The sequence below is a fragment of the Lonchura striata genome, chromosome 5 (genome assembly GCF_050655825.1).
Source record: "Lonchura striata isolate lonStrDom1 chromosome 5, ASM5065582v1, whole genome shotgun sequence".
Classification (NCBI taxonomy): Eukaryota; Metazoa; Chordata; class Aves; order Passeriformes; family Estrildidae; genus Lonchura; species Lonchura striata.
The window spans coordinates 59,201,522-59,273,610 of NC_140707.1; the positions used below are offsets into that span (position 1 = coordinate 59,201,522).

The following is a 72,089-nucleotide window of genomic DNA, read 5'->3' on the forward strand; positions in this document are numbered from 1 at the left end:
TTGATAGAGTTGACACAAGACAAAATGCTTAGGAAAACTAAAACCAGCTCATGAGAAAAATTGTTCTATCACTCTCCATCACAGCCATTCCATAACCTGACTAATCTGCCTGCCCATAACAGTGAATTAATCATAATTCTACTTTTTGCCAATATGTGTTGCATATAGGTGTACATCTGAGCAAAAAAAGAAACTTCACCCCCAACCTAACCTCCCTGCTTGTGCTATTCAAAGAGCCAAAGTAGTTCTCTATTTCTCTTGTTGAATATTCTTATTATGATAAATATGTGAACATTTATGTATACTGTAGCAATACAGTGCCTCATCTTCTTATTTCTCACCACTTGACCCTCAGAAATACCCTTGTCTGCAGGCTGAGGATGTGGTACTCTGCTGAGATTTAATTCCACCCAAAAAAGGGCCAAGGTAGAGGCTCATGGGATGGTCCTTACAAGCCCCCCATGACTTAGTGAGAACTCAAAGCATATTTTCCTCCTTTCAGTGCTGTGAGAATGAATGACAGGATTCTTCAAACAACACAAGGCAAAGGTGAAGAAAAGTTAAAGAATACTTGTTTTACCCAGTGTGCTGGCATGGCTGGGGTAGAGTTAATTTTCTTCACAGTGGCTACTATGGGGCTGTGTTTTGGCACTGTGTTGAGAAAAGTGTTGGTTATATTAGGAAATTCCAGCATTCCCAAAGCATTTTACTAACTAAATGCCCCAACAACCTTGCTCCCTTCAGCAGTGTTCTTTTAATGTGTCCTGAGCCTTGAGTACAGCACCCCGCAGTGGATGGCTGCAAAGGAGTCAGGTGGCAAGATGAAGCTGCAATCTCTTGTCCACTTGCTGCATCTACACCATGCCCCCCAAGGAGATGGCAACATTTTCTGGTTATATTTTATTTCTGCTTAAACACGACAGCCGTGCACCCTGTGGCTGCTGCTCCTGGAGGAAGTTGAGGTAGCTTTATTCTGCTCTGGTCCTGCTGAGGGCCTGGAGGTCAGAGTGAAACAAGAACTTGCAGGCACTGTGCACCTTCTGCCTGAAAAACAGCTCCACAAGTGGATCATGCAGCTTGCCCAATACTAACAAGTGTCGACTCACCACCTTGTAACACTGAACATACGTATATAAATAACTCATTAAAAGGGCTAGCTAAACAATGATGTCATATTAACCATATCCTGCTTCCACTGATTTGATGGAGATTATAAATTAATCATCACTGCACAGTATTATTACATTTAGCATGTAACCCAAATGTCCAGTTATTACTGAATATGTGTTTATTTTGTTTAACTGGGCATGTTTCTCCTATTGAGATATTCAACTGGTGAGTAATTAAAATTAACAACCAATTATCAGAATTATTTTTGGGGACACCACAAATAGACCTTTGTAAAGGTTTTAATGAAAGCAACAGCTGCTTTTATAGGTCTTTCTGGCTCCACGTCACACAGAGATTACTGCAACACAGCTAGAACCAAGTGTGATGCCATATCCCAGTCAAGTCCCAAAAATGTAAAATGTTACTACTGACTAAAAAGAGTGACTCTAAATAATCACCTAGTAAATAACTGTGAAGTCCCAGTGCAAGCTTTACTGCAATATTCCAGATCTGGCACATTGGACTTCAAATAGTAATAATTTTAGGAAAACAAAAGCACTTTATTACTTCTTGTAGATGTGGGGATTTTTCCTCCTCCCTATGGCTTTAAGTCAACTTAAGTCCCTTAAACAAAAATAATTCCTTGCATTATGCATTCTATTAAAATAAATAACAGCTAATTAAGTGACAGGTAAGACATAGCACTAAATTCCTAGTGTGAATGAATATCCCATATGGCATCAGGCTTTTTTTGTCACACTCGAGTAAAGCTAGCTGTGAGAGAAAGCTTTTGCATACCACAACCGTGGGCACCCTGCAAGAACAGCTCATGCAGATCAAGAATGTCAAGTGGCAGCCCAGTGGCAAAAGGTGGCCCACAACACCACTGTATCCAACCTCAACCAGCCAGCCACATGGCTTCCTGGTGCTGCTTGGAGAGGGGTAAGAAAGGGAAACAGTGTGCAGATGGAGTCTGGAAAGTTTCTAAAACTCAAGTGCATAAACGTGGCTGTATCTGGTCTGCCCAAAATACCTCCTTGGGAATACAGTGGCTCCTATACAAAAGCTGGCTATCCCTGCTGTACATAGGCAGTGATGGGTCAGCCAAAAGGCTGTGGGATTTGTGGCAGCATACCAAAAGTTTTCCAGACTCTACAGGACCAGTTGTAATGTGCTGTATTACTGCTTTGCAGCCAAAGCAAAGGGGTTTGGGTGTAGAAAATTCCAGCCTAAATTTGGGGATGTGGGAATTCACCCACCATTACTTAGCTGTCTGCACAAATGCTCTGCAAAAAATAACAATCTTCAAACTTTGTTAAAAATGTGTTAGGGCTTACTACAGGAAAAACTCTATGCACCATTAGCAGGCCCAACCCAACGTGCATTTCTGCACTTCATGAAAGCTAGTTAAGTAGATGACTATCAGGCTCAGGCAGCAGTCTGCTGGCAGAGGGGAGCAGATTACCCCTTTATACAGTATTTGCCAAGCCAAACCAAATCCTCCAGGGAATAGGGATTGGGACTAGGGTCGATGGGTTAGGTAAAGTGCTTATTTTAACCAAATATAACCTAGTGTGCTAACACAAACCACCTAAATTTCCCTATGAGGGTGGGAAAAGCACATATGTTACTTATTTTAAAGTTCCACACTCTAATAATCATCTATCTTCTCAATCTATGTGCATGTATAAATTTGTATTCAGATTTAACATACCTAATATTTGAGGATGAAGACTGGAAGGCAGGAAGGCTAAGAAAGAAATACATTATGGCTTTGATATGAAAGACAAGGTCAGAAGAGCATACAGGAGCCGAAATGGCCAGAAGCCAGAAGTTAGGATACAGCAGAGTAGTGACAACCAGAATTTAAACAAGAAGGTAAACTAACCAAAGAAAATCACACACTAAGAAGCAGAGCTGGGCAGACAAAAGGAGAGAAAGCCCTTTTGATGACTTACATAGCAAAAGCCTGAAGCATTACCAAGAAACACACTTAAAAATGCAAAATACCTGACAGAGTTCCTTTGCATACTCAAAGAAAGAGATATTACTTGTGCCAGTTTCCAGCTGCAGCTCTGATGGCCCTGAGGAATATTGCAAGGGGCTGCAAGGATCCAGCGTTCAGCTGCACCTGAAGATATTGTGATTGTTCTAAGGCTTCCATTATGACTGGGCTCTCCAGAATCCAAATTGTTAATGAATAATGGGAAGATCCACAATATTGATTAGTAAAATAGGCAGGGTCCACGATGTATTCTTTCACATGATGTCAGATTGTAACAGGCAGCAGATTCATAATTGAGTGGTTTCTTTTTTCTTCTGTTTTTGTCCTAGCAGATATATTATGAAGCAAACCAAAGCAATGTTTAATTTAAGTATTCTCACCTGACAAAAGAGCCAAATTAATTTGACAACTGAAAGAGCTAAATTTGACATTGCAAATGTCAAAGCAACATACCAACAGCCCTAACTATGACAACCAAGACTGATACTTTTAAATTTATTTTGGAACAACTGCGTGTACTGAAGCTCTGGACCCTAACCTGGCTATTAGTTTCTGTCATGTGGTCTTGCAGTTTCTTCTGGAATTTCATCAAATATGCCCTTTTTTATGAATCTTTATGACATTTATTTTTGCTTCCACTTGATAGTGCACAGGACCTCTGCTGTTTATAACTTCCACTCTCTGTCCCAAGAGGCTGAAAGTGTCACCAGTGCAATGCTGTGTCAGCTTACAGGACTTTTTGATTGCATGCACACACATAGAGCAGAAATATCAAGAAGGAATACACACTCAAGGTACATTCAAAACCCACCACGAAACAGAAGTAAACCACACATAAATTAGTGTCTATTACTTTTCTGTTTAGAGAGAATACTTCACATTTATGTAAAATCATGAAAGACACATATCTGCATTGCAAAGGAAAAGCCATAATCTGCCCACTGGGCCAATCCTGTCTGAGTCTCTTTTCAGCAAAGGCTGGAGGCAGAAATCCTTCATCTCGCTTGATCAGTCCTGCTGAAATCAGTTACACAATCAGCATGGGCAAGACCTGGCCAGAGTTGGCCCCAGTGTGACTTGTCCAAGATGGTCAAACATATGGCATGCTAGCTTGCTCACTAATGTGTTTCACAAGATAAAGATTATTAGAACTCACATCTGAGGTTTTTCAGTATTCTTTGTGGGTTCAGTCCTTATTTACACCAGTGAAAACCAGATTAATGCCAGTTTATAAACATGAAAATATTTAATTCCTAAATGTTAAAGGACTACAGTATGTTTAAAAAGGTCAAAGTGATAATCCTCTGTAGAAAAGAAGAATGCAAACAAATATCAACTAATCAAGGAACACATGCTGTTTTTCAGAATGCTAATATAAAGATTAATAGCTTTTCTTTGACATCCAAGTGCTTTTGGAAACTCCTCATGTTAAAACACTTTGTAAATCACTTTTAGAGAAAGAACATTCAGGGAGCTCCATTTAATCAAATTAACTACTAGGGAGCCTTGATAACATTCAATAAAACTGCATGTACTTAGAATTCTCATGTCTTTTCCTAGGATATGTAGTTGTTTGTGTTGCTTTACACCACTTTGCATTGCTGTGGAGCCTTGAGAGGGAATTAAAAATTTTTGAAAAGACTGTTCATTCCCCTTGTGTATGCTCATCTTGGACCCAGTCCTGGTCACAGTGAAGTCAAACAATTCCCAATGAATCCCTGGCAAAAATCCCAGAGACTGCTCTAGGAGTAAGAAAAGACATGTAAGGCCTTATCCAAACTCCCCTGAAGCTGATGTAAGACTTTCATTTATTTCTAGTAGGCTTGGACTCCCCCACAAAACTTGCTTAGAACTGTTGTTTTAAACAAGGTGCAGGGAGGCACAGGACAGATTTTGGTCCTGTCTTGGGGAACCATGAGTGATATTTGTGTCTAAGACCAAACACAGACAGCGACCACAAGGCAGTGAGTGCACTATGGAAGAGCTGGACCCAGACAAGGCACAGAGTAAAGTCCACAGCCTACAAGGGCAGGGAAGCTTCTTTTCCTCTCCATTCTGCTGCTCTGGGCATGCTTTGGCCTCAAGAGCAATGCAAACAGACATAGGAGCCAGTCCAAACTCTATCGTGATCCCTAACATCTCTAGCATCCTTTGGTGGAAGAGGCAACATCCTCAAGGTGTGTGCAAGAGCTAACCAGAGAAAGCCCAGCAAGGACCTGCTGGCTCACCGCAGCCCCTGCTGCTGGCAGGCAGAATATTCATCTCATAGCCCACACACTATCTCCCACACACTTCCCCTACTTTTTTTCTTGGCACTTCAGGATTCATTCTATAAATGGCACCCAAATTCAAACTGACACCAAATTTGAGAATGTAGGTAACAGAAAATGGATGCAAATTGCTGAACACAGTTGTTTTTAAGAATCACAGAGCTGTGGAGACCTAGGCTTCCATAAATTTTGCCACTGATTTGTTGTGAATTGTGGTTAGGCCTTTACCCTCTCCATGGCTCTATTTTTCCAACTGTAAAATAGACATGTTCTTATTGAGCATAATGGGAAATTTTCAAGATATCTTGCATGTTGTTTCAAGTATAAAAAGCTCTATTCACAAACCCTAGGTTTCATTCTTCTCAGCTAGATCTGGACTGGGATTCTGAAGTCCTGAGACATGTTCTTCTCTAGAGGTCTGCTTTGGCCAGGACCAAAACTCCAGACACAGAACTGAAGTTCTGGGTTGTTGGCTTCCTGCAAGGATACGTAGAAAAAGACAAGCAAAAAACTCAGTAAGGGGGAAGGTGACAACAATATTTTACCCCATCTGCATTTCCCGCAACTGACATTAAAATATGCAGTGATGTATTTCTTTATGAGTAGACACATAATCATTTTGGGGTCTGATGTTCCTCCCACTGAAATACAAGAGAGAAATTATATATCATACACAGTGAAGATTTTGACATTTGATTCCTCCCACATATTTGAACAAGAGGAAGGCATTAAATGCCAAAACCAAAAATGAGCATGCAGAACCTATCCTTCAAAACTGTAATTCATTCCAAGGCACAGCACTCACTTTACTTTTACACAGACCTGCATCCCAGACAACACAAACCCAGTGGTTGTTTTCCAATTAACAAGAAAATTTTTGCTATTTCTAGTGGAGCATCGAAAACTTATGTTCTAGCATATCTTCTACAAGTATATGTAGGTTAAAATGAGAAGTCATTATTTCAATTTCCTTCCAACTCTAATAGTTTGTTGAACTTTTTCTGTAAGTTTAATTTCTCTTTGCAGATTCCCCTCACAGACCAACTGAAGTGGTGAAGATGTACAGATTGAAATGTACATTACAAATGAGCAACTAATAACATGAGTCTCTAACAAATCTCCAAATACATAGGCTCAAAATTGTGCATATGAGAGATTGTATGTAACTTATGCCCTGTGTCTGTATTATGTAGGCAGAAATGATCTTGCTTGCACTTTATCCCATCACCACCCTTTAAAACATGCACCCTTCTTCATTGCAAAACATTCTCAGGGAGTTCACCCTGTCTAAAGCATGCACAAAGTTTAGCATTAGACTACACGGGCATTACCCTCGCCACCAAAAGGCTGATTTTTTTGGCTAACATCTCAATTTGAAACTGCACTGTCCAGTTTTAAGATGCTATTTTTGTTTTTTAGGGAGAAAAAAAAAAATGACAAAACATACCAGAAGACTCCATGCCAAAATTTCATCTTCTCCTTTCAGTCTGTTGTAGAAGCCTGACATTGTCTGCTGTGATCTGCAGCTACTGAATGCTGCTGTGACACAAACACAAAACTACCTCAGAGACCAGGTCTTTGTTTCTCAAAATCATTAGATTAGAGTCTTCCCATCTTAAGCTAAAAATTGCCATGGCCCTTTTCCCATTTACAGAAAAGTGAAAAGTGAAACACACTGACACTGCGACCTAACTATCAACTAAGATAATAAACTCAAGGTAACTAAACTTTAAAATATAGATAAAACTTCTAAAAATAACCTATGGTAGCTCAACTGAAATATTATTTCTGTCCTGAAGGATTTTTCATATTGTTGAATTGCTTGTCTCACCTAAAATTTTAGGTTAAGGCAAATAGTGCAATTTCCTGAAAAGTACCAAAAAAAATTTTTACTTGGATTTTTTTTTTTTGTCTTGCAGGTTACAGTTCTGTTAAAGATCCTTCCCCATGTTCTCCAAGGAGCTTTCAAAATCCAACAAGATTCTCAAGTACAGGTGGTTACAAAGGGATCACCACACCAGTGTATGTATTTATACAAAGGCGTTTTGGAATTTGGCTTTCTCTGTCTGTTCCACATCAGAAGTTGGTGAATTTCTCCACCACAGGGATAGAATCTCTCTCATGAGTAAACTGAACCTCACTGAAGTGGTTTGGGACAGAAGAAATTAAATGAGTAAGCACTGTGCCAAACATGGTCTTTTAGGCCAGATCATGCCCATTTCTGGAGCTCCACTATCTGAGGAGAGAGAGATGTGGATTTGGACCACTGCAAAATTTGGAAGAATATCTCAGAACATGAGTTGAGCTCTGTAACCACAACCAACATCCTTCAAGCTCGTTTTTAGGAGCAACTACTGTTGATGTAACCAAAATGTCCCACTTAGAGAAGATTTGTTCTTGTCTGAAATCAGCATGAGATTTCCAGAACATGCAACATTTATGTAAATGCAACACTACAATGCAGCTATAAAAGTCATGCCTATCAATTAGTGTAAGAGAAACCATTCTGAACATGCTCATATACAGACCAATTTTCAGAGGAAGTGAAATTTGCCATTATTAATTCTGTCCTTTAACTTTCAACTGTCTGGACGTAAGAAAAGCTCAAACAGTAGCTAATCTGACCAGAGGTATGCATACTAAATCACAAATTACCTTTTAAATGTCAAGCTCCCCTCTTCTCTTGCCAGATATACACAAAACAACTTTATAAGCTGATTCAGAGCAAACAGGTATAGCTGGCGAAACAAAGAGGGACAAATTAAATAATAATAAAAAAAATTAAAGGACAGTAAAGCTCTACAGCAGCAAAAAGACATGCAGAAAATCCATTATATTGCTGGAAATGTACACAGGCTAAAGGGCTACAAACCAGAAACAAACTGAAATATGACACAATGCTAATTTCCAACTGCTCTTGTATGGTGCTGGTAATGAAAGGACAAAGCACTCCAGGTATTCCTGTTTTTCCTCTCTCTTGGTGAAAGCTGATGCAGGCAGTCTGCCTTCTACCAGGAGATACTGGTCATGGAGACATGAACACTTTTTTTTCAAGAGCGTCTCCTTCCCCATCACTTTTCCATATCTCAGGTAAATAACTGCTGATAGCAGAAGTAAAACATTCAATGCACAGATGTGTTGAAGTTAAATTCTCCTAAAAACTGTATTCTATAAATAGTAGAGTACAAGAGTATTCTTTGTCAGATTAGAACTGTCCGTCTGGCCACCAGAAGACACACAAATGCAAAGAATAGATTAAAATTTCCATAGATACTAATCATGTGTACAAGACATTATGAGAGGAGATGTACTAAAGAGATGCTGCAAGCCCACACCTGAGGCACCTCAGATACCCTGTGAGGGGAACACACGCAGTTCTCTCACACACTGAGTCCCTAACGAGAAGCAGCATTTCAAGAATTAATTACTTTATTGTGTTTGCTGCCTAAGATATTTAGGTCACTCCATAAAGTTAAATAGCAATAATGAGTACTGATTATTTTTACCAGCTGACCTAATCTAGGTATGTATTTATGTTTTGCTGCATAAATAACTTGTGTTCACAAATCTCATCTATAATGTTTACAATGTTTATAACATCTCAAGATGTAGGAATAAAATGTTAACCACATAAATCTCCTTACTGTTAGGAAAAAATCAGCAGTATTCCACCTAGTTTTTAATCATGAGTTACAAAGTTAGATCAGAGGTTAAAATGCAAATTACTATGAAGCTTGTTGTAGTTTAATTGCTTCCTTAGGGATTTCTCCAGCATGAGGAAGTCCCCAAATGGAATGGGGCTGATCTCCTGCTATTACTGCAAAGAACACAGGAATGGCATGAGCAGGGTCAGCAAGCTGCAATGTTTGGCCAAATCCCAGCTGCTGTGTCTCCTGCCCTGGATCAAGAACCTAGCTGTTCCAGGGCATGGGTAACTGGAAGGTCACTTACAGCCAGCCTTGCTGGCCATCCATTTCACAGAGTTGCCTGTAGTCAGTCCAAAGAGTTTATTCTCTTTATAACCCTGCTTCTCTTAGCTGTTGTCCTTTCTGGGAGGAGAGAGGGGATGGGGGAAAACATTGGTCAACAATATTGATCAGCATTGGACAACCACTCCTGCAGTAAAGGTCATCTTACTTCCATAAAACACACTGCTGGTTCTGGTGCAAAACCTCCACACTATTACAAGCCCTAATAGATTAAACACCATCACTCCAAAGAGTAGCTTTGAGGTTGCCATCATTTTCAGCTCAGCTCAACACCTGCCATGAAGTAGCTATACACTTACCACACTGGAGCATTACAGCTTTGTAATTTATTTTGGTAAGGAGCAAGTGACAAGCCAAAACAGATTTTATCAAATTAATGAAATTACAATGTGTAATAGTAGCATTTATCTTGCTGTTAGTGATTATAAGCACATTTGTAACTATGTACTAGAAGACCTCTCAGTGGGATGTTGACAACACTGAAAGAAAAACTGTTGTCCTTGTAAATGCAAATATAGGCATGCACACTAGAGAGCCAGTAAAAATGTCACACCCAGATACAGATCATGAAGTTGTCAAACTCATAATTTTCTGCACTGCCAGGCTAGGGCAGGTGATAAATCCTTTCAGATCCATCCCTCTCTTAAAATACTTACTGGAAGCAGTTCAGAAAAGAAACAGTTGCAAGCTCTCACTTTGAAAAAAACATGGATTTATATGCTTCTATTCCCCCTTTCTCTTCCAATGTCTTCTTCTACAGCCTGTACACTGTCCCTCCCCTGGAAGTGCAAAATACATGACAGAGGGCCAACCCTTTTTTCCTTGGCATCTCACCCTTGCTCAGATGCCTTCTTGATAAGATCTAAATTGGTTTAGCCTTTCTTCAGAATGGATTTTAAATAATATGTCAGAGGGGAAAGTGACCTCTAATTTGCAAACTTATCAGTCTACTGCTGGTGAGGCAATAGAGGTTACATCAGGTTGTGTAGCATTTCATTCTCAAGAACCTCTTTGATCAGGTATTACAAATCTATCTAAATATTTTTATTTTCCAACTTAAAACATGTCTCTGTCTGGAGTAAGTAGAGGAAAACGCTTGCTCAGAAGAAACTGTGATGGAGAAACAGTACATAGCACTTGGTATCTATGGATATCATATTGAATGGTTTCCATTTTACAGATGGAAACATATCTGGCCCAGCTGGGACAGTAGGCATTCAAGTTTCTAACAGCAGAACTACTACAGATAAATTCTCTTCTCTTGCTCCCGTACTAGTGTCCTGTCCACTAAACTGTACTACTCAGTCCCAATTTCTGCTGAAAATACTACCAATATTTTTCATTCAGTCTCTAGCTGACCTATCTCAGTGAGGCTTCAGCCTGGAACCTATCCTCTGGGCCTCATGAGTATTTTAAACTCTCCTTTGTTGTTAATAGAGTCTACTTTGTATCTGCAGATATGGTTTCAAACCTGCTGAAATATGTTAAGAAGGACCTCAGTCCTTGCAAGTACAATCTGCAAGTCATGCATCATCAGCCATTGCATAACTTTCCATAGATTTTTTTTCTGCACAAAAGACATTTCCATACCAAAGATGATTCACTTAAATGGAACTCCAGCATTTGATTGTCTCACATCCACAGCCATGAGCTATAAGAAAGAAGTAGGGTTTCTAAAATGGATCAGAAGGCTTTCATTATGTACAAGTTTAAACTGCCTCCACAATTTATGCTGCAACAAGAACAGAAGGACTACCAGTAAGAGTCTGTAAAAATAAATGAACCCAAACAAAAACATATGATGGTCTACAAACAACAGTGATTTTCAAGTTGTTGTTTTTTTTCCAAAAAATAACCTCAAATGTATCTCATCTTATTTTTTTTTAAATCTTAACCTTTCAGTTGTACAAACATAATTTCAATCAAACCTTAAATGGTTTTAATCCCCAACTAGAACACTCAAAAGCTGTTATTAGCTATATTTGTAGGCCAATTCTTCTCAGCAAGTCATGGCCCCTGATAGATGTACTCAGTTGACTTGGAAAAGTAGGGAAGTGTGGCTCTTGCCTGCTTGTCTCTCTTTTTCATACAGGGCCAAGAGTCATTTGGCAATGCAGACTGGAGGAGTGCTGTTTCCAGTTCCTGTGATCTACTTTCAGAAGTGAAGATTAGATTATACTCCCTAGATTTGCTTTCTCCAAAAATGTTCTCAGATACTTTTCTATGACAGCTGTGTTTCTACTTTGTGCTGATCCAAAAGTTATTTTAAAAAAGCAAATCAATTTATTGATGTCAATAGACTGGCTCCAAAATAGTACCCAAACATTATTAAAATATCCAGTTGTTTTTAAGACAACCTAAACAGGAAACTGAGAGAAGAACAGAAAAAATATGCAAAGTTCAAAATCAATTCAAAAGACACAAATTAATAGACTTCTTTAGACTATTTTTGACATCAAATCTATTATTTTTTCATTTTTTGTTTTAATTTCGTAGCCATCTGAGATCCATATAGCCAATACCAAAATTTTCAGCATGCAATCAAAAAGGCTGTGAAGCTGAAATGGAAACTGCTTCTGTTCCTAAGACAGCTACTTCAAAGAGACTGATATTAGAAAGAATGACTCTAGAGCACCTAATGTCCTAGCTCTTAGTGCTCAACATGAATTCTACTTACCTCTTAACTGCAATGTGTCTGGTGACTGAACAGTTTTCCCAGTGATCAGTCAGCCAAAGCATTAAACTGTCATAAGCAATGTGGCCATAATCAGTCCCTGTGTCAGTGGTCTTTTCTGATGTCAGAATAATTTAGATGCCCAGATATCTGAAGCAGCTGTGCCAATGAGTATGTGAGCAGAGCAAAACACAGCTGCTTTGCAATTCAGGAACACTGTTCTGGGTTTTCTTAAACATCTGGTAAATCAGATGTACCTTTAAGGCCAAGAGTGATAGGTATCAAACTTTTATCTTGCCCTTATGCTGGTGGAGAGAATCTAAACACAGTTTCTGAGAGCCTAATGTCCCTAGTCAAGCCTCATTTCATGGAAAACACCTACTTCTATGTCAAAGAAATACTTGTCAACAGTATTACTGCTCATTTAAAGACTGTTGTGCTTGTGTAATTATTTCAGTGGAAATGTATCTCACTGAAACTTTTAACATTAATCCAGATACAAGGGTAGGCTTATTCCATCAGCAACAGCACTGACTGCAGTGACTTTAATGGCAGAAACACATTCCTACCTTTAGAACTGCACCTGCACAAAGGTGGGAAGGGCCACTTTAGCTGAACAAATCTGAGAGGGCAGAGAATTTTAAGGAGAGAAAGCTCCCCTGGGATTTCTAATGATCCTTTCCTGCATGATTCTGTCCCTTTTAGACCAGGGATTAATGCCCTCTCTTCACTGATCACCTTGCAAAGTAACCACATCCATTGATGTCAGTGGGAAATATTATCAGCTTTAGAAAAAAGTTTGGCATTCATTCACAAAGGTTTTGGGTCAGGCTTCCACATCATCCCTTCAACCAGGCTAAAGGAGTCTCAGGTAAGTTTGTTTCACTGTGAAGAGCTGTCTCTCTACCTTTAGGGTCAACTAAAAGAAAAAAACAGTATGTTCTAAAATTGTGCATGATAAACACTTTATAAAACTGATGAAAAAGTAATATTAAATAAATAAGACCTAGTAACTGATGCAAATAAGGCCTGAGACTTTCTGTATAATGCCAGGAAGCTCCAAATAAAGGGTGTTGGGTTCATGCCCTTCTAAATCATTACAGTTTCCACAGAAAATATCAACCTCCTTGAGATTCTTAAGTTAGGGAGATTTATAGTGATAACAACAGCAGTAGTTTATTTGAGACAGTTAATCAAAATTCTAGCACTTACAAGACCTCTGTGAACACTACAGATTTAAGAAATTGAACACTAAATATTCAAAAGTAAGCTTGCAATTTACACAAGTACAGTAAATTTCAGTTATGTGTTTCATTACACTGGTGCCTTATTGCTTTTAAGGGGTTTACAACTTGGCTGTAATTATTCACCATGGGGTAAAATTTGGCATAAAAATAACTATTTTCCATTTCTATTTCCAAAGAAAGTTACTTGCTCTCTGCTGGCATTCCCTGCTCATGCAACACTCAGCAAGAGTTTTTGGGTGTGCAAGCAAAGTAGGTTAGGTCTCTGATTTTGTGGCTTTTAAAAATATGTCTTTCATACACCCAAACCATATTGTACCTTTATTCACTCATCTTCCATTAATTTAGCCTTCAATCTGGGTTCATGGACATAGCAAAAATACATGTAATTTGTTTATGAACCAAGTGAAACTATATATATAATTACATCAACCACGAAGGCCTTATTTTCACCAGAATAGTCAAATTTCCAGCAGGATAACAGGAAAACATGGTGACGGCATTAAACTCCACCAGTGAGAAAATGTCATCACTTCTGCTTCCCCACACTGTGCCAAAGACTTCTTGTGTGTCCCCTGGAGAAAGAGGTACCTCAGCACCTCCAACAGCAAAATGGAGCAACAGTAGTTTCCCACCTCGGGATCAGTCTGAACATTCACAGCTAAGCTCTTTGACAGTTTGCCAAAATCCCCAAATAAGGAAATAAATACAGTTTTGGTCAGGTTCTACACTTGTAACACCTTTGAGTCAAGAGGGATGCAGCCTCAGATGTTCTCATCCTTGTGCTCAGCAGCTCGTTCCAGCACTGGGGTTTGCAGCTCAGCCTGTGATGCTTCCCTACAAACCAAATCACTGAACTGACACCATCAGAATCTGGATCTCCATTCCTTGGGCTTTTTTCTTCCAGGAAAAGTGCATAAAAGTGCATACTAAGTCTACCACGTCTACAGATGCACCCACCCTGGACAGCAAGGGGAGAAGAAGCTCTGCAGGCAGCCTGTTGAAGGAGAAGGTTGAATCCTAAGTAAGGGGGTACAGTTCACCAAAATTGTCCCTTTATTCATGGTATAGTGAAGGTGAAAAACCCAACACATGTCGTTAAGAAAGCAATCTGCAGTCCCTGTATAACGAACATTACCTCAGAAAGGCAATGATAATAATAATAAAAATAATAATAATAATAACAATAACAATAATAATAATAATAATAATAATAATAATAATGATAATAATAATAATAATAATAATGTGCTTATATAAACAAGTAAATTAAACTCTGGGGGGATTTCAGTGCTTAGAGTTTTGAGGGAAGACTCTTTCTGGATATAATGCAAAGGAAAGATTATAAATTCTAGGCTTGCACATGTCTTTGATGTCTTTGGAGGTATAAACTCCACATCTCCAAGATAAGCCTGCAAGGACTAGAAAAGAAATGAAAACACATTCAGACATCATTTAGAAGACAAAGGAGAAGTAATTTTCAACATTCAACTCTAGATAATTCTATGCTTTAACAAGTTTCCTGGCCTTTCTCTTGCTCCATTATTGTTCTATTCAGTTGTGCCTTAAGTTTTGCCTTAAGTTTTGCCTTATGTCTTGAGGGATATAAAAGATATATATATGTGCCTGTATACACATACACATGTATCTGCCTTTAGACATCTACTCTATCCTGAATACAAAAGTATAAGTAAGATTCTTTTTTAATTTATTTATTTTAAATTTGAATTCTCCAGATACAGGTTTCTGTCTTTAAAGTTGTCAGATCCTTTACAGAGATATGTCACTTTAAAGTTGCATTAATTTCTTACATTCCAACACCTTTCAGCTATAATTATTATCTTTGTGTAATAGACTCCAATCAAATCAGGGTAAGTGGCAACTCCAGAAAAACAGGGTAATTTTACAAAATTTTTCTGTCTAGGTTTAGTCCAGGCTCACCAGGTCACTGAAGTAGGAAAGTATAAAGTATAAATGGAATAAAACCCTAGGGGGTCAAAATATAAAACAAAAACTCTTTAGACTTTTGTTCCTTTATGCTCCGTGGTGTTTAATCCCAGAGAACCAATAAATGCAGATGGAGCACAAAAAATATGAACTCACCTTAATGTTGCATTTTTTTTATAACTTCCACTAATCCAAATGTTTGCTTCACAAGTCATGTGTAAGAAAGAGTTTGCATGGTTTATATTCCCAGGATCCCATTATAGTAAAGCTCAAAAACAGTTCACTCAAGTATTAGTAAAACTGAAAGGTAAAAAAAGTCCAGATTCTCAGCTGATAATAAATCACTTTATGTCAAGCAAAAAAAATTCTGACCTCTGCTTTCTAGCACCACTCATTAAAACAAGAACTATGGAAATAAATGTGGAAAATAGAGTATTAACAGAAATATAAATTTTTGCTATCTAAAGGCAGATGGCACAATGAAGATAGCTCATCAGATTACTAAATCTGCCTCTATAGAGAAGAAAACTTCTGCATTGAATCCTTACTATACATTGCTCTCCCTACAATTCCCTTGAAATAGAATTTTGTAACCTAAGCCAGCTTGGTGTCAGAGAGATTTATTTGGTGTATGCTCCTTTTGTATAATTATTTAGTTATTACTCCTATAATGCACAGCATTATCTGGAATAAGCCTGCACTGCAGTGGTGAACCTCCAAAGTAGCTTATGTTTCTTCTTATAATCCCTCACTCAACCTAATTCCCTTGTGAGGTCTGAGAAGAGTATTATTCATTCTACAGACAGAAATTTAGGAAGAAAGAAGTCCAGCATTTCATAGAGAATCAGTAAGACATCAAGAAGCTGAACCCAAGTTCAGTGCCTCAGTACCATGAACAATACAGAACATTTCAGTCCCATCCAATCTTCTGAGAATGTTTGCCCAAGATACAAGGTTGTAAGTTGCACTGGGAGATACAGACAAAACCGACCAAATAATTTTTTAAATTCTTTTTTGGTCTCCTTTTAGACAAATGTTAACAAACAGAACCACAAACAGCTCTTTCAAAGCCCCTTTGTTAGAACTGAACCTGCTGGAACATAGCACCTATTCAGGTCTCTTGGTTTGATTTGTTCCTACTTCATGAGCAGAAAGAGAAAATAATGAAAGCTGCTACGTGGTATTTGCATTTTGGCATGTAGGAATCCTCCTAAATTAAAAATCCAGACAGACATCTAGAAGTGGAATATGCCAACAAAACAGCATAAACGAATGAGAGATCTTCTTGTTACAATCCCTCTCATGTTTTCAATAATTTAGTTTTCAACTTTCTTGATCCTTTTCATGCAAACTTCTCACTACTTTTTCACTATCATACTTCCATACTGCACAGAATCTCATTTTGTAGGCTAAAAAAAAAGATAGAATAAAACCTTTAGGTTTTCAGCAAACACCACTGAGAAAAAGAATAAGACAGCTACTATGAATGGCACAAACACAATTTTTAGTAAGTAAGATTAAGCTTTTAGGTCAAGATTAAAATTGCCTTTCAACTGTATTTTAAAGTCATATTATTAGCTTCAGTAGATCTACACCTACTTGTAGTAATAACAGTAGATTCCTGTGACTGCAAGATCAAGTTTATGGTAATAAAGAATTTATAGAAAACTCAAAAATTAATACAGACAAAAGTACAATGTTATTTTAAAGAAATCAGAGGTGATTCAATTCCATGACTAGAACTGTGTTTTGGAATACAAAGTTTTGATTCTTACATCACATCTTATGTTTCCACATAACAAACAGCTCTCAATAAATCCATTATTGTTTGGGGACCTGGAGCTTCTGTGGGTCACAAATGGAGCCATTGCTCCCATTGGAAATATCTACGTTTCTTTAAAGATGTGTACTGCAACTTTAAGTAACTCCTATTAGTAATCAAAAATCTTTTTAAATCCCACTTCTTACAAATCCAGATCTAGTTTAACTCCTACATTCAACTATGCAAGCTAAAATCTTTAATAGAGACTTCCAAAATTGTCATACCACACAAAAAATAAAAAAAGCAAAACAAAACAAAACCTTACCAAGCTCCTATTGTGACAATATGGATATTTACACATGGAAGTAACACAAATATATAAGCATTTGTAAAGTCTTGGGCAATATTATCCTTAGACCTGGCTTTTATTTGCAAATTAAGTATGCATTTTAAAACCTAACAGTGACTAAATACAGAGGTGATGACATTAAAACTTCACTCACAGAGACTTCCTGCATATAACATAACAAAACACTTCAAATCTAATTTTCAGCAATTTAAGAACTAATTTTTAGTGCTGTTGTGTTGTAATTCAGTATAGTTTACAGAGGTCAAATATGCATCCATAGCAATAGGGTAGAATCTCCAAAATGTAATAGCTCCATAAAACCAAACCATCACATGTGTACAAGAAGAATCCATTTGTTTTTATCCTTCCTCTTCTGCTGTACTGAGGAACAAGAGGCTAATTTTTTTTTCCCTTCAAGACAGCAGTAGCTGTGAAACTCTTAGCCTCCTAAAGGCTGGCTCACACAAAACCACACTGAATTGCTTCCACAGCAGCTGCTCCTACATCTTGATGTGGTGAGAGGTCACTCAGAAAGAGATACGGCATCTCTGTGGAAACATTGGCATCTAAGAGCTATCTGAGCAGACAGGTACTAAGACTGGTTCTCTCACACTAACACCTGCAGTATGCACCATGTTACAACACCCATAAAAACCTGGATCTATCATGAAAAATAGGAAAAAGGCAAGCAACACAGCAGTTGACCCTTTCTCGCATCACTGGAAGTAATGGTGAGCATTTTTGAACAAACAATTTGTCTAAAGTAGGTGAGATTAATAGATATAGGTGAGTTTAGGCATTGGCCATAATTAAGAAAAATCAGCTTACTACGACTTAACTTTGAATGAAAGGCACAGCATGAAGTTTTCGGGCCAGAGATCGTCTGAATTGGATTTACACTTTCAGGTTATTTGTTTTAACTTTATGAACAGTCTTTTAGGCAAGGACAGAGAAGTGTCTTCCTAAACACAACACCATGGGGAACCACTGTGGCTCCTCTCTGAAATGATAAGCTCTGAGCTGGAGAGCCACAGGGGAAAAAAGCGGAAGGAAAACGAGCGTGGATTTTAAAGGGGGAATAGACGTCTCTGCTACGAGGCCCTCGTAGAGGGAAGAGTAAAACGAGGCCAGGCTGTCACTGCTTTCGGAATTGCAAAGGTGCTGCCTCAAAGGGGAGAAAACTTCCATTAGCAACTTCCTCTGAAACACCTGAAAAAAAGCAGCACACAAGGGCTCGTACTCCCTTATACGCGTAATTAATCTGGTAATGTCTACAATTTATTAACAACAGCTTTAAACACCGCTGAAGAGAGCTGGCTTTTCAAAACGAGGGTCAAAGACAAACGCTTTGGAAACTCAACCAAGCTCAAGCGCAGGGAGACAGGGGAAAGAGCAGGAGTTAACAAGTGTGGGGCCGGGTTTGCTTCCCCTGCCGGTGTCTCCCAAGGGCACGGTGGCCGGCGGGCCGGGACCCGCGGCGCTCCCGGACGGGAGAAGCGCTCGGGCCGCGGCCGGGCCAGCGAGGCCGGACTGCCGAGGGCCGCCCCGGGAGGAGCGGCGGGGTTCGCTCCCGGCCCCTCGGGCTCGTACCGGGCTGCCAGGCTGGGCCCCGGCCGCTTCCCTCCGGGTGCGAGTCCCACCATCGCTGCCCGGCGTGCGGCGAGCGGGACCCGCCTGCCAGCGCTGCCCTCCGCCGGCGTTCCCCCCGTGATGCCGCACCGCGGAACACCGAGGAACCCCGGGGAGCTGGGCACCATCGCTCCCTGCTCCCTTGTCCCTCTCCGCTCCCTCTCCCCGCGGCGCAGAGTGAACAAACGCGCCGCCGTCTACCTGTGCAACACCTCCGCAACACATTTTATTTACACGGAATTAGCTCGGGGCATTGTACATTATATACAGATATTTCCCCCCTCCAACAAGGCAGATCTTGTGCAAGATTAGTAGCATCCTCTGGAGTGTATCCGACAGTCCACGGGAAATGTCCCCCCCACTTAGAAGTATCAGCTGTCAGAGTCCAAGTCACTTTTCCCGTCCTCTGGTCTCTTCTCCGGTGACGTTTTAGACGCTTTATTCCATTTTTGTGCGTTTTCTGATTCCTCCGAAGACGATCTCTTTTGCCTCCTCCACTTCGCCCGGCGGTTTTTGAACCAAACCTGTTACGTTAAGAAATTAAATTATTAGGGCGAAAAACAAAAATAAAACTATGCAAACCCGCAGCTGACCTCAGCCCCGCAGGAGCCCTGCTGGGGCCGGTGTGCGGCGGCCAAACTCGGACGGACGGACGGACGGACGGACGGACGGACGGAGGGAGGGAGGCGGGGAAGCCGCTCGGGTGGGACCGGCCGGGCGCATTCAGGAGGCACAGCCGCCTGCCGACAATCCCTCGCAGCCCTGTGACAGGCTCGGCCGGCCGTCCCAAGGAAGGGCACTTGGAAATAATAAAAAACTTTCCCTCTGCCCCCGCAAAGCGGTCGCTCTCCCTCCGCTGGCAGAGCCGGGCTGGAGCCGCACCGCGATACATCCGGTTCGGGCGCGTTTGAGTGCGAATGGGGAGAGGGTTGAAGAAAGAAAAAGAAAGCAAAGTACCTCCACTTTTTCCTCTCTTAAGTGCACCCTTCTGGCCAGCTGCTCCCTCGTGCCCACGTCTGGGTATTTCGTTTCCTGGAAGAGGTTTTCCAGCGCTTCCAGCTGCTCGTCAGTGAAGATAGTCCGGTGCCGTCTTTTTCGCCTGCAGTGCAGCTGGTTCAGTAACTGCAGCTCCGTCCGGGACAAAGTGCCCACGTTCATGTAGGGCAACATCTGATGGGGAACAGGGGACATCAGGACTGACCCAGTGCCCTCGTAACCTACGGACAGACAGACGAGTCGACGATAGGCTTTGCATGAGATCGCTGCTTCCCCCCACTCCTGTCCCGTCCCGTCCCGTCCCGAAAATGTCCCCTCCCGCCGCCCACCCGCTCTCCTGCGGGCCTCCAGCTCCCGCCACCCGCTCCGGCCCCGCGGCTGCGGGAACAAAGGGGCCCGTCCGCCCCGTCCCACGCGGGGCCGCCTTACCTGCGGGGGGGACGCAGGAGCACTGCTGGGCGCCCAGGGGCGGCACGGCCCCGCAGCACGAAGGGCCCACGGGGGACGCCGGCACATGCAGCTGCCCGTAGTAGTAGTTGTTGTAGCCGAGCCGAGATCCAGTGACGGCCGGCGGCAGCGCGGAGGCGGGAGCCACCGCCCGGGAGTAAAATCCGCTGTAGTCGGAGGCGCTGCCGTAGAGCGAGTCCCCGTGGAGGCTGGGGAAGACGACGGGCGCGGCGCTCGGGGGCAGCAGCACCGAGTCCTTGCAGCGAGGTCTGGCCGCCAGGATATTGTCGATGCTGAACATGCTCACAGGCATGCCCCAAACCGTGCGGGGCAGGGCGGCGGGGACCGGCCGGGGGAGGGAGGGAGGAGGGCGGGAGGGAGGGTAGGTGGTGGCTGGGGAGGGGGGGGGAAGAGGCTGGAAGGACACGAAATCGAAACTTTTCGGATAAATTTTAGAAAGGGATCGGAGCGAAAAGAAAAGAGCCTTTTCCGAGGGCAGCTTGCGGGCAGAGTGTGCGTGTGTGTCTGTGCGCGCGTGTGCGGTGTGTGTGTGTGTGCGCAGGATCCACCCCTGGAACTTTCCCCCCTCAACTCTCGCCTGTTTACTGATCTCAACCCAGAGGGCTGCTCGGAGTATAATCCATCTGAACCTCTTCCCTTTTTTATACCCAGGCGACGTCATCCTGGATTTAGTTCCTGGTAATATGCAGATGACAAACAAAACCAGATTTGATTTTTTTTTTCTCCCCTTTTTTGGTGAGGAAGAGGTGGGGGTTACACAAAGGAGTGAAAGCAGCCAGAGTCTGTGTATTGAGAATTAATGAAATTAACGTAATCCTTTCCATTAGTGGGCTTTTTAGAAAGGCCCCAGATTTAGGCTTGATCTCTGCTGCACCGGCTAATTGCCCAGGTTAATCTTATTAATGCCATTGTGTAGAAGTGGTTAGCAGCTCCTAGTCTTGTCTATTATGCACCTACTTTGGTCGTGTTAGTTCACATTAGTGGGTGCGATTTCCTCTGTCTAAGGCTGAGATTCATTATTTATGCTTCGAACTGCTTAAGAAGCACTTAAAAAAAAAAAGAAATAAACTGCCACATAAACATGCAACGCCCCCCCCACTCCAAGTGTTTCTGTAGCAGGGTTTGTATCTTGCTCGGAGGACTGAACGGGCATTGAAGAGTATGTGTTTCTCTGATTTAAGGTTTATGCAGTGAAGCAACAACGTCTCCACTGAGTAACTGAATTATTTTTTATTATTTTCCTAGGTCACCTGGCAGAACAAGGACACATGAATATTGTAAACTTGTCTCTCTCCCCGTTTTCAGGTTTTTTTTTCTTCCTTTTTTAACAGATTCAGACAGGTATCACTTTTTGTTTTTAAAACAAGCCAAGAGAAGCAAACGTTAAAGACCAATGCCATCTCAAATCCCCGCGTGTGGTAGGTATTCCGATTTGCTTCCGATCTATCTTGGTGCCTATTTCTTTTCTTTTTAATCTTTAATTATCTAGCTTAGAAAACAAAGCCCATAAAGTTGCAATGATGCAGAAAACTTTATATTTTGCATGTTCCGTGAATTTTTAAATGGAGAAATTTTAAATCCCTAAAACTCTTCATATTAAGAGGTTTGGCTCTCCTGGTAGCTGGCTCTTGTGATTTGCAGAATACTTCGTCTGTCACGACTGTCCCTGGGAATCCACAGGAGGTGAACTGAATAAGATTAGACTATTTACCCCATCAACTCTCCATCAAAGAAGGTAGGAAATTGTACGCATGAAATGAAAACAAGCCATTAGAGTCCGTTTACGAGGAACACATTATTTTTCCTCAACAAAGAATATCCTCGTTAGCGCTTACTCGCACTTTATCTTTAGCCTTCCTTTCCTCGATATACCAGGATTTGAAACCGCACCTGAGAATGATCTGAAACGTATTTCTAGCGAAAGATTTGTATAAGCGTTAAAAAACAATTGCAAAAACTAAATTATCGCTTTATTGATACATCGCAATGTGATTAATTAGCTGCATTTTTTTTACTTCAATTTATCTGCCTAACCATTTCTTTATGCCTTCGGCATTTAGACCTGAACTTCGTGCAAGTTTTTCAAATTTGATAGAAAGTGAAACTATTTGACACACGGTTAGGCGGGTTTTTGGTTAGATTTGGGATAATTTTTTTCCTGTTGATGTTTTGAGAGTTTTCTTTATTTTTTATTTGTTTGTGGGTGGGCTTGGAGTGGGAGTTTCGGTTTGTTGGGGTTTTTTTTGGTCAGTAATTCCCTGAGTGCAGCCGGTCACGCTGCATGCAGAGCAGCGCCTGCTTAATGCCGCCATCGGGATGCTCCTTCACGTCCTCAGCGGCTCTGCAGCAATGCGCGACAGCATCCCTCCGGTGGCCCGGGCGAGCCGGGCGGGGGTCCCCGGGAGAGGCAGGCCCGAGGGGAGGCCGGCAGCGGGGCACGGCCCGCTCCGGCTCCGGCCCGGAGAGGCGCATCCCGCGGGAGCATCTCGGGACGGGCGCTGCGCGGCCGCGGAGGCGGGCGGCGGGGACAGCGCTCAGCCGGGACTGCCGCCCCTCGGGGGACAAACCGGGTGACCCCCGGAGCCCCGCTTCCTGCGGGGGCTCGCAGATGGGAATGCCCTCGGTGGGGACACCCGCCGCCGGGGCCGACTTCTCGGGTGTTTAGCATCCCTTGTGTCAGGGCTTCATCTCCGCGCCCGTCCGGCTTCTCCCAGGTGACAGCAGCACCGCGGGACACGAGTGGGCACCCGAGGAGCCGCGGCGCCGGCGGAGCACACACCGCCCGGGCCCGCCGGGCGCTCGGCTTCCCAGAGACATTTTTGTTCTCCTGATGGATGATCCACCATGCTACAACTCTCACCCTCATTCCTAATTTAGAAATTATATTTTCCAAATAACTTTGTTGGCCCAGTGGGGACGGTTTCTTTTATTTTGTTTTGTTTTAGTCTGAGTCGTTTTGCCGTGAAACCCCCGGTTTCGATACCCGCTTCGCAAAGCCTGCTCTCGGAGTTTCTCATTTCCCATGCGCTCTTTGCTAACCTGGCAAACGGAAAATTGTGTTAAACAAACAATCAGTTGTCACACAATGTCGGGGTGAAATTGTAATAACAAATGAAACACAAGCAAATTGTGCTGCATAGTGTTGCTAAGCAATTGTTTGTTACGGGAGGGTGGTCACAGCATGGGTTGAAAGAGGGATCTAAAGAGGAGCATAGCACTGGGCAGAGCAAGCTGTTAGGTATGAAATACGGTAAACACGGCGCTGATTTTCAATATTATTACCCAAACACGATTTCATACAAAGCAATCACCATACACAAGTCTGTGAAAATGCGGAGAAATCTGACTTTTTTTTAAATTTTAATATATTAAAGAATAATTCCTGGGATGCAAAACGCACCCATCCCTTTCCCTGCGGAGTCTTTGACCGGCCGGGAGGGGCCCGGGGCGCCGAGCCCCAGCCCGGCCGGGGCTGGTCTCGGCCAGCAGGTCCCGGCTGCGGCTCCCGCCCCACGCCGGGGGTAGCGGGGGTGAACCGGGGCTTTGGGGGATGACCGGCGGCGAAACGGCGCTTCGCGGCACATCCCTCACTTATAAATGCCATCACCCTGCAGCGTTCCCCACGTTTGTTTCAAATTGATTGCATCATTGCTTCACCAGGAAGAAAAAAAGTATAAAAGTCATACAATGCGGAATTACCGTAATTTGTTCCCAGAATAAACTTATCTTGAACTGATTAGGAGAGTCAGTCATTTGAAAACGAGGCAGAAACGCGGTTGGGTATTTTTCTGAAAGCTTCCCTCTAACAATATCAGCTTCTAAAGTTTTCATTCATATAAACTTTATTAATGAAGATCTTTTATTTAAACGTCAAGAGGATTTGAAATTTAGAGTAAATTATGAAGCATGCATGTCTTGCCAAGTCATGGGTCAAATGCATTTGTGAAAAACTGCTAAAAGAGCATATGGTTTTGAATTTTTCTACAATGACTAGTGTTTAAATAAATTGCTTGTACTGCTTAACTTCATGTATAATTTTGACAGAAATTGGCCTATAGCCTTTTGATATGTAAACATTTCAGGCTTTTATGCGGTATAAAAAGACACTTGCTTTTTGGGATCAGCTAAAGCACTCACCCTGTAATTCAGAAAACTGGCACCTAACGTTACATTCTTGCTGCATTTCAACTTTCAAGTGGCAGCATAAAGGGGGGAAGGAAAAGGGACATTTCAAAAGCAATTGGAATTAAAAACTGCGAATGAGGTGGGAATGTGCCACTCACTGTCTGATTGAAATGGATAAACCTTAGCACTAAGAGAATTCTCAGTCTTGTTTTCTAAAAAACAACAGAGGAATCAGTGAAAACAGTCTTCAACGTAGCACAGACCTGACTCCCATGTCAAATTAATGCCTTAAAACAAAGTCTGTCTAAAGTACAAATAGGTGTGATGAAGAAAACCCAGATATCCCTTCTGAATTCTGCCAGCTGTTTCTCTTGTACAAACTATCCTGGGCTGTAAAAATTGAAACAGACTTTTATACATGGAATAGTGCATACAATGTATATAAATATACCACTAGTCTTTGAAATGCCACTCAGCTAGATTCATGTTCACTTGCATTTCACCAGTTCTTACGTCTTTTTCAGTTTTTGCTCCAGTAAACATTCCATTCACTTCAATTAGTGTTTTGTTTTGGTAATGTGTTTTGGTTTTTTGTTTTGGGGGGTTTTTGGTGTGTGTGGGGGGGTTTGTGTGGTTTGAGTTGTATTTTTTTTCCTGTGAAGAGGAGACTAGAATGTGCTAAGGGCTTCAGGATACAGCCCATAAAAGTAGTGGAGTCACTCAGTTTTAAGTCTGCTTAAACTAAAATGATTTTGTACATATATAAATCCACCAAGCTACTGAATAAATTCATTTATTACTAATATATCTGTCTCACATAAATAAACCTCCTAATGTTGATTAGATGGATAAGCCTAGCACAGTGCTAGACAGAACAGGACCTGGATAGTTGCCTGGTGCCAGACAGCTCAATATGTTTATTTCCTGTGTGCTTTAGTGGGGACTAAGCTGAAGTTGGAAAAAGGTTTAAATGAACTATATAATTTCAATCTGTTACTGTAGTAACATTTGTATTTATTGTATATGTCAGTTAGTCATACACAGAGTTCTCAAGATACACTACCCCCTTTGTTAGTGGTCAGAGGTGACTTTTTTTTCAGAATTGTAATGAGTCAACATAGACAAATTCTGTTATAGACAAATCAGATGTTATAGCAATTTAAAAGCTGGTACAGATTCTGTCTGATTTGATATAAGCTAGTGAAGAAAGTAAAATCTCTTATAAGTTTCCATTTCAATTTGAACAAAGGCCAGTGAGATTTTTTTTTGCAGGTTTCATATGTATCCCAACTAACAGCAGACTTGGCAAATGAGGATATACGACATTAATGACTCAGCAAGAAAAAGACTTTTCATCTTAACAGAGAAATCCACATCTAAACTGAGCAGATTGTTGCAAAGGATAATCTTTTGAAATAGTGCATCTTTGCAAGCGGACAATGGGAATACACTTTGGGTCCTTGGCTGCAATGGCAGGAGTCAACGGGAGGATGCCTTGTTACTTGGAAGTTTTTTTTTTTCCATCAAAAGCAGTTTGAGTGAGATACTTCTCTCAAAGGTACTGCAATCAAACCCATTTAAGCTCATAAAAGTGGGATGATCTGGACATCTACATTAAGAAAAATTTCCTTCCAAGGGATGTGCTGGAGGGGCACACATAGTGGGTCTGTTGCACACACATGACTGACCCAGGTTTACAAACTGGTTTTCAATCCCAGTACAGCCAGCAGCCAAAATTTCTTCTGGAAACTGAACATACTGTAGAAGTGTGCTTACCAGAAGTGTGTTTCAAGACAGGATGACTTCACTCTAACCTATTAGTACTTTAATTTTTCTCTGTAAGGATGAGCTAAATGTAATTCTCCATGTTATACATACAGTCACATGTAATGGAGGAGAGGGAGATATGTGTATCTGCTCCCTACAAAGATTGTGCATAAGTTGTACTCATTATGCTATTACATAATTTTCTATGTCAGAGTTTGTACTATTATAAGCCAAAGGACCATTTTCCCAACTGATAAACATAAACAAAACTAAGACTTCTGTTGTTTATTTACCTTTTTCTAATAACTGAACTAAATTTTCGGATCATCGTGTACCACATTGGATTTTAAACCATAACAGCTCCTGAGCACACAAAGCTCCAAATCAATAGGAATTGTATGTGGTCAGCATTTATCATTCCACCCAGGCATTATTACATTGGCTAAAGGTCTTCTCTGTAGTATAAACTGTAGATACATAATGCCACCAGAACCTCTCCTCTCTCTGAAAAGGCTCTGGAGGTTACACCCAAATTAACTCTTCATTTGTAATGCAAAGAACCTCAAAAGTCTTTGCAAGGGAGTTAGAGCAACAAAGTCAGCTTCAAAAATAAATAAGTCAGCTGTACAAAAGACAGATATAACATTGTTTTCTGTACCATGCACACGATGTATATTCAGACTTCAATGGTTTTCGGAGATTTAGAGTTTATGAATATGACTGTAGTCTAATCTAACAGTGTTTACTGTGGTGGAACTAGAACTGGAGCCCAATCTCACACCTATGGAAGTCTGCTTGGTACTTGCCAGTGATTTTGAATCAGAAGTGAAATAGAGAAGTCTTCCAGCTAAAAGTCACATTATCATTTCCAAACACTATATGACTGAAACCTAGTGGACTTCTTTTAGTGAAGTGTGTCAGATACATATAATGAATACATATATTTTGCATTTTTTTATAAATCAAGGAAATAATATTAGTGATGAAGGTCAAAAGTAACAAAGGGTAACGGATTTGAAGTAGGCAAGGCAAAGATGCCAGAAGGAACTACAGAAAAACTATCTTGGTTAGACAATGTTTTGATATTGTCATTGAAATAAATATCACTATAATCACTATAATGTTTCAGTGACCAATGCTTACATTAGGCAAAAAAAACCATCATCTAGTGAAGCAAGTGAAGTGGAAGAGTTATTGCATTTACCTACTAATGTTCTCAACTTTAATCTATGTCTCTATCACGCTGTCAGTAAACCACATCCTCATTTGTGTTCTAATTTAGGCAAAAATAGCCTATTTCCTGTAAAGATCATTTGGAGAATTCAGCACAAGACTCAAACCACTAGATGACAGAACTAAAAAAGTTGTGTTTATGTTGTGTTTGGATTTGTTTCTTTTTAGTATTTCTAAAGACAATTTTATTTACAATATTGATATACTTAAGTGTTTTTATACTTTTCTGAAAGCCACCAGAAAATGTTACATTTAGATATTATTAATTTGAGGTCTGAATTAATTTATGGTTATTTTCTTCCTAACTAACCATCTAATTCCAAACTAACCAGGACAAGAGTTTTGAAGTCCTGTAATACATGTTCACCTCTAGTTGAAAATTTGCAACATGTACCCTTTATGCTTTGAATCTCATCTACTGAGACAGGGAATTTTTTATAATTTGGGATTATACAATATTTTGTAGTAACAAGTGTTATGCCAGTATTTATCCACTTGCAGCTGTCTCTAGACACTTTGCCTTTGGGTTTGTATTTTCTATCTAATTCCTATGCACTGCTTTCTCACAGCCTAGTCTTCAAATTTTTGTTTTTGAAGGGAACTCTGTTCTTTTATGAAAATGTAAATTCAGAGTTTTTTTGTTGGATTTTTTCCTAAGTTTTAGTAAGATATGCAAGATCATAGTCTGGGCCCGATGCCTGTTTCAAGAGGTCAGCATGCTGTGTAGTTAGATGAAATTCTGGACTAGGAATTGAGCAGAGAATGTGATACAGGAGCCAAAAGTCAGGGATATTTCATTTTTCAGAAGTTTTATTGATGGCATCCTCTTTATTTCTGTGCTGATGTGGCACAATATGCTTTTGGGAGTGAGGATGAATCCTTATGTGACTTTTGCCATGGGTAAAGATTCTCAGGGAAAGGGAAAAATGGCTCTTCCCCATTCTGCCTCTTGTAGTGGTTATATCAACATACATTACCAACTGATTTAAGGATGAAATGTGCTCAAAACTTGGATGTATGTATGCATGCATGTATGTATGTATGTATGTATGTATGGATGGATATATACATTTCTTGGGCCAATTCTTCACTGTGGCTTAACCTCAGGGTAGTAAAAATGCATTTGCTGCCATGTTGAGAAAATCCAGTGGACATAAAGTATTTTAGGAAAGACCTAACCGAGAAAGTCAGTGCATAAAGAATGTGAATTTATAGAGCACTCTGATCTACTCTGAATTTTCTCATGGAAAAGGTTTTTTACTGAGGGTGTCTTGAGCCTTTCAGCTGTCTTACCATGTGTACTGTAAACATCTGCACAGCTTGAAGGAGACAGTGAGTTGCAGATCTTTTCCCTACCTTTCTGCATGCTCCTAGAGAGACACCACAGTTCACAGAGCAGGCTTCCTCTAAAGTAAGCTGTGGGCTTCTACCACATCATGTTCAGAAGTGACCCAAAATTAAGAATTACTCATACACTTAGGAGTAAAAGTCTTAGTGAACTGCAGACATTTTCAGAATACCAGATTTTAGCCCAATAACAGCTCTCACAATAACTGTCTGTAAAAATTTTTCCTTTCCAAACCTTTGAATTGCATGTTGGTTACAAAATTAGCTATTTTGAACAGGGCAGGGAGATGGATTTGAAACAGCAGTTAGTGACAGCAACATCTACCCATTTTCATCACTACTTTGGTGCTCTATCAGAAAGGTTATCTGCTTGTGTATCTTTAAATATTGCAAAACCCACAACAAGTGTCATGTGAAGTACCTGTGCATATTCATTTTGGAACATACATAAGACAAACTTTTAAAAGTTTGGGGTAACTTTCAGAACCTTTGTAACTCAACCAGTTTTCCAATAGACACGTATATTTTTAGTCTTCCCAAAACAGGTAGTGTACTGTTTTGGTTTCTTTTGGCTGAAAAATATTTTCTTTACAAAGACATCTTAAGGCATCAGTCACCAGATGACTAATGCTTTAGTCTAGCCATTAGAGTTTAAATCCCACTAATTTTAGGTTTTCCTAACCTCAGCCTGCCCTATTTCAGCAAAAGGAGACTGGCCCATGTTGAAACATTAACAGGATCCAGGGAAACCAGAGAATAACTTTAAATATTTTGTACAAATGTTCCCTAGCCTATACTCTGGCCCAACAACTGGATTCCTAATTCTAAAATGATTTAAACATGAGCATCAAGTTCTGCAAAGAGCTATGTTGAAAGAAATCTGACTTTCTGGTGCACAGAATGCCTTGACTTCAGAACTGCCTGTGGTTAACAAAAGCATTAGCTTGACATGCCATTTGCTTGCTCTGTCCTCAAAGAGGGAGTGATATACAAACAATCTTCAGTCTGTGTCTTAAATTTTCTGGGCTATATTCCACACTTGGTTGTGTTGCATGTTGTGCAGTCTCAAACAAGGCTCAAGGAGGAAAATTGAAACATTCACTCTTAAGCAATCCAGGAGTGCACAGCAATTCCAGCAGCACACTTATTCTGAAATCATTGAACTGGCGCTGTCTCTCCATTAAAATCCAGATGAGAAGATCTAGCCATTACAAATGTAACATCTTTCATTCTGAAAATACATTTGAATTTTCTGCCTGTTTACTGCACGTAGAGCAATTCTGTGCTGAGAGTGACTCAATAATTACTGCTCATAAAGAGAAAGAACCATGGGACATAAAGTTGCATGATTCTTGCATTCCCTGTCCTGTGGGTTGCTTGAGTCCCATTGACCTGTCCATCCTATACAACTTCCCTCTCACCCTCCCTGGGCTCTGTTAGTCCTGCTGCTGTCTGTTACTTGAAACTGAGGGCTGATTTCAAACACCCTCAAGCCTGACTGGTAAAACACACACTTTTCTCTGATATGTCATTCACAATATTCATTTAGAAGGATTTAAATGGAGCCTTGTTCTTACAGACTGAAGGAAAGTAAAGGTACAGGAAGAGTCAATTGTTTTGGCACTTGGCTTCATTCTGCAGAGTGATGCAGAGTGATGCATTGATAAGAAAAAATACATGCTACCAGAAACAACTCAGAGGTTTTACTGTTAAAACCACTCATTGCTCTGTGGCACTCTATAAACAGGGCAGAGTAAGGGACAGTAAAAGGCATTCAGAAAAGGAAAACACAATTAACATTCATGCCATCCTACACAGGACTTTAATATATAAACACATACAAACATATATAGCAATCACTACATTTCAGGCAAGAAGCAAGTGTCAGTGCATTCAGATTTACAGCATTAACAATCTACTCCAACAGCAACCATCACAGATTTCCTTGGATAGATCTGACTTCGTGTAATCCTGCTGTGCTTATAATGCACACAAACTCAGAATGCCAACTGCAGAAACTTGCAGATGCAGGCAGTAATCCTCAAGGGCTACAGCGAGCAATGTGATTTCAGACACGATGACTTCTACAGCATTGGTCTATAAAATTTGAATTTTTTGCAAGACTAAAATGTGATTTGATGTTCCCAGAGGCAAGTGGGAAAGTTTGTGCCACTGCCTAGCCAAGGTGAGAGCTGAGCTGTCCTCTTCCCCTCTCTTGCAGCTTTGTTTTCTAGGACTGCTCTGAAGCAGGGCAGGTGACACCTGAGTGACAGGGAAGCTGCAGCAGCTCAAGCCCTAAACAAGCTACACTGGCAACAAACAGACACAGAGAGAATTTCAGCAAATCTACATCAGCTTTGGTTTTAACAGGAGTTGGATTAGGTTTTAATTCAGATTACATTGCAAATACTTTCCTGTGGGATAACTGGCTAATTGCAAGTCTGGATGAAAACCACAGGACCTCGAGGGCAATTAAAACTCTCAGGAAAGCAGTACTTACTCTTAAGGAAATTACCTTGCTGTTGACACTGGGTGTAAACCACAGGTCCTTCTATTCCTCCTTCAACAGGGCATTAAAATTGGTTGGCAAACATGAAAAGAGCTGAACAATTTAATACCTTTACAGAAAGCTCCTGTTCAGGGTCCAAAGTGTCACTTTTGTTACTGAATTCTTGTTCTGTACTGACCTTTTAGACCACAGCTACAGTTGTGGTGGTACAACACGTTCTCCAGTAATGTTTTCTGCCCCAAGCAAGTTGTAGATTATCAATATAATGTTTGTGAGATTTAATTTTAAATACTGTTTTGAGATAGCCTTTGCACTAGCTAAGTGCTATGAACCACCAATAGCTGGTTTAACTGTGTTGGTTTTATCTGAATTCAACTGAATTACAAAAGACTCAAATCAAATTTGAACCAGTCCTTCCAGAAAGGAGAGATATAATACTGGGCCCATACAAGGTTTTGGATCAGTTGGATTAACCTAGACTAGAAACAACCCTAAAATAATTTAGTTGTCAGGCAAATTGGGGAAAAGTATTTTTTATACATTTTAGAGAAAAGTGTTTGAGGGTTACTCTCTGCCAATGTATCAGTGGATTACTTCTAAATGCTGAAAGTATTTAGAGCTACCTCTTATAAGAAGTGGGTCAAAATTGAAAGAACAGACCTGAACTCTTGAATTTGCAGGTTGGAATGTAATTCTCACACCTATTTATCCAGCCTTGCCAGACTTATTACCAATACTTGAGCCCTAGGAGTGAACCTACTTTTACAGCTTTGTTTCCTGATCAGATGCAAAATTGCAATCCATGTATTTTATGGTTTGGGACTAGGCAGAGCCAAAACCTTGTAGAGCACCATTCCACTCAAGACCAAGTATTCTCATCACCATCACCTAATACCTCAGGTCTTCTTATTTTTTTTGAAGACGCTTATGGGATTTTAACATGATGTAAGTGCAGCACAGCTTAATGCAGAGCCACACCAGGATCTTCAAACTCTGTTCCTCCCAGTAGCTGCAACTAGTCTGGAAAACCATCTGATCTAGTGCCAATTGCTTAGGCAAACAAGCAGTGTTAGCAGTATTTGATTTCTGAGCTTTGTTTTTTTTTAACTTTTTTTAAGCTAGCTATGCATCCCACACACCTTCCAGAAGTTAATTTTTAAGCCACCAATTTTTTTTTACCCAAAATATATGCACAGACATAAAAGTAATTCCTACACTCTTAAAAACTACAAAAATTAGAGTGTGTAGGACTTAAAACTGCTTGAGAGACATGTGGGAAAAAAGAATACACAGTCACTGTGAATAAAAGCAAGTTGCTAACCAATACAAACAAATGTAACCTAATCTATCTACAGCAGCACCCTACTGAACACCTTTGCCTCCTACTATACAATTCTGCCGCAGCAATAAAATCAACTGTCTGAAACAGTTTTAGTTCGTTGTATGGTTAATACCAATAATGTACTCAAAATTGATGTTTAACAGAGTGAACTGATTTGTTAGAGTGTTAACAGCCACAGACTTTAACTAATAAACAGATCATTAACTGCTGGTAATAAACAACTTGCCAGGATCATTTATTATTTAAGAACATACTTTGTCTTAAGAAAAGATGGCCCACTTAATTCTATCTATGACACCTTTCTGGCTCCCATTCAAAGTGGGAGGCACAGATGAAGCCACAGAGAAACTATACTGCACACACTGGATCAAAATGAACGAAAGAGTGCTGGTTTTCACGAGAAAGTACTCACAAGAAATATATTAATTCCTTGCACTGCCTTATAATATAGCCAGCATTTTTACCAAGCTCTTGTTTTTAATACTGAATCTAGAGGAATCTGCTTTCTAGTTCTGATAAAAAACTTCTTCATCCTTCTTTTACCATATGGAATGACACTGCAGCAAACTTTTCCTTCTGGAAGTAGTTCTGAATGGGAGATACAATTTTAGTATATAAAGAGTTTTCATAATAATAGAAGAAGAAGGAAGTTAAAGGAAAAAAATAATGTAAATTTTGTTACAAAAGAGGAACAGAAAAAGCTAGCTCGAAGTCATTCATTCTCAAAAAGCCTTTTAAAAAGCTGAAAAGTTGTAAATACATGACCTAATTGCTCTAGATGATGACTGGAGATTTGGAAGGAGCAAAAGAAAGTCCTTGTCTCCCCATGATTTCTAGGACATTCCATGTGTAACAAAATGAAGACAAACACACAATATCACACAATAAGATACACTTTGCATACTGGAATGTTTTAAATTTGTCAATATTTGAAGTTCAAGAGGGTGGTACCACTATAGTTTCCTTTTGGTTCTCACTTCTGAAAGAGATGATGTCTCAATGCCAATCTGATTGAAAAGCAGACACCTTCTAAGACTGATTATTGCAATAAATTTAAGTTACCAAAGCATCCAGATAAAGATTTCCTAAACTTCTCCCTGCATTGTTTCAATAACCTGATAAGTCAAGCCACAAAAATACGACCATATGTTCTGAATAAGAGTGAGAGATGAGGAGCTCAGCGACAGTTTGCTGACATCCACATTTTAGATCAAGAATCACAAAATATCAATTTATTTTCTAGTATCTTCTTAGAGCCACCAACAAAAATTATGAGATTATTTTTTTCTAGGCACTGTGTAAATAAACTGCACAAATACCCCAAAGACGCTACAGGCTGAATGCAAATACAGTCTCAAGCCTGCAGTGTCAACCTTTAACAGCCCTGCTGAAATGTATGTATAACACTTCAATTGCAGACAGTTGCAGGATGGCTTCTTTATGCCAGATCCTTACAAGAGAAGAAATATAATTTGAATAAAATTTTTCATTGCATTTTTTTTACATCCCCTTGTAAGCTCAGGAGAAGGCATTTTTAATACAATTTTTACAATAATTCTGATCTTAAACTAATATAAATTAGCTATTACTTGAAGTAAGAAAAATTCCTGTATTTGCATGCTGGTTGGAAAAATGCTTCTATTTAATTGCTTGGGAAGAACAATTTATTTATAGACGTACTGTGCAGGAGGAAATTTGGCTCTCCTACTATATAACAAAATGCATGGCACTCTGCCAGGATGCTGGCTATCCCTGGACATTTGGTGTTCCATATACCAAGAATGTGGAATTGCACTGCCTATAAACAGAGAAGGCTTTTTTCCAAGGATACTGTAAAACATGATTTTTCTTGAATGGAGAAAAGAAAAATTAATGCAATGCTTATGACGTTGCAAGAGCAGAAACTCTTTTTTGTATTTATCACCAGTTGCATTAGTCGGATAATGAGCAGTTAAAACAGATTACTTGTTACTCTTCCTTATCCCATTTAGGGAAGATGCCAAAAAAGCCTCCTGTTTTGTGGGTTTTGATTATAATTCTTCTAAATCGGGATATTACACAAATATTTCCACACAGCAGGATGACTCACATAAATAAGTAATGCAAGACTGGGATTTACTAATCTGTCAGTGACAGTGTATCCAATTAATTCCTCTGTTTATTTAGGTAGGAGTTTTTTGCACTTTATTATCTTCAGGCTGTTTGGCCACAAGGGAGAGAGGGCCTTGGGAGGGGGAGTGGAAATAGATTTTTGAAGGAGAGCCATAATTAGCTCAATTCTTGGATTGAGCTCAGGAATGTTGTTACTGCTAAATAGCTCCTTAAATGGAGTATTTATAAACTCCAGGCAAAGCTGTAATATTAGAAGAGAAGAAAACCCAAAATCAAATATATTTAGATGTACAAGCCATAGGTTAATGCCTTGGCATGATGACATAATCCAGCTCAAGGGATGGGGAATGAAGAAACTTATTCCTGATGGCAAATCAGTGCATTGCACACAGCCCTGCTGGAGCACATGGAGGGGATCCAGAAACCTAAGAGTTTGGATCCACCCTGAAGGTCCCTTAAATAGCACCTGGCTCTCACGGAGGATCCACACAGGTCCTTCCCAGTGACCCATGTGTGCACCCAGATGGAATCTGCTCTGCCCTGCAGCCACAGCAGTTCTGGGGTTTCATTTGCCCACCTCTTTGCCCCCTCCTGCCCTCCCCATACAGCTTTCCTACAGGGGTTTTACCCACATGGGTGGAGATGTGAGGCATTTGCCCAGGAGTGGCCAGGCTGCTTTCTGGCTCGTTTTCCAGTCCTCTGGCAGCAGGCAATGGGGCTGAGCTCTGCCTCAGGGTATCTTCTAGCTGCCCTCTCTGACCATAAAACCTATTTGACATCACCCAAGCCCTTGGATCCAAGCCCCTTTTATTCAAAGCAGACTTATTTTTTTTTATCACACACAGACTACATGGTCCAAACCAACTCCCCTGGAAGACATTTGGACTTCAACAGGGACAAATTCAGGGCGAAGCAAAATAAATCATTAAGCTATGATACAGAGGATTTGTGCCAGGCCTTCACACAAGACTAAGTTTAATCATTGCAGATCAGGGTATTTGGGGACAACATCTATTTTGTAACTTCATAAAAAAATCAAATAAGTGAGCCATGGCTTGTCCAAAATCTCAAATTATTTTCCACATTTAGGAATTTTTCATGTAAGACCTTTGCTTGCAATGTAATATCCCAATGAAGCTTGTTAAATGCTTTTCCAAGGCTATATGATCTTTATTTAAAAATTATAACACTGTCTACTGGACAGTGGAGAAAAGAAATAATCTCTTTTTCAGATTAACTTCTTGAAAGCTTTCAATAGTGGAAAATAAATCTTACAAATTCTCTCTCAATTTCCATGTAACATATCCTGTCCAAACACAGAGACGGTTGTCTCCTAGAGGTGCCGCAGTGCATTGATAAATTACAGCAATATTGTTTCCTTGGCAAATCCATTTCAAATACAACAAAAAACTTAATGGGATTAACTTCTTGGAAATGGAGTTGGAAAGTTTAGTTCAATGGAGCAAAACCCAGTGTGTTAATATATTAGGAGTGCAAAACAAAATAAAGGGAAATGAAAAACAAAGAAATAGATAAGCAGTAGACATAGAGACAAAATCAAAAGAGCAGAGAATTAGAGAGTCAATGTTTGCACCTTGATGCAAGTTTGTGAAACTTGATGAGTACAAAGAACATGGCATTTCAGACTTCCTCTGAGGAGCTATTGTAAAAAATACAGTAGGTAGACCCTTGTGTGTACCAGAGAAAATTATCAAAACCATGTAGCCAGCTCTGTTTGGTTTGGCATTGCCTATACTACAATTCCAATTTTAAAAGCAAGCTATAATTATATTGGTATATAAAAAAAAAAAAAAACAGTAGAAAAGAAGAGATAAATTTGTTTGAAACCAATTCTGCTCAGATATTTGAATTTCTCTATTTCTGGGAAGAAATTAGTCTTAAGCCTTTTTATTATTGTTATTACTATTATTATTATTCCAGTACATCCCCTTCATTTGCTTAGTTCCTCAAGCAAATTAACAAAAAATCAGAACTGCATGACTGGAATCCACCACATAGCTGTAAAACCTTTATCTGATATAGATACATGAGTATAAATAGAATGTGGCAGGATCACGAGCTGAGTTAAATATTGATTGGTATAATATAAACATACACAGTTGAATAAATGTGGAAATAACACACTGTAGTAATTTATGGATTTTTCAATCAAAAGTTATTTCCAAACTGTTTTAGTATTTGAAGACAAACACATTCCTGCATGTTTATCATTTGCAAGCATGTGCTTTTTTTCTGCTTCTTGCTGGTTGTTATTCCTCCTGGATGACAAACCACATTGGGTACATGGTATTGCTTTTATTCTCTTACTGGGGAACAGAAAAGAAGTCCTGCAGGGGCCAATAACAAGAGTTTTAAGGTTGGGGTTTTTTTGGGTGGTAAGGGGGCAAACCCTTTCACTAACACAGGTAATTGTGATCACATTTTGCTGAACAGGAATTAAAACATTTCAAAGCATCCTTCAAGTGAATATATTCATCACCCCTCCCACCTATTCTTTAGTTATTCCTATGCACTCTGTGCACACAGCCAAAATTAAAATATTTTCCTATCATGATGCATGACTATTGAATTTTTCTATTAAAAAAAACCAAACCTGGAAGCACAGATTAAGTATGAATTATCAAAATTATTTTATGAAAAATTCTGCTAGTACATCTATATTTTATATTGTTAGATAGAGAAATATACCTGGGCTGTTCCCTTCTGGTTTTGTGGACACTTCTACCTGTGCAGTCAGTAGTATATGACTTAAATCTGAAGCAGCAAACATAAAGATCTAATAAATTATGTGTTGTAGTTATAGTTGTAAGTGTGCACAGATATATAAATGCACATAACTATTTAATATATTTTAATATATTAATTATTTTTTAATTCAGAAAATTTATAGCAGATCTACTGTCAGCATCAAAACTCAGAAGTTCTTGGTCAGAACCTAAGATAGTTAAGTTTAACTTAAAAACTAAATTTAAAAGTATTTAGCCTTTACCTTTGCTTTAAGTCTTTAGGGCTCCAGCTTGCAAAATTTTCTCTTCCACTGAAAAATCTACAGGCATTGCTTTTCAATGAGAGCTGAGAATCACAGGTAATGAAATGTCTCCAGGAGTTGGCTCTTTATGGAAAAACACCAAACATCATGAGACTTGTAATAAAATGATGAATGTTGGAAGCACTGTTGTAGTCTTGCTTTCAGAATATGATTCTTGAAAAACACAAAATAGTTCATGTTAAACCAATTTTTTCTTATTAATACCTCTACATTTGGTACTTACACTGGTAGGCTGAGTGTTATCTGGCTGTTTTTTTCATAACTGAGCAATTTACATGGCCATGACAGCCAACCTCAGTTGCTAAAAACTAATTCTATATCAAAGATTCAGGAAGGGAATTGGACTATTTTTCTGAAATATGATTCTTGTTCCATCTTGCTATGGCTTTGATCTGACTTTTCATTCTGAGCTCTTACCTTACGTGACCCTTCTATGGTAGAAGCACAACATTTCTTCTAAAAGGAGAAAAGTACTTTGAGGGTGGCAATATTTTCCCAGAAAGGGAAAAAGTTGCAAGCATCAAGCCAGGAAGGAAGGAAAAGACATCACACGTTTGGAGCTCTACAGGCAATAAATTTATTGTCAATAGTCAGGTTCAAATAGCATTATCCAGGGAAAAGTTCCCAATAGAACCACAGTGTGGGTGAGAAAATAATTTTGGTCAGTCATGTTCTGACATTTTTATGAATTTAATTTAAGGTGACAAGAAGAGACCTAGTAAAAATGGCTGAATGCCTACCAAAGGAAAAAACAAATAACCTAAAAGAAAATGAAACACTTTTTTTTAGAAGGAAGTATTTCATGGCTGTCGGTGTATTTCTATGTTCCAAGCTAAAAGTATTCATATCAACTTTTCAGTAGTGGGACAATAAGAAAAAACAGTCACAGAAACATTCTGAATAGTCTGATCTGAATTACTTTTAGATTAAGAGTGACATTGAAGTCTGAGCTGAAAACTGAAAAAGGTAATTTGGGCTCTCAGTTTGATAAAGTTCTTTTGTGATTTTGGGCAAGTCAAGTGATTCAGTATCACTTGATCAAGTTTAGATTTATTTTTAAGCCAACATTGGTAAACAGAGATAACATACTTCTGCACAGAGAAGAAATCTGATGACTTCAGAAGTGCACCCAGCCTTCTTTACCAGCATTGCCTTTGTGTCCTTAAAGGAAACAGTACTTTGAAAAATTTTATTTCCCGTCCTTCCTTTTTCTCCCCTCTCCTATTGATACATATTTAATGGGATTTTGCAGGAAGGAAAAGATCCTAAGTGGTGTATTTGGGATAAGGGTCACTCTTTGGGCAAGGAATGATGACCACATGCTGGGCTGTGTTAGTGAGTGCAGAGTGCTGCTCTGGGTGTGATTATTCTCCTCCCTGAAGCACAAGTGTGATCAAACAGAGGATGCTGTGTCCAGTTTGATACCCATCAGTATGAGAAAGAATTGGAACTAGTCCAATGGAGGGCAAACAATATTATTAAGGAGATGAAGCACATAATGTACTTAGAGAGGTTAAAGAAATGGATTTATTTAACCAGAGAAAATAAAGTTTATAGGAAATATGCTTCCTTTACCTTCATTGTTATAAAGGAGATTGGAGAAAGAGGTGCACAGAAGATGTCAAAAGGTAGCAAAGAAGTTGCAACAAGAGAAATTTCAGTTATATAAAAGAAAAAAAAATTCTCCACAGAACTGTTTCCCTGAGATATTGAGGCATCTGCATATCTGGAGAATTTTATAAAAATCTGAGCAATAAAATAAGCCCTACTTTGAGTAGGGATATAGATCAGATATGATTATGACTGATAAAATCTTTTCATCTTCAAGATGTGTGTTGTTTGCTGAGGGTTTTGTTTTTAATTCTATACCATTAGAACTAATTAATTTCCACATTCTTTTTCTCCTTTGGAATTTTCTTATTTTCTTTAAGTGTTACTACTGAATTTATTGTGCAACCTTCACTGCAGTCCAGGGTGTGATTAAGGTTTTTACAGATACACATGAGCAAGCTTTAAACTACTGTGCTCAAGATCTACTAGCTGATTAGTTCCATAAACACAGAGCTACTAACCTTATTCTTCAAATATTTGGAGTAATTAATGATGCTAGATTTGGCAAATGGTTTGTATTGCATATTACCAAGATTATCTAAAATATCTGGTTTGTAATCACAGCTTTCACTGACAGGTGTTAACAAAATTGTTCTGGCACTACCTTCAATAAAGGTCTGCCATGAAAAGTGCCTAGAAAATGGGTTCCTGTCTATTTGTGCAGAAGAAGGCCCTTAGGTACCAGGAACAAATAGATACCTGGTCTTGTTATAAAGCACAGGCAGTGCTGCATCTTTGTGGTTTTTTGTGCATCTTTAGTTTTGCTTGCTAATTCCAGAGGCAACACATGCTGGGTACTTGCTCAGCAGTCCAGTTGCCATCATGACACTGCTGCTCTGCCTTCTCTGGGGTATCAGAGGTACCTTCTCAGGACACTTGGAAAGCTGTGAGAGAAGGCTCAATATCCACTGAGCAGCAAAGGATCTGACATTGCTGAAGTAAGTTCTTGATATGTCCTTCAGGAATTATGACCTGAAAAAATTGAGAAAAATTAACAAATAAAAATAAATGAAAGCATCTGAAGAACTGGTGATGCACTCACTAAAAAGCAGAGATTATTTCAGGAACATGGTAGGGATTGCTCTGGACTACCCAGCCTACCACATTGGTATTTTTATTGCTGAAGTTATATACAACCTCTAGATATAGCTGTCCTTTAGTTTCCACTGGATAGAGCACTGGATTTACATCTTTACAACTTCAGTGGGTGAGGTCTGAGGTGCTTTTGAGCTCCTTGGTAAGCAACCAAATGCATCACTTTTGTAGTTGGCCATTGACCTGTGCCTTTTGCATGGCTGATCTGTTGGGGGCCCACACCCAACCAGAGGCCAGCACTGCTCCAGGGATACCAGCACAGTGACATCAGACAATCTGCAGCTCCCCATCTGAGCCAGGACTCTTGTCAAACAGCTGGCAAGTCCCTGTAGCCTGCTGGTGGCTCAGGCACCCACAGACCCGAATTCATTGCTGTGTGTACCTGTACCCAGGATTCTCCCTAGTGATTTAGTCTGAGCAAGAAGCCATTAGAAATCTGAAGTCATGACAGAGATGGGTTCAAAAACTGTCCCATGACCCAACTGAAATTATCTGGTGAGCAGAAGTTATTGGTATCATGAGAAGCTGTTAAAACCTCTTGTGAGCACATGCTGGATCTAGGAGGAAAATCTGGCTCAATCTCTCACAGATTGGCTAGCATCATTTCACACCAATCTTATCAAAAGTGCCTGTGAGTTCTTGATTCAGTTGGGGCCAATTTTAGGGCAAGGGCTTGCAGTGCATTGCAATTGTATGAGCCACACTGAACTCTGGCCAAGGCATCAAGTTTCTGAGAGTTGTAGACAAAACCTGAGTTACTGCTGATCAGACTGGATTTTCTCTTTTTTTCTGACTAGCTGTCCAGAATTTTCTGAGTGAATGAATAGCCAGCCATTTTCTCAAGTGAATAAGTCAATGCAGATTCTAAGATGCTCCACTTTGGAAATTACTATGATCACTGGATATAAAAAAACTCTTTTCTTGGTAAATAGTGGCTTTTCTTAGAGGCATAATTCTGAATATCATTTTACTCTTGGTGATGATTAAATTTTCAGATTTCGACACCTTAACAATTGACCTTGATCAAGGTTCTGAATTGCCCGTCATGTGAAAAGCGCTTTAGACACCAAGCAATTATTTGGTGATAGCCATCAGGATAAATATTACTGAAAAGAAAAATAGAATGAGTGCACATCTCAAATAGCAAGTGCAAAAAATATAATCAAAGTCAAAACTTAATTTGCATGTGTCCACAACTCTGCACTATAACTTTTTTCACCACAATTTCCCTGCATTGGAACATAGAAAAGGTAAAATTTAAGACTTCAAAATAAAATTACATCTTTTCAATAGCTATCATAAAAAGATGAGGAGATGAAATCTAATGTCAAATCAAATTAAAGTATAGTATAGCGGAAATTCCATTTGCATTTTGCACATTTTAATACCTTGACTATTTACAAGCTAAAGAGGCAATATTCCACTTAGGTACAGCTACTTCTGAAATCTGAGAAAAAGCACAATGCACTTGCTTCTTCTCATAAGCAGCTGTAGCATATTCAGCTAGAGCCAGGATACCTGTTAAATTTGTTTTATTGGAAGAAAGCTGATTATAGACTTTGTGTCCCTTTCTTTGTTAAAGGAAGGTTTGTGAGGTCTCAAACTGAAACTCTTCAAGGTGAAACAGAAACTCTGAAACCACTTAGAAGAAGTCATACAAAGACTAGTCCAGCCAATGTGTCAAAGAGGCTTTTAAATATTCAACCTAACAGCAGGAAAAGAAGCAAATATCACTTATTGGACATTATAGATCATTGCAATATCTCTCCATAGATCAGTAGAAAGCATCCCCCTCTTGCAAGCAACAGCATATGGAATTAGAAATCTGCTTTCATATTTAAATATGAGAAAGGCTTTTCTCATAATGTCTTCTTGCATTTCAATTGAAAAGGGCAACATCTCTGCTTATCTCTTTCACTGTGCAGGAAGTTTAATGAGTCTGGTGCCATATCTGAATTGTCATTTGCTAACTGAATAACTCAGCATTATGTAACAAAATGTTCATCCTTCTTGTGGCAGTGAGGTAAATCTCATGTGCATGTCTCAGACATTTGGTGTAGTGACACATAAATATATACAGCTTAAAGAGGGGTAACCTCCTTGTGTCAGTGAGTTGCTGTTGCACCCTTGACCTAGCAGGACAGACTAACATCATGAAGTGAGGGGCTGGGCCACAGGGTCATCCAGCATGGATGAATTAATATTCATTGTGGTCAGGGGACACTAGATTCCTTGAGTTCCACCCCATCTGCAAGAAACTACAGAAAAAAACTAAGCAAGTCACTCCTGTAGGAGACGAAAAGAGCAATTATATAATTTTATACAGTGAAGTTCTCTATATTGACATAACAGCACATAGCTCTGCTTGAAGTCCAGCGTTGGAAGTCAGAAAAGTGAAGAACATGACAATGTGTGCATCCACACCCAGCAACATGAGAGAATGCCTGCAGATAGAGAGAATGCACCCATCACTGAGCTCCCCACAGTGCTGAGGACAGCTCTCCCTACCTATCCTAGAAAGATGAGGACAAACACTTTAGTATGGCCTGTAGGGATTGAACAAGGGGTAATGTTTTAGATTTGGACAGTGATTTAGATTAGATGTAAGGAAAAGTTTTTTTACAATAAGAGTGATGAAAAATGTGTGGATGTGGTGCTTAGGAGCATGTTTTAGTGGTGGACCTGGCAGTGCTGGGTTAAGAGTTGTACTTAGAAGTCTTTTTCTATCTTAATAATTCTCTATCTTTTGACACAGTAAATAATGTTTTCTCAAAGGCTCATCTTCAGTTCAGCTTTTTACTTTAAGCCCTTTTCCCTAAGCAATTATTTCAGTTAATCTGAGGTGTTTTCACTATGATTCATAGACCTACCCCTTGCCTGGGACTCTGAAAATGTCTTTTCAAGGTGTTTTTTTATTATCTCCTTTAGTTTAAAGACCAGCTCTGGATTGACTGCATCTCCTCCTGTGAAACTGCAACATCATGGCTGCAGCCAGACATCATGGCTTCAGCCAGTCATCCTGGCATTCCTGTGCTCCAAAGGTGTGCTCTTTAGCAAATCTATTTTCTAGAATGCTACGTGAGCTAGTGCTTTGCTGAGTTATTATTCTCCTTCACAACGGTAAGACATTGTTATTTTCCTTTTCTGCAGTAATTCAACCAATACTCAGTGTTTCTCCTTGTCACCCAAGGCACTCCCAACAGAGTAACTTCCCCTTCACTTCTCTGGACAACTCATATCCTTTCTTTTGAGTTCTTTCTTTTGGCTTGGATTCAAATAATCTGACCAAGAACAAAGACTTTTTTGAAAATGAAGGATGAGAACGCTTTGCATTAATGTAGGTTTCTTTCTAAAACCTCATCATAATAGGCTACCTAATTAACATAACTCATGGTTTTTAGATGCCACACAAGTTCTCTCTAACAATATTTTGCCTGCTCTCAGCTGAGTTGCCCTTTGCAACAAACCATCTCATTTATCAGTCCCAAGTAGTGAAAAAAGTTTAGTGAAGTTTATCTGCAAGTCCATATACAGCCACCAAACACACAAACTAATATTTATGCTTTGTATATGTCAAATCTTATCATCTATCTATATTTATTCTCACTTTTCTCTACTGATTTGTTGTATTAGTAGGTTTAATCCACTTAATCTCTGTCTCTCAGTGTCTGTGACTATAAAATAAGACAAGGACACAAGGACAACAATATTACCTACTGCATCATCTTTAAGACTTATGGACAATTCCTGAAAGTGGGAATGTTTCTGCAGAAAAAAATTGCAGGATCTGTTTATGATATTTAGCTGGATCCTCCACTCTGCTAGCAATGTGCTCAGTTAAACTCTGTAAAGTTGCACCATTACAGGAAACATTCAAGTTCAAGAGTTTGTCCTTCTAAGCTGATTTGTTGGAGTTTGATTTTGTTCATTTTCACCAGTCACAATAATTGTTTCTAACCATCAAAAAGTATATAAACTAACTTTTAATTTAAAACAGTCCTGCAGAAAAAGTGCCCAAGGAAAATAGCTGTTCCACGCACAATAGTGACACAGTGACTTACAATGACTAATTAATGAGAACACCTGGAGTATCTTTCAGAGCTAAACTGGAAAAAAAATACTGGAGATTAGGTTTTCAAGCTACTGGTGGTCCCAGCTAATCTCTTTCAGGTGTAAACCACAGTGTACGTGGAAAGCAAATTCTGACTCATTCCTGCGAGACAGGAGGTCTTCGGGCTAATAATTGCAGTATGTAGTTTCCATAAAATTTACGAGGTTGGCTTTAAATTTTAGTAGTGGCAGGCCTGCAATAAATGCCAATGAGGTCCATCAAAATGAGTATTTGTGTGTGTCCTCATAAAAATAGATCAACCTTTTTAACAGACTCCATGCAGAGGAATTTGTATAATTACAACACATATCTACAGCTTTAGAGTCCTTTCCACACCAAAACCAACATGCTAAGTCATAAATGCAGAGGAAAAATAAACACAGGAACATAATAAAAGAGATTTGGTTGGGTTAAGTCGCCCAGTCTCAGCTGCCATGTTGTAGCTAACAGAATTTCCACAAGGGGTGGGCAAAAGGATTATTTTCCCTGTTTGTCAGCTCTCCACTCACCTTTGCCTCTTGCACTCTTGGGGATGGCAAACAAGTCTGTTCACATAAAGGAAAGGAAAGGGACAACCAAGAAGGAGGAAGGGTCCCACCACACATACATACATTAATTTCCAGACCATGCATTAACTCTTATCATGCTGGTCTTGATAGAAATGCTCAATGAGAAATGAGAGATGCTAGGCATCCCAAAAGAAAGGACAAATTAAATTTACAATTTGTGCATTGTGTCTATAACTCTCCAGTTCCATGGTCACAGTTGAATTGTCAACTCCAACTAATAAAATATGGTTTATGTCTGTGATTCCCCACCATGCCAAGTTTCCACAGAGTTCAGCTGAAGTGGAAAGGCGGTTATGATTCACTGATTCTCTCCCCAGCTCAGCCACAGCTCTCATCCCCATGAATTATCCACCAGCAGGGAAGAACTGGAGTGTTATGTGTCACATACAGTCCTCATCCAAGACTACCTCTGCTGCCAGGGACAAGACCCACAGAGCATAGAAGCAGGGGTGCCTGGAAGGATGAGGGGCAGAAGCCAGGGAAAATGCTACTTGGAGGCTTGGATTTTAGGATAATGCTCTTCCTAATAAGAGTGGGACAGGGGTTTATACACCTAAAAGCACAGATGGGCATTTTGTGAGACTTTCAAAAATTCCTATTCCTTTTATAGGAGTTAGGAGATGTTAAAAGAACAAGAGGCGTGTCTCTACACCTTTAGTTTTCAAGTATTTATTAGGGGTCTGGTCTAAAAATCATCCAGTGCTTTCCAAATCATCCTTTTTTTTAAGCAATTTCCATTGCCATAGTATTGCATTGTTTTAAATGGACTTATTGGATTCCACTTTTGTGTATCAGCCAGAAAACAGAGACGATGTGTGGGACACAGTTTGATTTATTTTAGGCATCTGAAAGTGAAAGGTCTCAGTTAGTTGCTGATCTACCTGCTGAGAGAGCAGACACATTGGAAAGGGATGAGTCTTCCCCTGGAGGCTCCTGTCTTTCTCCCTTGACCACAGAGGGAGCACAAGCTCAGATTAGACCTCTAATTCGTAACAGCTGAAGCCAGATGAGATGAATTCCTCCTCCTCCTCCAGCGACTCAGCCAAAGGCACATAGAAAACAATGGGAGAGCAAAACACTGAATTCAGCCTCCCAAACCTCTAGACAGGGTTTTATCACTGTACTGAGCCTCCCTCTTGAGAGGAGATATTGGAAACTCTTGCCAAAACAAATCCAATTGGTACACAACAGAAAACAATGAAAGTTGTGCTGACCAGTAAGTACAGAGTTGGGAGCTGGAGGGAACAAAGGGGCCATACCCAAGCTTAAAGGCTTTTTCCCACAAATTAACCAGCTCACAAGAGCAGTGGCACCACAGATATGCAGAGGCTGCAGCCACCCAGGGAAGGACAGAGGAGCAGGGCTGCCTGGGCATGGGACCTGACAACAGGAACCCAAAAGCAAAACTAGTTTCAGCCAACCAGCTGTGTTAGTTTTCTCATGACATATCTATCTCACTACCCTGATCAAGGTCAAAAAGCACACATTTTTCTCTTAAAAACGTAACTGTTAATAACAAGGAAGAATAACTGGCAATACTTCAAAATCCTAGTGAAAGCTGAGTTTTGCAACACAGTACAATGCTGAATCTCAGTGAGGCACATGAAGGAATAGATCTTAAAAAGCAGTGCAGGAAAATAGTACTTGTATTAAAATCTTCTGTTTCATTTCATCTTTTTTTTCATTTCAAGAATTTGCTACTCATTCTTACTAGGATATTGCTCTCCCATTAATGAACTCTGAACCTTATGACAAAAAGGGTTTTAGACAAACTTAAGAGGAGATGTTCTTTATTGAAAGATTTCTTACATTGCATTCCAGTTTTCAAATAACAAAAAATAACCAGCAGCACAACTTCTCATTATAAAACCAGATTATTCAAAAAGTAATTGCTTCAAAAGTCATACTAGAAAGATGTAAACTACTTCTAGTGGCTATGAAAGGCAAGGGCAGCCTTTCAAAGAGTCTCCAAATGATGCACTGTTTCTTGCTCTCCTTGTGCAGCTCTTGTCATTACACCTCCCAAGTTCCTCCCCCCTCATGCCTTTTAAATGACATTTGAGAATAAAAAGCAGTTAAGCATCTACAACAGACACAAACTTACTTTTGCCTCAATGATACAGTCACTGGCAAAGTCCTAGCTGGTGCCAGACTGGCCAGGCCTTTACTCCATCCATGGCTTGTCAGAGCACAGGCACAGGCTGCAGATATGCCCTTCAAGACTGGGGTCTGACCAGCAGCTAGATGACTTTGCCAATAAATTTATTATGGTCTTCTGAATGTTTATTATGGTAACACTGGTTCTTAGAGGCTCAGTGTGATGTTCAAGTACTTTTATTCCAATCACAAAGCCAGCAACCAGCAATTTAATGTTGTGTTTCAGTTTTCCTTGTGCCCCTATACAGCTTTGATATTTGGAATGCTGCTGGTCACAGCAGTCCTTGATCAATGCCTCTTCAAGGTGCAAACCCCTGTCTCCAGCCCAGCCTTGCAAACAGCTGGAAAATTTACTCATCTTTTAACTTTCTGCAGGACACTTGACTACACAAAAGCTTCAGCAGAGTTTGTGCTAGCTATTGTCAACACTTAAAAATGGGCAGTACCCCAGAGGGTTTATGAAAAATTAGACAAAAAACTGTCAAGTAGACAAAATAGTATTTCACTTTCAGATCCAAATAGCTAAACAAATGTTATCGTCTTGTGGGTTTTTCCACAAGAAGGAGTTGGTGCTCATCAGGTGTTCCCTTGACTGACCTGAGGAACCTATAAAGCACCATGTTTTGAGAGGCCAGCTTTGGGAGCTCTCAGAGTGTTTCCCAGTTAGCACTTTGCTGAAAACCCTGTCCTTTTTCTCTGCTTCTCACAGACCTGACCCTGACACTCATTTTGGCTGACAAAGCTCTGACTACCTCTTTGCCTGGGTTGTTTTCCCTGCTTCTCCTACCCAGACACCATCAGCAGCATCCTTGGCCAGCCCCAAGTGATGTTTCAGCAACCTTTGCCCACATCTGTTTCTCAGAAGCCCTTAACTTATGCCACCATGGCAGTAGTGCTCAAAGCAAAGCTCATCACAGAGCAGGATTTTAGCCCCAGTGTCTGTCAGCAGCAAGACAATGCCCTGCTGCCTTTAACCTGAGCAAACTGGATGGTAGGGGAGGGTGAATTCTCACCTATTTCACTCCCTTGTTAACCTACCTTTTCATAGTTAATAATAGATGTAATTCTGGGGCAAAGGGGCATGTCCTAAGCGTGTGTAAAGAACTAATTTATTTGAGTTGCTATATATCAAGAACATATTTGGCTTAATTAAATAACAGTATTGTAACTTTCACAGCTCTGCACTAGCCTAGCCAGTTGTGAGCTGAAGTGATTTCTGTACATGAAAAACCATCACTGCTCGGTGCTATTGCTCCTCTGAAGTGAAATTTTCTTTTTAATATATTCTGTAGCTTTCTAGTAGCTCAATAAAGCACCTCGCTGTGTCTCTAGATCCTAAATTTCTTTTTTTTCTTTAATGTACTTATACAAGTAACTATTTTTTTTCTGAATTTTTGATTTAAATGCCATGTTTTTTCAGGAAGTTTGAAAACCTTTGAAAGATGCCTGGTGATCAGCCTGACAAGAGCCAGCATGTTGTGTCTATAGAGCAAGGCAGAGAGGTCAAGTGCTTTCACCATCAGGGAAAACCTTGGTAAGAAGAAGCCAAATGCCAACATTCAAGCACTGGGTTTTCCCCTAGAGCTGCCATCACAGTGCCAATTCCTATGGCCCTTTTTTGGCCAGACTTTGCACCTGAAATGGTGTAACAGGGGAAGGAGGAAGAGAGGAGACCAGGTGCCACGTCTGACAGGTTGTGCACACAAAGATGTCAGCGTCTCTCACTCACAGCCTGGGCTGCATTTTAGCAAGTGAGCCAAGGATAAAAAATTTTCTGTTCCCACTGGAAACCCTCATTGCCATCCATTCACCCTATCATATGTTCACTATCAGAAACTGCCCTTCAAAGCTGAGCAAAAACTACCGTGCTGCATATAATTGACAAAGTTAATTGTATGCAGCATATTTCCCCTACCATAAATATTCCCAAACACCATTTGTTTCTGGATTTCACTGTTCTCTTAACTAAAGAACAGCTACATTATTGTTTCATCTGTAGCCCAACTGTTTTCTTTACATTTTACCACTAAATTGAATCTACTGCCAGTAATCTAATTTACATTTAAAATGCACAATATGCCAACATGACCAGACTTCAATAAAATTTTTACTAAAACTCATAAATGCCTTGATTCTGGTGTTTATAGAAATTTTAGACTGTTCATTCCCTCCATGTTATGTCGCTAGCATCCTGAAATCATTCCCATATGAAGTAAGAAACATTCTTAGATTCATGCTGTGTCAGGAAATACAAAATATAATGTCACTTGCCATTGCTCTCAAAATCAAAGATTTGTCATCTCTCAATAAAATGGTTTGGATGGTGTGACCAGCCTGCAGTAGCATGGGATATTAGCTCCACTCACCTGCTTTTGTTATTGATACAGCACATCTTGTTCCCTGCATTTCAGATTACAAATATTTCTTATCATCCTTGCTTAATTTACTTTCTTCTTGTGCACACAAGTGCTTGGTTTCAAAATATTGCAGAATTCTTCAGACGTCTTGTGAGCACTCTCCATCACCACTGAATCTACCCAGAGGCATCTTTCCTGAGTACTTACCTGACAGTACCAGAAAGGTCATTTCCTAGAGGTGTAGATTACATTTCTCAGTTGGATACTGATTGCCAAATTTGTAATTTTAGCAAAACAAAAATTATCAGAGGTTCAGGTAAAACTGGAACCAGATTTCAGGGTGGTCTTCCTTTTTTTGTTTGCTTGGGGGATTTTTGGTTTGAGGTTTTTTAATGTGAAAAGGGATTATGTAGTAGACACAGCTCATTTTTGTACTTACTAAACATTTTGATTTCTTTTTCTAAAACAATATTTTCAGGGATATTAGGCTAAGTTAAGTTTTTAAAAGAAAAAATTGAAAGCAAAGAATACATTTGCTTCCTATTAAAACTCTTTTTTCTCTTGCTTTGAAACAAAAGTGGTGGGATGTGTGCAGGCAGGCACATGTTCATACAAAGGGAATGAAAAAGGGTTGAGTTTTTTGAGTCAAACCCTCATTACAGCCCCAAGCCTGTATGAATTCAAGAAGCATTTGGACAATGCTTTCAGACACATGGTGTGATTCTTGACTCGATAATCCTGATGAGTCTTTTCTAACTCAGAAAATTCTATAATTCTATTGTTTCCCTTTTTTGTTTTGTTTTGTTTTCATTATTTTACTTCAGCAATCAAGCTAGTTATAAATTACTTCTGAAATTCTACTCATGGCACTTATTTATGTCCTTCAGCTAATCTTTGATTGTCCAAAACCATTCTTGTTTGATTGTCTGTGCCTGTCAGAAATTCACAAGCTACAGCAATACGAGGATCAGTGGCCACCTCTTCAGCACAGTCATAGCTTCAGTCAGTGTTCATAAGCTGTTCTATAGTGTGGATACTCTGATCCAAAGACATTCACTTATTTGAACTTATTTATTTTAGAATCATAGGATCAGGGACCCTAAAGATCTTCCAGCCCCTCTGCCACTGGCAGGAATACCTGTGACTAGATCAGGTTGCTCTGGCCCACATCCAGGTTTGCCTTAAACACTTCCAGGGATGGGACACCCACAGCTTTTTCTGGGGAACTTCTTGCAGTGTCCTACCACTCTCACAGTAAAAAATTGCTTACTAATATCTAATCTAAAACTCCAATCTTTTAATTCACAACCATTCTCCCTTGATGTATCACTATCTACCCATGTAAAAAGTTCTCTCCCCCTTTTTATAAGCACCCTTTAAATACTTAAGTCTCATTTTGCAGTTAGGTCCAAATATGGATTCTTGCCTCCTTACTATTGGCTGAGAGAGCATACTGGGCCATATTTTACTTTGCATGTTATCTCATTTTGAAAAGTTAGGATTTATATGCTGTTATTACCCTGTGGAATGGGAAAGGATAATCAAGAGTTTGTCTAATTCTGAGTGGCAAAAAGCTGAAGAGATGTGAATTGAGGCACAGGCTCCTCTGTGCTTAGATATTGGGATTACAGTTGCTTTAGGTAGAAGACAAGGTTGAAGCTGTCTCTTTCAAGGATAAATCAGACTCCTCTAGATGTATTTGCTATTTCACATCTAAATGCCTATAATCAGCTGGCAGGAAACCTGTCTATACATGATATTGTACATATATTGAAATATCAGTTCAATTATAATTGTGCTTTCATACATTTGAGCTGAGCATTGGATTCTGAGGGGTCAAATTCTGCACTTGGGTGCATGTATCTAAAACACACGGCTTGGTTCTGAATAAAGAAAAAAAGAGGACAGCATGCTGTTGCCCAAGCTGTATTCTTCTCTCAGGAAATTTTAATGGGATTTTTGTGTACAATAGGATTGTTGTACTCCAGGGTGCAACTATTTATGTAAATATAATCATGCTATTTATGTAAGAAATTCAAAAGTTTACAGTAAGAATCAAGAACAATTTCATCCTGAAGGAGTAATCATTTAATTGAGAATGCAGAGTTAAGGTTTAATGTTTCCTTTTTTCCTTTTCCAAGTGGTTTTTGCTAGCATTCTTACTACACTCAGAGTTACATAAAGTAAATATACATTGTAGCCAAGTCAAAACTGCTGGGCCAACAGAAAGCAATACCCCACACCTGCTGAGAAAATCTCCCTCCCTTCTCAGTGCCTTATTTTTGCAAAAGCCTTTGTTGGGACATGGAAGCCCTTGATTGTCCTGTCTGATAAGCCAGCACCACAGCCTTTCTGAAAACTGAAGCACTTTGCTCAGTGCTGGTAGAGCAGCACCAGACAGGTAAACTCTTGTTTAGATCTACCCAGGAGATGGTGGTTTGGGGGGTTTTGGCCAATTTTTATATTTTTAAATTAAAACTTCAAGTGTATGCTCTTATCCATCTAGCCTATGCAACATCATGCACCTGATCCTGTTTAGTCTGAACTGCAGTGTGAACATGACACAACATTTGGGGTCCATTTGCTCAAAAACCTTCACTTGCTCCATTCACATCCTGGGGACCAAGCTGCCCTGCTGAGGTCTATGTCCCCTCTGCAGGATGTCAGTGGTGATGTCCCTGCACCTTAAAATGGGACCCTGAAGAAGATTGACAACGGGACATGGCTGGCTATGAGACAGAGACCTTCAAGTGTCTGAGGAGCATAGCAAGGCAAAAAAAAAAAAAAAAAAAATCTTGAGGGTGTTAAACCAATAAGAAAAAGTTCCTTGCTTCCTAATCATCCGCAGACTTCAGTCTTGATATAAGTTTTCCAAACAAGGCACTGAGGAAATGTTACAGTAAAAGTTTTAAGAAGTGTGATAATCCCACCAAGGGACAGAGCCAGACAATTCTTGAAAACAGAGAATTAAACTTAGAGGAGGACTCTATGGAAGTCCAGTTACTAAGGGGTTCTTGAGAGGAAATTGATTGAACTTAATGTATTTAATAGAAATGCATCATTAGAGAAAAATTCTCTTTTTTGAGGATCCAGACTCCCACTTGGGCATGAGTACTAGTAGTAGAAGCAGCTGCTGAAGATGACTCCAGCAATAATAAACTATTGGTTGAAGGACAGACAACACGTGACAGAAATGTACAATAAGATTGGTTTGGAATTTTTTGCACAGACTGTGAACCCTAGCAGAAACACTTTCTAAAAAAAACCTATAGCAATAGTCTAAATTTTCTGGGTAAATTTAGCTAAATGACACGTTTCAATACAGTCAGCTTGAAAAGTCAGACATCCAAACTCAAGTCTCATTTGTGAGCCTGGGAAATGGTAACTTTGGAGGGATTTGGGGAACTTTGTGGATATTCAGAAAAACATAATCTCCACCACTGACTCTACAGGGCTAGTCCTCTTCTGGACTGGATAGTAGTGGGGCAACTGAATCAGAGGTTGTAAAATCTTTTGCCTGGGCACCCAGACAGCACGAAGTTATCCAAGCTACTTCTGTCAAGTACCCATGCAGGCCACACACATATGATGACAGGCTTAGTCAGTTCTGAAGAGGAAAACTGTACAAGATGAATCCTGACATTTAAATCTCAAAATGAGACACCCGTTCACCCTGTGAAGGGATGCAAACTCTGCAAGGGAAAACGGATACGGGAATGTCACCATGCTGTGGGAGGCCTTCTAACACTGGAAACTGAAAACCAAGATTAGAAGGTTGGGTTTGGATTTTTTTTCCTAAAATATATGCTGTAGCTCAGCTAGCGTTGTTCCTGGTCTTGGAACGGCAGTCAAGCAGTCACAGCGCATTATCACAGCGGTCTCCTTTGGCTAGGGAAATCTTTGAAGACAAGCAAAACACAAACAACGTGCCAGAGGCTTATTTTGTTTAAAACCCAACAATTTCAATATACATATCCAATAATTAATTTGACTTATAGCATAGCACACCTCCTTGCCTTGCTGTCAGTCTATACTAGGGCCAGGGGCAGAGCCACTGGCATGCCCAGCATCCCATTCAGTCCAGCACACCTCCCCACCTTGATAGAAGAGCTTCCAGCACCAAAGCCTCAGACTGGGGCCATTTATTTGAGCCAACAATTTTATATTTTTCTGAATTCTATGACTGCTGTTTAACCTGCAGACTGAGAAATTCACCATGCGAGGCAGAGCAAGATTTAGATTTGTTGTCTGTGAAAAGCTGGTATCCTAAGGAGGTAGAAAAGTCTGTCCAGGTCATTGGTGTTAATGAGCCTGACGTGCAACTAAGCACTACTGGCTCTATCCAGCAGAGGGAAGCAGCAAAAAGAGAGCTATATTGGTTGGTTTATAATTTTAACAATCATATCATAGAATAACTAGTAACTGCCTAAAGAAATATATTCATAAAAGGTAGCTACAGCTGAAGTCCCATCAGGCAGATTTGTTCACTTCTATCCAGTGACTAAGATCATGTAAAAGTGGGACATTTCATTAAACAGAGATGTTTCCTCTGAACCTGTTGAACATTTTAATATAACCTCAAATCACTGCAAGGAACAAATAATCCCTGAAGATGATACTAAACCTACACTTTTTACCTGCCCCTGTAAAACTGAATGAAAAAGTAACAGTACCACTATTGTGATTCACATATAATTGAGTGTGCCAACTAATAATCTTTAATATCCACTGCTGACAGGATGGAATTAACTGCATTTTTCCCTGTCCAACTTTCATTTTTTTCCTTGTGGTGTAAGCCAGTATCTAATCCCATCCTTATATCATTTTGGCCATATTAACTCAATTGAGGAGAAAGTACTTAGCCTAAAGCACGTTAGGGTGAGACCTTGAAATAACAATGTTTACACAAGCTAGAGATGTCTTTTATTGAAGCTCTCCACTGATGCTTGCCAACAAAAGCTTTTCATGCACAAAAGAGTCAATACTGAATTATAGTTAAGCCATGTAATAATTATCCTCATTAAACGTAACCAGAGCATGGATAGGATGAATTCAGTTATAAACTCTGCTAATACTCAGGAAGCATAGTCTATATGTAATTTAATAATCTTGGAAATAAATACACAAGTCTTCCTGTCTTTTAGCACAAGATCTATTTAAAGTAGAGAGGTAATTCACAGTGAGAAGACTGATTTTTTTCATTATTTGTTTTTTACTTAATCTGGGGGAAGTTTTTGTATATGGTATTTATGTAGGTGAGTGTAACAGGGCTTCCTGAGAGCAAGAGAGCTGGGACACGCTGGCCACCTCACCTCAGGTGTATCATCCTGGTGGGAAGATGGGCATGGGTGGGAACTTCTATCCTAGGCAGGAAGAAGATCTGGGTTGGCATTGTCTCTCTCTTCTACTGAAGCAGGTGGAAGACTCCCCGTGGAAAGATGCCTTGGGTACACTGAAGTTTCATCTTTTCTGTCCCCAGCTCATAATTCTCTGTTCTTCTTGACTTACCCCTGACAATTTTTGGAAATCCTTTGAGTGTTTCTATTAAGGTGTTTTTAGCACAAATTTCTAACATTCAGATTCTGGCTAGAGGCTGCCAAACCACTTCACAGGCAATTTTTGCCCATGCTCTTGGCAGCACAGGGTAAGGGACCACTCCTCCCATCCCAGTCCCAGACCAGCTGCTCTGCCTTGCTTCCCCCAGTTCTACCATTCACTATCTGCATATTTTTCAATTGACAACCTAGGCAGGTGACTTTAAAAACTTCATCTCAAAACATATATTGAGGGAAGAGGATGGTAGAGAGCCTTTTTATTTATCTGTTTTACAATAACTCAACAAGGTGGTCAGAAACAGGACAGAGGGATGGTGATTCTCTGTCCTGTTTTTGCTTTCAGCACCCTCATATTGGCAAGCATGGGAGCTATCTTAATGTGTTATTCACCCTGTGAAACCCCCTGACTCTACTGTGGGAAGTATGGCTGCTCTTTTCCCTGGGATTTTCTCTCCCAGGACTGGAAACCTAGCTTGGCTGCCTGAACAGAGCATCAAACCCAAGGACAGGCTGGAGTCCCAGAATCAACCAGGGCTCTGATTCTCCCTGAACATTTTTCTTGCAATGTCTCTTTGCTGTTTCTTCTGTTACAGGGGATAATATTACTTCTCTATCACTGAATTAACCAGCTGTGTCTGCAAGCATGAAAACATCACGTTTTCCTCTCCAACATTTAAACCTGATGCCATTCTGTGAACCAAACTATCCAGAAAATTAGCTTTTGGAGGTTGAGAAACTTTGAGAGACAGGAGGCTCCTTCAGTGCTACTTTGATGAGTCCTCAGGAGAGTCCAGCAGACCAAGGGGAGAGAGCAGCAAATTATCCATCTCCCATCCAAACCTCACCTCATCTGTCCCAATCCTGCAAGTGCTGAACACAGCAACAGGCATGCCAGTGAGAGATCCTTGGCAAAGGATACTGGGTGGTGAGACTTTCTGTACATAATTATTCCTAAATAAGGGGGCCAAAAAAAGGCAGAAGCACATGTGTCTCACTAGGAGCTACATAATTCATCTCAGGGATGGCACAGTCCATGGGAAAGAACCTATTGTTTTTTGTAAGTCAGCCTCCTCCACTTGAGGCAGTGGCAAAAATCACATAATCACAAAGAAGTGAAATTCTGCTCCTTTCTCGGGATGCAATGCTGACGTAACTATCAAAGCTGGTGACAGTATACCAATGTGGCAAGAGTACAACTCTAAGCCTACCAAGGTAAAGGAAAGTAGACAGGATGTGAAAAAATTAGTTAACTGTTTTCTTTTTCTGAAGATTATTTATTTACTTTTGGAAAACTGCAAAGTTATTCAAAGAAGACTGATTTTTAACTATTGACATGGCCCACAGTGATAAAATAATCAGCATTTCTCAGAATATTAGGAAAAAGGCCTATGGCCCCTGGAAAAGTTATATTCAAAACAACTGGTGTAAGAATGTGTTTGCGTAGAATGAAAAAATTTAAGCAATGAAGCCAGAATACTAAATTAAATATCCCATATTTTAAGTTTTCATTGCAAAATATTTTGTAGTTACATTCAAAGTTATCAAATTTGAGGAATGATATAAATAAGACCTAACCTCCATGCTATTAAATTAAGCTGCTGCCAACATTATTATTGGAAGCAAAATTACTTTGATTGCTATCAGCTATAATCAAATATAGGAAAATCTTGGAATGCTGATATGTTCCACAGTAGTATGTTCTGAAACAGTCATTAGAAAAGAAAGCTCTGACATGACATATCTATTTAAAATTATGCTCCACAGTAGCAGATAAATAGCATAATGAATTCTTAGGTTGCTGTAGCCTATGTGTTTAAGCTCAAGTTATTATTTTATTTCCATCTATCTTTTTGAACAGTTTAATGTTGTAAGTAAGCCACGGCTCAATATACTGAATTATTTACAAGGCTGTGGAGTGCAGATGCCTAACACAGCAGTTCTGGAGAAATCTCTCCCTGCTCTAGCCAGGACATGCATGCCAGAACAGAGAGGGCAGTGCTCCAGCGCCCAGATCAGCCTGGTCCATCCAAGTCCTGCTGGAGGACAGGGTGAACCTCTGCTCACAGCCTGAGGCTTCATTCTTTCCATGAGGAGCCACTCCAACACCCCAGCAATGAAAGGCAGAGCAGTGCCGAGCAGAGCAGAGCTGCAGAGCTCGAAGGGAAGAACTGGTGTGTGAGCAGACCCTGGGGTGGCTGCTCAGTCACCACGTAGTCAGGCATCAGGCAAAAAGTGCACACAGACCTCGGGCTAAGCCTGAGGTTTGTTCCAGTTGTGGCTTTCATAGAAACCGAGAGAACATGGGCTGAGACCATAAACACAGCTGGATACCAAGGGCTGTTCCTTCCCTGGAACAACACAGCACAGTCTTCCCCCAGCCCCAGGACATCCCCCTCCCCTCCTCACAGGGACACGTCCCCAGGATCTCTGAAGGCAGAGAGCAAGGGCCAGGACATGCTGAGTGAGGGCAGCAGCCACCGGGGGTGTTCGAGTTCATGCCACACTCACCCCGCAAAGGAAATCACAGGGTTGGGTCACTTCCCAGCTCTGCAAAGCCACACTACTGAAGCACCAGGGGAGACAAAAAAAAAAAGAGTCTTCATAAAACAAATCCTTCAGGATTTCCTCACAGTAATCCTCTACCCAGAGTGAGGTACCTGCATTGCTTTAGTCACCTGCTGTTTTGAGGGGCGTAACTGCTGGAAGAACAGAAGGGCAGACTTACTTATTTCCCCCACGTATTCTGGAGAAACAAAGGGTTGCCTCCAGATACCCTGTCTTAGTTAGAAGTGGAAGCTAAAATTCTCCCCGAGGCTCATGCTTTGTCATTGAATTTCAGAAAGAAGCAGAATTACCTGCTTCTTGCACATGGATTACACTACAGACAGCTTTTTGTCCCTGCAAATCTTACTCTGAAACTGCTGCAGTGACAGCTGGGATTTTTAGAGGGGTTGCATGAGACAGTGCCCCAAAATGCCTTGGAAAATCTCAGTCTAATCATAAATGGCAATCAACTAATTTGATGTGAAAAAAAAAAGTCCTTTACCATATATGCTTGTGCCAATTATACTCTATAATCTCACCTCCAGAGGTAAAATAACTTTCCTTTCCCAGATTATACCCAATGTATGCCATAAAAATTTCAAAATTCAACATACTATGAGACAACATATATGTCAGAGCAGTCAAATTCGGTCTCAGAATAATTCTACAATAGTAGTTAGAACTAGAATTAGAAACAGCAGGTATTTTTAATAGTTATTGCTGTTGATTAAGCGTAATCAAGAATGTTGAAAGAACAAGTGTTATTTTATAGAAGTGTAAAGGGATGTGATAGATAAAATGTTGCTTCTAAATTAATTGTATCAGTTGACCCTCTTCAAAATTATAAAAGGTTGAAACACAAAGCTGCATTTTAAGGATCCAGCCCGAGGGCACGAGGTGCAGTGGGAGCAGCTGGACCCTCCTCGGCAGTGGTGGTGTGGGGGCTCGGCTCGCTGCCCCATGGCACCCCAGCCCCACTGCCCAGGCATGCTGGCAGCCCCTGGCAGGGTGCTGGACCAGCTGCAGGCAGACTCAGCCTTCTGGCCCTGCTCACCCAGCTGGGCACAGCTGATCAGCTCACAGCACCCAAGCAGCCAGAGCCGCTGCTGTAAAGGATGGGCAGAGATGGGGAAGCGGCCAATGGCAGGATGTTCTTTGCACTACTTCATATTAAAAGATTTTCTTTGCATTTTGAAAAGGCAGCTTATATCTGATCTCATCACATGAAGGACAAAATATGCCACTTTCAGTTATGTCACTGCATGCTGCGTAGGAAAGCACAGACAGCAACAGAGCCACGGCCAAGCATCGAGTGCATCTGCATTCCTTGTCTGCAGCCCAGGCTTTTCCTGCCTCGCAGTGACAGGATCAGGGAAGAATTTTCTGTGACTAATTAGGTTTTAACTTGCCAGAGAGAACATGGACATTGGCAATCCATGGTATAATAGTGAAGCAAAGTTTGAACTAGATTGAACTTAATTTCCTTTTCACTGAAAGGAAAGAAAGATTAATGAAATATCCCCAAATCCATCCTGTTAGCTTTTATTAAATCAGCAAATGAAATTTAACCTCCAATTCTGTTATAAAATCTTTTCCTGTAGATTAAGTTTCTGCAAACATAAATGAAATAGACATACTCTCCCCTGCAACATTTTAGATATGAAAATTACATTACTTCAATCAACATCAATGTTACTTTAGGCAAATGCCATATTAAGAAACAATTATTTCTTGTGTTTCTTTTCACAATGTTACTAGTATGAAATGCCAGAACTTTGCTAGTCCTTTCTGAAAACCACTTGCTGATATTCCAGCATGTCCTTGTTCTTTCAGCCAATAGGACAGAGTTAACTCCTTAGGAATAAAGTGCTTTCTTTTATTAATGTTATACTCTTTGTCTGAAGGACTCTGAGCCATTCTCCTCTCCCACTTTCTTTACTGCTTTTGAGCTCTAGTAATTGCATTAACACCCTGCCTTACCACTCTCCTCCTAAACATCTCACTGAATTAACAGAGTGACAACAGGAAAACCCAGTACCCTTCACCTCAGCAGCTGGGGACAGGCACTCAGGTGTTCTTTTTGGAGAATGAGTAAAGTGTGGTCTCTAAAATTGCTTCTGGTCATAACCTTGAAGGACCAGAGGAAGTGATACTGGTCTGGAGCATCCATAACTGTATGGCAAGGTCTATACTTTAGAAGATATTTACCTGCAAATGTTAAAACAAATGAGTTGGGGAGTGGGGCTCTGCTGTTTCTCACTGGTGAGTAAGGCAGAGCTGTAAAAAATGAGTGTAATGAGCACATGCTGCATGGGGACTGCCTCTGTCCTGCTGCCTGCACACCAGACCCTCTTCCTGCTAGGGGGTCAGACAAGAGGCTCTGAGGGCTCTGGTGTGCTGCTGCAAAGGGCAGAGCCATGCAGAACCTTGTCTCTGAAAATGGGGTCCTGTCCTACCCCCAGGTGAGTGTTTCCACCGTCCCAAATGAGCCCAGGCAGCTCCAAGGCTTTGGAGAGCACAGGGCTCTGCAGGGGGAGAGGCGTCGCTGCCATAGCAGTTAAAACATTAGCGCCGTTTACGTCAAACCGCCAGCGCTGGGTACGGCACAAGACAATATGAAACTGTATAAAATATTTGCAATGATTGCCAAGAAAGCAGACGCTGCCAATACTCCAGAGCACATCCTCTGGAACTGATTACTTCTAATCCTTTAGAAAATGTATAAATAAAATGATGCCAAGACGGATGGACAAGCCAGGGCACCTACTCATGTTTCTAACATACTGCTTTCCCTCCACCCCTTTCCCTTCTGTGTACAAAATGCTCTCCTTTTTTAGTAACTTAAGTTGACAATCATCAAAAGAAATCAAAATGTATATAAACGAACATTCTGAAGCATGTCACAGTATGTCAGAAACTATAGAAATCTACTAGAAGTCTGCAAAACTAGTATTTAAATCTTTTAGTAATGCTTTAGTAGATTGATTATTTAACTTACTAGCAAGAATGCATTTAACAGGAACACCAGAGGCGTTTACCCTTAGTATTAGCTGCTCAATCACATAGCCTAATCCCTGAGGCCTAATCTGCGTGTTAGTGGGAACACAGCAATTATCTACATTCATTAGAAATTAGAAAGGGGGAAGGTGGAGAGAAAATCTCAATGGGTAGATAATTAGTTTCACATACTCTCATTGTTTGCATGTGGTCAAATCCATATTGCCATTGAAGTCAAAGGAGCTTTTACTAGCCTGTCCTGCCTTTTCTTGCTGTCCAGACCACCAGCTATGATCATCAGAACTGCTTGTCTTAGGCAAGGAGACATAAGCTTGTTCTAGCCTTAAATATATTAGAATGGTCTTTCTTTTTCATAAGTGTCTAGTAAGCTAGAGTAAGTGGATTTCAATAGCCTGCTTGTTGGTAGCTGCAGCTGGTGGCTGCTTTGGGTTCTTTATTTTGTGCTTAACACAATACTGCTTTAGAACAGATGGATTTAGCAAAGCTTGCTAAGATACTAAATAAGAGTAGGGTGTTCCTAAAGCAGCTGGACACAAATTGAGTAAACATATAATGGGAGACCGGTTCTTTCATTCCCCATTCCCTAATAAAGATGTAATGATTTATCATATAGCTGGAGAACTGACATTCCTCTCAATCAAAAGGTAGTGTTACGCCTCACTATGAGTCATTTATGGCTGATCCCAGGCAGGGGGAGAGAACAGGCTACCCTTGCAGCCTGATTTCTGCAAGCTCATTATAATTACAGCTGTCCTCAAGCTGAAGAATTCAGACATATTTCATGTCTCCAAAGTTTTACTGTAGTTCTTTGCAGCAGCAGATCAGTGTTCATTCTCAGTCAGCATAGCAACAAGATGTTCTGTGGTATTCTGTACCCTTACAATCCTATTTTACTAATGACAGAAACTGGTGACATCAGTTTTATTGAGGGTCTTTGGACTTTTCCAGTCACTCCAAGTGATCAGGAAACTGTGCAAGCTCCATCTACAAATACCTATTCTAAGTTCAGGTCAGAGATTGCTATTTAGAGATGTTCTGTCTTCATTAATTCACCACAGATATAAATCTTGGGTGATTTCTAGCATGAAAAGTGTGGCAAATGCTTGCAATTCTCTTTGCTTTGAGAACATACATTGAAATAAATATTACTTGTAGGTTAACTTACAAAATCTCTATATGAGCAGCAAAAATGCTGCTTGAGCACAACTGATCCTGGGTCTGAGCTGTGAAATAGGTAAAATTACCTCCTTATGAGATTCACCTTCTCTGCTCAGTGAACTTTGAAGACCTCTACTACACAAGGCAAAGGACAAGTGCTGTGATGAGAGGAGGTTAGAACCAAGCAAGGTGTGATGGACCTAAACAAAACTATGTTCAAGGAAGTGTTTAGTGCTGGTTGCATTGTGACTGCAGAAATGGAAGTGTCTGCAGAGACCTGGAAGTGTCTCTGAAGTCATTAAATGACTTTTGAGGATAGGACTCCAGCTTCTCAATCCACCTGCAAAGGAGTCTCAATTGTGGCAAAGACCATTTACTTCAATTTTACTATAAGAGAAAGTAGGGAGAGATGGAGGAAACAAAAGGTTGCAGAATGTTGCTGTGCTGCACAGAAGCTGAAGGATCACTTCCCTGGGTGCTGCACTGCCCAGCAGGACCCTCTGCTGTGTGAAACCTTGGTAGACATCTCATCTCCAAGTGCCTGGTGACAAAAAAAATGTAAAATAGGAAGAACCAGAACAAATTATAAACTTGAGTTCATTTTCAGAAGGAGATCAGGGCAATTTTTTAAAATGCATGTAGGATCACAAGATAATTTGGTTTGGAAGAGACCTCAGCCTCTTAGTAACATCCTTACTGCACAGACATGTATCCCCTTTTGAAGAGAGAAACTCCTTGTAATAGGGAAGCAAATAATTAAAAGAATAGTGTTACCCAGGAATTACCTTGTCCTGCTGTGATGTTTCTACAATTAAAACAGGCAGTAAAAGGCCATTCTGTGATGAAAAAGAGGTGCAAAAATGTCAAAGCCAAGGACTGAAACAAAAATTTATTGGGTGAATGGTTTGTAACTGAGCAATCAATTAATGAAAAAAAAAATCTGAGTGATTGAATTTCAGAAGATTTTTAGTACTAAGCTACTGGAAACAGAGCCACCAAGTAGGAAGACAAACTCTTTCCAAGGAGCTCAAAAGCAGATACCATCTTCATGGCACAAAACAGAAATTGAATATTCTTCTTGGAAAAAATGTGAAGAGCTCAGTGAGAGCTTCTTTCCAAAATGTGTGTTGTTCTTCCTTGCTTTCTGGGTGGTGGCGGTTCTGCTTTCTCATGTATCAACTCAGCCTCAGACAGAAACTCATTATTATGTAAAATACAACATGCAAACTCAGAATCTAAAACCCTATAATCTTAAAATCCAGCATATGGAAAATGTAAATGGGCGGTGTGGTGTGAGAAGCTGTTTTCATCTACTTCTGCCAGCAGTTGATGCCCAGAAGTAAAAAAAAGAAAGCTTTGTTTATGTGCCACCAAAACAATTCCCATAGAGCCATTATGTGTTCCAAGCCAGGCCACCGATTGTTTTATTCAGCAACCTTTCAAAGCACAACTTCAACAGTGTGACGAAATTTTTTTTAAATAGTCTTGTTCTCTCTATGGACATGGATACAAGCCCACTGACACCCATCTTGTCTCTACTCCCATCTCATAACAAAAGCTTTTTCATTATGTGAGGTGGGAGCAAACTGGGTGTGAATCCTGGTTCCTTCTCCTGACAGTGTCTCAACCTTAAGGGAAGGCAACAGGAGAGGGGATGACAATTTCCAAAAACCACAAATCTGAGCAGGGCATGGGGGTCACCACTGAAGGAGCTTTGGTCACAGCTGAATGATGGCCAGGGAGAGGTTCTGGGGGCCGTGCAGGTGGTCCTGCTGCATGGGACCAGGGCCACGGCGCACAGAAAGACGGCAGCATACGGTGGGATTTAGAGGAGCCTGTGGGGCCAGGGCACCTTGGGCAGAAGGAAGGAATTTTGCAGGACAGCTGGAGAGAAGAACTAGGTGGAGACAACAAAGGGTCTTGGAGTTGAGACTCCTCTCTTTATAGGAACCTCTATCCCTGGTACACAAACCTGCCTTAAACAGTAGCATTGTGAGACAGCTATTGTTTCAAGAGGCTTTAAAATGCAGCTGCTCAACATATTTAAGCAAATTCTGTTGTAAGCATACAAAGTAGTGTACTTCAGCCAATATACCCTCACAAAGAGCCTGGGCTCCAGCAGTAAAGACACTGGTGCAAAAAGCAGTTAAAAATATCCATAAAATCACAAATGCAGGAGCCTCCAAACTTACACTGTTACAAGACGCAGCATTACAGGACACAGACCAGGATTACAAGTATCGTTGCTGTAGCTATGACAACATTTGATAATCAATCTCATTTCATGTTTAAAGATCTCTCATAGGTTTTTAATTAAACTTCAGAGGATCCAAATGATAGGTTTTGCTGTTGAACAGTGTATGTTTACCATGAGATTAATTCTGGTTGATTGATGTGCACTCAAGCCAGTTCAGAAATATGCTGCTCACAAGGCATGCAAAATCTGCTTGTACTGGAGCATACCTCAGCCAAATTAGCTGTCATGAATTTCTTTTAATGGAAGGGATACCTACTTTAAAAAGCTTTACGTTATAGTGGCAGGTCAACCAGTTTAGCAATTATTACATTTCACTCAAACCTTTGTCTATATTTAGATTTTAACAAATTTTGAAATTAACCTAAGAAAATGAGACTTGTGCAGTCATACTGTTTCTGTGTTTATTTGTGTTTGTTTTCATGTCCCTGCCTTGCACATTTTGATTCCCTTTGCACTTGACAGAGGTTAGAGGTCTCTAAAACACTATCTGTGTTTCATGCAAACAGGCAATCTGGAGAACCAAAACTCTAGTATTTTCCTCAGTGCAAGAAAAGTTGCCTTATTAGAGACCAGAAAATCTACATATGAAAGATAATGTAAACATCCTCAATCACAAGAAATATTTCATAGGAATATAGGGTACTTCAGGTGGGCAGTGCCCCCAGAAGGGGTCTTTTACAATACACTAGGCAAAGTCATGAAGTCAGAACAGATTGCTCAGGGCTTTGCCCAGACAAGTCTGGAGAACCTCAGAGGATGAAGGCTGCACAGACCATCCAAGCAACCTGTCCCACCCAAAAATGCTTCCCTGCACCCAGTCTGGACCCCTCTGGTTTCAAAGTACACTGCTGCCTCTTGTCCTCCCACCCTGCAGCACTGAGCACAGCCTGGCTTCATCTTCGCCGTGACCTCCCTGCAGGTACCAGGGGCTGCTGTGTGGTTCCCTGAAGGTGTTTCTGGCTGAACAAGCCCTGGTTCCACAGCCTCTCCTCAGTGGGTCTGTGCCCAGCTCGCTGGCCACCATCCCTACAGGCCCTTTCCCACAGAGCTGCTCTGCCAGGCAGTGCCAGCCTGGATCTCTGCCAGGGCTCTGCCCTCCCAGGGCAGTGCCTTGGCTTTGCCTTTGGCTGAAACGCCAGGAGCCTTATGAAACACAAGCCACTGGCCACCCTGCTGCTGGTGCAGAGCCCGGCCGTGTGGGACAGTCCAGCTGTGCCATGCTGCAGCTGGAGCCTGGTGGCTTCCCAGCACACCCAGACCAACACAGGACATCTGCTCCCAGACAGAATGTTAATGAGGCTGGCTCTCATCTCTGTGGTCAGAGCCACAGCATGGCACCATTTTAATGTCTCCTTACTTTAAATGTATTTTGAAGGCAAAATTTTGCCTCCACTGCTTGGCAGAGGCTAGGAAATGGACTGACACAGGCTCATCTCTTGCCAGCCTGCATTTGCAGGGCAGGACACACACTAAGATGATTTTCAGCATGAGCAGCATGCTCAGAGATGCCCAGAGATTCAAGACAAGAGAGGAAAGAAGCAGTTTCCAGATTCAAAGTAAACCAAAGGAAAATGTACTTTGTAAACATGCAGGTAAGTAAGTGCAAAAAGCTAACCCAAGTTCAGGCAGCAAGTGGATAAAAGAGAAAAATCCACAGAGACCATATGAGAAAATTTCTGTCTCATGAGATCCGTGATCCAAATCTCATTGGTAGATGAGATTTTGTTCTGCAAAATATTTTTGCCTTGTTTGTGTACATGTTCTCCCTCCTGGACAGGATTCACACAGACAGGACACCTTGAATTGTCCCTGCCACTGAGGAGCCCTTTCACGTCCTCCCATGCCATCTACTTTCTCTCCATCTCCCAGGAACTGTGACCATGCAGGCAGCCTCCCAGACCTTGTCCCACGATCAAACAGCACAGGACAAGATCAAACCCCAATCCATGTAGTTTAAAGGGGTTAAAGCTTCATTCCCATTTAAGCAGTAATTTAGGCCATAAAGATTCCAGAAGCTACACAGTTTCAAAAAGAACCAGAAGCTTGGGTGTTCAGTGGGCTAGTTCTCACTCTATCAATGATTTCTTTAACTACATGTAGCAATGACTTGCTGAAAAACTAGACTATTTGACATTGTTTTGAAGTTCAAGCTGTCTTCAAGGCAACTTCAATTCGCATGTTGTAAGCCTTTCGAGTCTGGTATTAATAATAAATATTATTCCATGCATCCTTATTTTTTGCTTAATTTAATTACAGAAAATGTAATAGCCTTATGAAAACAATAGATGAGTTTTCAAACCTAATTAACATGATACAAGTGCACAGGTCACTAAAACAGTTGTTTTATCTGGAAGCCTTCCATGCAAACAGATAAAAACAAAACTACACTTAATTCAGCAACTTCGCTGTAAAGTTAAATCAAAGATGACTTCTTGCCTAGGGCTGCAGCCTTCCTGGTAATAAATGCCTTCCTCTTGTTATTACTTTAGAAAAATAGAAAGAGATATGAGAACCCTATCACAGAGTTTAAAGTATGTCCAAGTCAGCCATGACCAAGGCTTAACTGTTAGAGCAGCCCTCTATCACCAAGGAGAAAATCAATCCAGATGTATCATATTATTTTATTATTCTTACAGCAAATTTTATGTTTAAGGTAAACTCATGCATTTCTCCCCCTCCTCCACCTTGGTATACCTTCTATGCCACCCCTCAACACCCCAGGGTTAATTCTACAACTTACTTGGATCTATAATATAAGTTAGCAAGTTTTGCCCTGAAGAAGAAAGAAAAAACAAAGTAAGTTTGATAATGAATGAAGAGCCATTTGTAATTCAGGACTGGAGACCTGCATTCAGACCTGCATTCAACAAGTGGTTTATTGCTCCCAGTCAAAGAGAATTGATTCCCTCATTTCTTGGAAAAGGGAAAAAAATTTCTCTGGTATCCAGGATGTCACATATCTGCCTACCCACAGGCATTTTTGTCTGTCCATCAGCCAAGGAGAAACAATTGCCCACTGGCAAACAGAACGTGCAGTATGACAGACATCAAGGCTGATTCATCCAAGGACTAAAGCAGGCAAATATTTTGTCTGTGGCAGTTGAGGGAGTTCCTGCCTGCCACAGCCTTGCAGTGATCCTGCTCCTGCACAGCTGGTGAGTCCACATCTGAATGCCTGAATGCTGCCCATCATGTCCTGGGAGAACTGAGCTGGGCAGCCTCAGCCTCAGAGGGGAATCTCTCAGGGGTTCCAAGTGTGTCAGAACAGAGGGCCAAGAGCAAGGCTGGAGGAGAAACTCAGAGAAGTGAACCCCTGAAGTCTTGCCTTCCTTTGGTGCTGTTTGGCAACCCATCTTGATGATCATGTGAATGTGCAACTCCACTCTCCTCTCCAGGAGCTTCAGAAGAGGTCAGAGGGGTATGTGAAGATGTAAAAATCCACACCTGTCTGTATTCTCCATGTCTCCATAGCTCTCATGCTTGTAACTTTCTCTATACAACAGTCCTTTAGCAGAGTTTTAGAAACGGGCTCACAGCTTTGTGAGCATAAAGGCAGTATCATAACACAAAGGCTATATCCCTCCTTAAACTAAAACCATCACATTTTTATTCAAAGAGGGGTTCCAAATTTAATGCTATTTTTCTGCTTTGTTCAAACTCTTAAAACATTGAAACATGCTACTCATTAAAATCATTACCTCTGAAATAATCTCTTAAAAAAAAACCAGTTTATTTCCCAAAAACAGGACCTTCATTATTTTTAAAATTCTAAGAAACATCTACACCTAATTCATAATTAAATGACCTTTTCACAAGGCTCAATATGCACGGGAGCAGGTTCTGGATAAGTACAGAATTGCACAGTGAAACCAAGTACTTTGGGTTTCCCTGGAGAAAGGCTAGTCATGTGGCCAGCAGCTGTGACAGAGTAGGATCCCTATATGATGTGAAATGCAGTAATAATTACCTTTTCCTGTGCTCCCCAATGAAATAACAAATAAATTGTAACTTAGAAGAAAAAGAAAGTTAGTATTTCTTTGCAAAGATTAAAAACCAGTGAAGATTCAGAAAAAAGAAAAGAATTTGAAGAATGAATGAAAGAAAAAATACTTCAAACAGACAAAAAAAATCTTTTGTACAATCATACTTCCCCAGATGCACAGAACAGCTTGCAGTTTAGAATTACTAGGAACAATTAAAATGAAACAATAACAAATGTGCAGTCCAAAGGCTAGACAATTCCCTTTCCTCCCCTCTTCCATCTCTCTCAGTCTGCAGCCAATCCAAAGAACACAAAGAGGCCTGTGCCCTGCAGGCAGGTAAAGTTAACATGGGAGAGAAGCCACCCCAGGTTCACACCAAAATTCATCTCAATGCAGGTTTCCCAGAACAAGCCCAGCAGGGATTTTGTCATCAACACTGCTAAGATAGGTATTACTTTCATTTGCCCTCCTGAGGTGCACCCTTCTTGAGTCTAGAGAAAAAAGCAGCCACCCATCCCTGTCACACACAGGAGAAATGGTAGAGAATGTTTGGACTGATTGAATAATTAGAAGCAATAAGGAATAGTTATCAACACCAGGAGACTCCTCTGGAACAAGGAAAGAAAGATGTGACAAGAGCTACCAGCTGGAAGGGGAGACAGAATGAGTGATGACAGGACCTAAAATGGTTTGCAGTTGCTTCTGGGCTGCTGCAGCTACTCTTTGCTTATATTTAAAGAGCCAATGGCAAGAACAGCCTTTTGGAAAAATATTCCCCTCACTAAGGCGCTCCTGCACTAGAGATGTTGCTGTTCATCAGGGGAAGGAGGCCTTGGGAATCCATTTTAAACTGCTGCTATGCAATAATATATCCTGCAATGAATCCCAGCAGGTTTATCTTGTCAAAATATTTTTTCTTCTCTAAGCAGCACAGTTTGAAGAAACAGCTCCTAAATTTTGGGTACAGAGAGCTACAGAGATTATACTGTCATACATCACCAGTGGCACTTTCCCAGCCCGGTCCTGTGCCAGTCCCAAGGTGTTTGTAACCTTCATTCAGCACTTTTCTGTGGTACTCTGGCAAGACCTTTATTTCCACTGAGCACCCCAGAGCCACATGGCAACTCTGGAAGAACACAGCTTTTAGCTCTGGAGTCCCTCAATCAGTTCCCACTGTGGTCACTAGGGCAGGTGCTATCACACGGACACAGAGCAGGACTTCACAGTCTTGCATTGAGCAGTTGGCTCCTTCATCAGGACAAAAGATGTGTGAGATGAAAGCCTGTGTTCCTCTGCCTATGGCACATCCTCATTTCTACTGGGCATGTGTGAAACTGAAATATGAACACAACAGGGTCACAGCTTTTCTTCTCTTGTACCACTTCAGTTAGAATATGTCCCAAGGCAGCTTGGTTTTGGCAGTTTCCTCTTCTCTCCACAAATTTTTCTATTTATTTTCCTAATCAAAATCTCTGAAGCTGGAACAGCAAGAACGAGTGAGAGCTGTGGCAGTTTCAGATCTCAGCTAGTGATGAGGAAGCAAAGTTCGGGTGAATGCCATTTTCTATGATCCGTGCCTGCCCAACACCCATGAAAGTTCAAGGAATCAAGCTGCGACCTGTTCTGCTGAGATTTTAAGCTGGGGTGGCATGCTAAAGCAGCATGAAGGGCTTTAATTTGACAGCAAAGAAACTTTAGGAGCATTTCTTATGAAGGTTGTGCTCAAGATGGCAGAAACCTCATTCTTTTGGCCGTCTTCCCAAGAGGAACTGGCTAAATTAAGGCCCCTTTCAGTTGTGGATATAACCCTAAACCAAAAACCACAGGGATCAGATTCAAAATCTGCCTGCCTGAAATTGAGGCAGTTGTAATTCAAAGCTGGAATTCAAAGACTTTCAAAAGGAAGGTTCGGGCTTGCAAAGGAAAACCTTAATTTGTCAAACTCAAACAAACACACCTCAGCAGCGAGCTCTGAGCACATCCTTTGCCTTTTGAGTCCTGCATTCCTCAGGCCCCTCTGAAAACACAGAGTAGCCCTGTTATCCAAGTGCTTGCTTGCATGGAGATGAGAAGGTTGGAAAGAATTGATTGTGGGAGTAATTTTGCTTTCCAGAGACCAGCACTGCCCAGGCAGCAATGGCAGGTGGACGATGCCCTGCAGAGCACCAGGGATGCCCCTCAACTTGCTCAGGCACTGGCAGTGAGCATCCTCTGCTCAGAGAACTTCATGGGGAGCTCAGCTGCCGAACTTCTACCTGAAACCCACAGGTTGTAGCATAGACAAGAAGTATTCTCACTCTCCTGAGTTCTGTAAATTAACAATGAATTTGATCTGGATTTCTCAGTCTTATTCATCAAGCATGGCTGGACAGAGGAGAAGGAAAACAAAAACAAAACAAAACAAAAAAAACCCAAACAAACAAACAAACAAAAAAAAACCAAAACCAAAACCCTTGCTGCAGCTTTGTTAAAAATGTACTTTGGAAGCAGTTTAGGAAAGGGCATGTGGCTGCCCTTACAGCCCCCTAGGGACGCTGTGCTTGTGGGAAGTGCAATGATGTTGGATGAAGTCTGCATAGCTCTAAATCTGCTGCAAACACCCTGCTGGGTCACAGCCAGGTGAGAACCAGGGCTGAGGTACAGTTGGAGGAAAACATCTTTATATGCATGCAGGAGAGCATGGAGTCCTCTTTTTTTAATCTCAAACGGATGGCCCTGACATTGAATGCACTGCACCATTCTTTTTCTTAAACCAAAGTACTTGCACTCCAGAAGGCTGAAAATATATCTCAGTTGTAAGTCTTCATTTTGCCCTGTGGAGACCATTACTAACAGCAGTTAGGGATGGACCTGCCCCAAACCTGCTATGTGTATTTCAAACACACCCCAGACTCTCTTTCCAGAGCTGCAGATGCAAGCAGAGTGAGAATATGGGTTCAGCCTCTATTTCAACTTGGACTCATTCCCTGCATTTCCACTTGAATCTATTTCTAATTTTAACTACATCCATTATAACATTTAGGGTTTGCTTTGCCTTTTTTAAAATAGTGAGACTCTCAGCTCCACAGACAGCCTTTGACATGCCTGAGTTAATGTGAAAGCACACCAAGGTATTTATGTCTCTGCAGACAAGGGTGAAAAGGCCAAATGCAGCTTCTGAAACTCTCACCCGATGTGAGAGGAGTGATGTTTCAGTGACCAAGTGACTTTAACACAGGACCTGCAGTCCAACAGCCTGTTGCAATTCTCCTTAGCCTGTCGTTCTGCCAAAATCTGATCACAGAAGAGCACCCAGGGCAGCAGCAGCTCCTTAAGGAAATCACAGAAATCGAGTGGCCAACATGCAGCATCATTAAACAAACAAGCATAAGGGAACATCCGTTCTGGGGATGGTATTATGATCGTTCCCCCTACCTAAATTCCCTAGGGCTGCAAGACTGCACCAATAATGATTGTCTGACAATAAAACCCATCTCTTATTCAGTCTAATTAGAAATCTGAGAACTTCATATTCTTCATATTGTCCTGTGCAAAGTGTTATAGAGACTTTGCTAGGATACTTCTCAGCAATTTATAAAACAAATTAAACTATTTGTAAAAATAAACCACAGTCCTGAATAAAAAATATGATCCATTATTATACAGCTCAGTAAATATAAAGTGGATGTACCCATGCACTGTCCAATAACCACTCAATATGGTCTGACTGATCCCCTAACTTTTCTC

At 40.5% G+C, this 72,089-nt stretch overlaps 1 protein-coding gene and 1 long non-coding RNA gene across 2 annotated transcripts; one reads left to right on the top strand and one right to left on the bottom strand.

Annotated features, from left to right (window-relative positions):
• Window positions 1-19,179: 19,179 nt before the first annotated feature.
• On the bottom strand, window positions 19,180-21,412 carry GSC (goosecoid homeobox). Its single transcript, XM_021549655.3, has 3 exons — window positions 20,405-21,412; window positions 19,937-20,196; window positions 19,180-19,503 (listed from the first exon to the last, which is right to left on the bottom strand). The coding sequence occupies exons 1-3, from the start codon at window positions 21,102-21,104 to the stop codon at window positions 19,351-19,353; spliced, it is 1,113 nt and encodes a 370-aa protein (XP_021405330.3). The 5' UTR covers window positions 21,105-21,412; the 3' UTR covers window positions 19,180-19,350.
• A 307-nt stretch (window positions 21,413-21,719) lies between these two features.
• LOC146767395 (uncharacterized) lies at window positions 21,720-25,830 on the top strand. Its single transcript, XR_014955745.1, has 3 exons — window positions 21,720-21,861; window positions 22,085-22,178; window positions 23,158-25,830. It is a non-coding gene; the product is annotated as an uncharacterized LOC146767395 (long non-coding RNA).
• The last annotated feature ends 46,259 nt before the right edge of the window (window positions 25,831-72,089 follow it).

Bases quoted from the DNA above. Each gene is read 5' to 3' on its own strand.
- GSC (XM_021549655.3), bottom strand. From the start codon at position 21,104: ATGACGTCGCCTGGGTATAAAAAAGGGAAGAGGTTCAGATGGATTATA. The intron at 20,197-20,404 runs GTAAGGCGGCCC...GTCTGTCCGTAG, and splicing joins CTCCTGCGTCCCCCCCGCAG to GTTACGAGGGCACTGGGTCA. The intron at 19,504-19,936 runs GTACTTTGCTTT...TTAACGTAACAG, and splicing joins TAAGAGAGGAAAAAGTGGAG to GTTTGGTTCAAAAACCGCCG.